Source organism: Cucurbita moschata, unplaced genomic scaffold (assembly GCF_002738365.1).
Source record: "Cucurbita moschata cultivar Rifu unplaced genomic scaffold, Cmos_1.0 Cmo_Scf00003, whole genome shotgun sequence".
NCBI lineage: Eukaryota > Viridiplantae > Streptophyta > Magnoliopsida > Cucurbitales > Cucurbitaceae > Cucurbita > Cucurbita moschata.
The window spans coordinates 5,754,385-5,822,681 of record NW_019268519.1 but is presented as its reverse complement, the minus strand read 5'-3'; the positions used below and the strand labels follow the sequence as shown (position 1 = coordinate 5,822,681).

The 68,297-nt window shown below is 34.2% G+C and overlaps 6 protein-coding genes across 9 annotated transcripts in view; 2 read left to right on the top strand and 4 right to left on the bottom strand.

Moving 5' to 3' along the window:
- Window positions 1-624: 624 nt before the first annotated feature.
- LOC111433901 (zinc-finger homeodomain protein 9-like) lies at window positions 625-1,748 on the bottom strand. The gene has a single exon (XM_023071168.1). It carries the CDS (start codon window positions 1,604-1,606, stop codon window positions 743-745), a length of 864 nt encoding a protein of 287 aa, XP_022926936.1. The 5' UTR covers window positions 1,607-1,748; the 3' UTR covers window positions 625-742.
- Window positions 1,749-5,158: 3,410 nt separating this feature from the next.
- On the top strand, window positions 5,159-6,269 carry LOC111440860 (gibberellin-regulated protein 4-like). 2 transcript variants are annotated; one of them, XM_023077680.1, is made up of 4 exons: window positions 5,162-5,344; window positions 5,436-5,471; window positions 5,742-5,775; window positions 5,877-6,269. In XM_023077680.1, the coding sequence occupies exons 1-4, from the start codon at window positions 5,270-5,272 to the stop codon at window positions 6,056-6,058; spliced, it is 327 nt and encodes a 108-aa protein (XP_022933448.1). In that variant the 5' UTR covers window positions 5,162-5,269; the 3' UTR covers window positions 6,059-6,269. The 2 variants fall into 2 exon arrangements, with proteins under 2 accessions (XP_022933447.1, XP_022933448.1); XM_023077679.1 differs by lacking the exon at window positions 5,742-5,775 and having other exon boundaries at window positions 5,159-5,344.
- Window positions 6,270-7,589: 1,320 nt separating this feature from the next.
- LOC111440916 (aquaporin NIP2-1-like) lies at window positions 7,590-10,062 on the bottom strand. The gene is made up of 5 exons (XM_023077746.1): window positions 9,848-10,062; window positions 9,477-9,701; window positions 8,114-8,308; window positions 7,926-7,987; window positions 7,590-7,801 (listed from the first exon to the last, which is right to left on the bottom strand). Exons 1-5 carry the CDS (start codon window positions 9,983-9,985, stop codon window positions 7,636-7,638), a joined length of 786 nt encoding a protein of 261 aa, XP_022933514.1. The 5' UTR covers window positions 9,986-10,062; the 3' UTR covers window positions 7,590-7,635.
- A 19,192-nt stretch (window positions 10,063-29,254) lies between these two features.
- LOC111441250 (aquaporin NIP2-1-like) lies at window positions 29,255-33,370 on the bottom strand. The gene is made up of 5 exons (XM_023078251.1): window positions 33,125-33,370; window positions 32,790-33,014; window positions 30,464-30,658; window positions 30,041-30,102; window positions 29,255-29,748 (listed from the first exon to the last, which is right to left on the bottom strand). Exons 1-5 carry the CDS (start codon window positions 33,269-33,271, stop codon window positions 29,511-29,513), a joined length of 867 nt encoding a protein of 288 aa, XP_022934019.1. The 5' UTR covers window positions 33,272-33,370; the 3' UTR covers window positions 29,255-29,510.
- A 25,474-nt stretch (window positions 33,371-58,844) lies between these two features.
- On the top strand, window positions 58,845-66,830 carry LOC111441142 (amino acid transporter AVT1I). 2 transcript variants are annotated; one of them, XM_023078081.1, is made up of 3 exons: window positions 58,845-59,117; window positions 65,021-65,628; window positions 66,231-66,830. In XM_023078081.1, exons 1-3 carry the CDS (start codon window positions 58,955-58,957, stop codon window positions 66,744-66,746), a joined length of 1,287 nt encoding a protein of 428 aa, XP_022933849.1. In that variant the 5' UTR covers window positions 58,845-58,954; the 3' UTR covers window positions 66,747-66,830. The 2 variants fall into 2 exon arrangements, with proteins under 2 accessions (XP_022933849.1, XP_022933847.1); XM_023078079.1 differs by lacking the exon at window positions 58,845-59,117 and adding an exon at window positions 64,522-64,900.
- A 381-nt stretch (window positions 66,831-67,211) lies between these two features.
- The window catches only part of LOC111441141 (pentatricopeptide repeat-containing protein At2g36730), a 1,855-nt gene continuing 769 nt past the window's right edge, over window positions 67,212-68,297 (bottom strand). The window contains exon 1 of one of the 2 annotated variants that reach the window (XM_023078077.1): window positions 67,212-68,297. This exon is cut by the window's right edge and continues 769 nt beyond it. In XM_023078077.1, coding sequence (XP_022933845.1) covers window positions 67,423-68,297 — 875 coding nt within the window. In that variant the 3' untranslated portion in view covers window positions 67,212-67,422. The other variant, XM_023078078.1, reaches the window with a different exon arrangement.

The following is a 68,297-nucleotide window of genomic DNA, read 5'->3' as shown; positions in this document are numbered from 1 at the left end:
AAAAAAAAAAAAAAAAAAGTAAGACAGAAATTAGGGCTGACATCATCATTAATTATTTTATAATGAAAAGATTAAACAAAGCTTAAAAGTGGGAAAGAAAATGATTAGACAAGAGTGATGAAAGTACAAATCCCATCATCATATTATTAAAAACTATATACAAATAAATATAATATAGTATCTAACATTACCTTAAAAGGGTAATTAATATAACAAATTCTAATTGCACATGCAAACATTATATTAAACTATATAATAAGTTGAATTATATGAATTCCATAACTAAAAGCTATGAAACAAGAACAAAGATTGATTTGCAATTTGAAAGAATATTAAAAGGCACTCATGGGATTCCCACCTTTTGTAATTTAATCATATCTTAATTATTCTCTTAATCATACAAATTATTCCATTAATTTTATGAACAGTTCCTAAATCTTTAGGGATAGTTCGGAATAATTATTAGAACCAGAACACTTTCTGCTGCTTTTTCTCAGACAGAAGATAACAACAAATCTCTCTCTCTCTCTCTCTCTAATTAGATTTATGAACGATTGAGATTAGAAGAACAAGAACAAGGGAAAGATGATTAGGAAAGTGATTAGTGTTTGTGATTAGTGTTTGGAGTGGGAAATTTGGATATTTGAATGTAATTAGAGAATGAACTTGAAATTAACAAAAACAGAGCAGAACAAAAAAAAGATAAGAAATTACTCTTCTATGGACTAATAATTTATTCAGATCAAGAGGAAGATGATGACCCATTTGCGCCGCCGCCGTTAATTTTTGTGTCGTCGTCTCCATCGCCGTGGCCGTTGATGTTTTGGGCGCCGTCTTTTTTACAGAGAGTGTTCTTGTTGTTATGCATCCAGACTTTGAGAACGCCTCTGTCGACTCCGACGTGGCTACAGAAGTCTTGAATCAAATCCTCGTCTCGTTTCTGAATCTTCCATCCCACTTTCTCTGCAAATTCATACATTTTATCCTTTTGATTTTGAGTAAATTTCGTTCTGAATCGTTTTCTCGAATTCGAACTCGGCGTCAGAATTGAGTGGTGGAATCCGCCGCCGGCGTTCTCTGTCATGCTGCCGGATAAGGCGAGAAGCATGTGGGGTGCTGAAGGGTAGTACGAGGAGGAGATCGGTGGAGGAGAGGCAGAGTTTGGGCTTCTGTGGGCAGGCGGCGGCGGCGGATGATGACGGTGGTGGGGTTGATACTCAATGACATGGGTTGTCGTCGGAGTGGCGATTGTATCTTCTGGCTCACGGCGGTGGAAATTCCGATGGCAGCCACAGGCGACGCATTTGAAAGAGGTTGGATCTGTGGTAGTAGCGGTAGGGGAGGGCATGAACTCGCCGCAGCCGTCCAGAGCATGGCCGCCCATACTGGCAGCGTGATTCTTGAGGCATTCTTTGTAGACCAGCGACGGAGGTGGGGGCGGCGTGTGGTGGTGGCGCTTGAGGACACCATTGGTGAAGGAGTGAGATTTGGTGGTTGGTTGGAATTTGATGGGTGTTTCCGCGTCAAATTCAGGGGATTTCACAGCTCCTCCTCCGCCGGTGGTAATGGCGGCAGCGGCGGTGGAAATTGCAGGAATCAAATCCATAGCTCAAACATTTAGAGTAATACAAGAATAAAAATATAATTTTTATGTTTGTTTTTCGACAAAAAAATTAGAATTTGGAGACACAGAAGAAGGAGAAGAAGAGGGTGAAGGAGATGATGAAGTGATGAATATTTTTTTTTCAGTAAAATAATTATTCATTTAAATTAAAATAATAAAAAAAAAAAAAAAAGAAGTTTGATAATATATTAAACTTTAACCATGGTTTTGTGATGTATGGTTAAGTTGGAGAAAGTGGGGTCCACATGGGTTTACATGTTTCTGAAAGTGTAATAAATAAAAGGGGGAGGGATTTTGATTTTCAATTTTAAATTTGAAAATTTAATTTAAAAAATAATAATAATTGACCGAGTTGGAGGAATTTAAGACTCGGGGGGATTAGGGGCCGAGTTGACTCAGTAGTAATTTAGTGTATTTTTACAGAAGGGCCCCCCCTCGTTTGTGTGCTATTAATCTCTACATTTAACCTCATTTAATTACCTCCCTGCGTCCTTTTGGATTTTACTGGACTCTTGTCCCCCTCCAATCACGTGCCACGTGTCCGTCCAGAAATAAAGTCAACGTTACAAGTGGATTAGTCAAACTCCATCGTAAATGATAATTAAAAAATATGAAATAAATTTAGTTGAAATAATTATAGAAATTGAAAAAAGATTTAAATTGGAGAGTTAAAGGGGAGAATGGAGGGCAGGTGGAAGTGGGTCCCACAGGATGAGGAGATAAGGTCCCGTAATAAGGACAGGGTACCCTTCACACACCTAAACCATTTTTCCAATTCTATGGACACCACACCCACACCCGACAACCTCATTCATTTTCATTTTGTTCCAACCATTTTGACTCATTCAACCCCAACTTCAAGAATTCAAATAAATATTATAAATTATTACACCCGTCACCAATATCATACCATCGTACAGAATCATAATTTATAATTTTTAATAATAAACGTAATCTTTCTAAAATTACAGTAGAAAAAAAAATAATTTATATATTTATTTATTTATTGAAAAAGGGAAAATGATTAGGTTTAATAATTTGATACCCATTGCCCAAACACTCTACCAACCAAATAATGCCTATTTAATTTATTCATACATCCATTCTCATTCTAAACCTACTTTTTCATTGACAAGGGTGTTCTAGTGCGTTGTAGATTCTTATCCAAGACTTGTATCATTTGATGATGCCATGTGAATCGCTAGAAACATGTGAAGTCTATGGCTAACCCAATAACGAAAGTTTTGTAAGGGAACTGGAGCAGGCTACCATGAGACAAACAAAAGATCATTCGATTCAGAACTATTATATGTCCAAGGTCCAATATTGAAATAATTATAAATTTTAAATAGGATACAAGCTAACAACTACTACCTACCAATAAAAAATATATAAACTAATTAAATATTGAGAATAAAATAAAATATACTATAAATCAAATTATAAAGGAAAGAATATTAAGATATAATATCTAAGACATATTCCATAAACAATATATACCCCAAATATTATATCTCAGCATCTTCACCGTCACCAAACTTTCAATTTTACATTAATTTAATATTTTTAGACTTAGCATTGTGTTTTATTTAAAATGAATGAGATTAGAACCTGAGATGTATGAGATTATAGAACGAGTACGGCGGCGTATTGATTTTTGGTGAAATTGATTATAGAGACAACCTATTAGTGTAATAATACAAAAGGGTTAAAGGAGAGACATAGGGATCCTTATGAGGGCAAGCCCTATAGAAAACTAGGTGAGGCTTTTCCTTTATGGCTACACATTGTACTCGAAATGAGTTGTGAAAATAGGGGGAAAAGAATCCAAAGATATGGCAGCTTTAGGAAAAAATTTCTCTTTATTGCTGCAATTGTTTGATCTATGTTGCAACTTTGGCCAATTTGAAATGAATCGAGAGGAGAAAACTCGTTGATTCGAGAGTGAAAACACATTGGTTTGGGTTGAAACGGAGCCTCGCACAAAGGGTTGGTCTAGTAACCAATCCATCCTCTTGGTTGACAAAGCTACGACATTGTTTTTGGTAGTAATTGATTGTGTGTATCAAGGTGTTCCATGGCTCATTAATCCTCTATTTCATGGTGTTGCATTACCTTATATACATAAAGGAATGGAGTTTTCGTCTCACTAGCGTTTATGTCCAATGGGGTACACCGTTTGTATTTTGTTGTTTTCTTTCTATATTTCATATTTCCTTTTCTTGTCGTTGAACTTATGATGAGTAGTTGTGTGTGGGGAACGTTGGGGAATTATTCGTGGTTCGTTGGATGTCTTAAAATGAGAAGTAGTGTTTGGTTTGTCTTTAGGAAAACTACGATGACTGTTCCGTCTCTCTTTGTTACTTGTGGTTCCTCTCTTGCAGGTGTGTGTTGTGAGGACCGATTAAGTGTGATTTCATTTGGTGTGCCCTTAGTGTCGGGAGGAAACGTGGGTTGTACCACACTCTTGACCAACAACACTCCTCCTTATCCCACTCGATAATATAAAATACGACTTTCAATCTTCATATTTGGCTGGAAGGAGTTAATTTTTGATTGAGCGTTCTTCACGTAAATTGCTCAAAACATGATTCTCCAAAGATTTGAGCGTTTGGATTACTAAAAATGGTCATGAATGAGGAAGATTCGTTGGATTCTTGGATTGAAATTCTTCAACTTTCGTGAAAAAACCGAATTGAGTTTTGAATAAAAAGGTGTATCATATAAAATGGTGACCCACCTTTAAATAAGCCCAAAAAGTTTATTAAATGATAATTTTGGCCCGAAAAAAAAAAGTTGAGCTAAATTGAGACAGAAGATCAGTAAAGCATCGCAAAAATTGAAAATTTTAATTTTTAAAATTGATTAACGACTAGTCGGAGTACTTATGTAACATAAGTTGCCATAGGTAAAGTTCGTGATCCTATGAGGGGATTAGGCAATAAGTGAGTATTCATTTTTCTGTCGTTGTTACATCATACACCCGTAAAGAAAAATGTTCTATTAGGGACATATGAGTTATGGGCTCACTATACTTCCGCTGCGTCACTCTGATAATTGACTATTATCAGAGATTGCATATTGAAAATTCATTCGAAGAATGTAGACACAAGTACTCAAAAACTTTGATTTGCAAAAAGAGATTTGCAGTCGAACTCTAATTAAAAATACAAACTTAACTCAACTAATTTAAAAGTATATTTGACTAGTTGAAGAGCAGGCCGAAGGATCCGTACATGTTTGTCGAGTGAATAGAGAAGTATTGCACATCAAATTTTTAGCCCGAAATGGAAAGTAGAGTTCAAGATCATGAAATGTTTTTATAAAATGATAGATCTCTCCGCGGTTACTTGACTTACTGAATTTTAAAAAAAGACTCAAGTCACGTGCTACTCTTGTATTTTTGAAATAAAGGTGCAAAAACAACGCGATTTATGGGGCCTGGGCATGTGCCACGTGTCGGTGCACAATCGAAAGCATATGAGCGACAACACCGGATTATTCCCTCCTCCTCCTTCTTCTTCTTCCTATCTGTCCCTCAAACCTTCCTATTTATTCCCAACACAGAAGACCCGAGAAGAGATCGCGAACTCCAATTCCCCATTACCTCTTAATCTTCTTCTTCTTCTTCTCTTTCACCTGGCGATGGCGATGGCGATGGCTAAGTTCGCTGCTATCTTGATCTTGTCTCTCATTGCCCTTTCCATGTTTGAGACCACTGTGAGACCCTCTGCACCTCTACCTTAATACTCTTCTTGACACAATGAGGAAACTGACTGTTTTTGTTCTCGTGCTTCGATCCGTTCTGCAGGTCATGGCCGGCAATGGACGTGGTGGTCGCAACAGGGTAAGTCTTTTCCTAGTCTAGTTTCCCTGTTTCTGGACATTGGGGTTCGGAATTCCATAATCTTGAATTCTTTTGTCGTTGCGGCATTTTCTCGAACACCTTGTATGCCTCTGCTCTTGTTTTGATCTGCTCTGTTCTTGGGCTTGAAAATGGGGTTTGGTATACTCTTAATCCACTCTTTAATCACTTATTTCCCATTGCGGCATTTCTTCGAACACCTTGTTGTTGTAGTACTCTTATTTTGATGTGCATTGTTGTTGGCTTGTTCAGAACCCATATGGACCAGGGAGCGTCAATATCTACCGTAAATACTCTCCTAATTCCAAATCCAAACAGTTTTTGAGTAATCTTTTATGGTTGACTCGCTTGAATTAGTGGATATGAAATGGGTTAAAAAATTGACAGAATGCCCAAGTCGGTGCGCCACTCGATGCGGGAGGACACAGTACCACAAACCATGCATGTTCTTTTGCCAAAAATGCTGCAGAAAGTGCTTGTGCGTGCCGCCGGGTTACTATGGAAACAAAGGCGTTTGCCCTTGCTACAACAACTGGAAGACAAAGGAAGGAGGGCCCAAATGCCCTTAGAAAACACAACCCATTTCCATTTCCATCTCTTTTGTGCTCTTGAAGAAAATTGGGATCTGTTGTGTTCATCTTCTTGAAAAAGAAGATGAAATATGTCACCCAATCGGGGGAGCTTCTTGGCTTCGGCTTATTCCTTTTATTATCAGCAATGAAACCTCTTGTTTCTGTTCAAATTTCAGTGTTTCCATGTGACGCTGTCATAATTAGTCAATACTCTGCCCTCAGCCTCTCGTGAATGGATGGGTGGATGGCACTGGCAAACGTTTTTTGACCCAATAATAATGGACGAACTACGATCAAATGGATTAAACAGTTAGAAAACGGTAGTACTAATTTGGTTTTAGGGATATGATTTGATTTAATTCAAATTGTTCACGTGGAGGTAAGCACCATTTGTTCAATCAAAATGTATAAAATTTGACTATTAATTATTTAATCTCCTTTTCTAACTATATTAATTGAGAAATTAATATTATTGTACCATAATATTGACTTTCAATGCTCTAATATCGAATATCCACTTGTTGCACTAGAAGTGGGAGCAAGATCTATTGCACTCAAACATCCATAAACATGAATTAAACAAAGAGATATAAAGATTTACTTCGTGAGGAGAGAAGAAATTCTCTTACATTTATGGATGGTAGCCCATTACTCTAATCAAAGTGTTTACAAGTGTTACACTCTCACATCACCAAGTATCTCTTACAAAGTTCATCCTCATTGACTCTATGCGAATACAAAATGACAATGACTTCACACCTCAAAATAATGTTGAACAAACTTTTATATAAGTATAGCAACATTAGTGCTCATAGATAAATCAAGATGATTCATATATAAAAATGGAAATATGAACCAAAATGGTTATGAATTAAATGAGTTAATAACAAAAAATAAAAATAAAAATAAATGAGAATATGAATCATCAAGGGTTATGAACTAAACCTAATACATCTTCATTGACAACTTATAACAAATATTTCACATGATCATTATATCAAATCGATAATCTCGAGTGAGTTATGAGCTCTTGCAGGAATTATTTTTTGATTTGCATGAATAAAAATGAATTTTAATACCTTATTCAATTTGAACAAATATGAAGCTGTGAATATAGTCTACACATAGAATTTACTTCTCCCAAAATAGAAGAAAACATATTAGTAGTTTCTTTAAATACTAATTTTGGGATTTAAACAATAAGAACGTATTCTTTATTAGATGATCAATAGTAGTTAAGTTATAAAGGGAAGATCATCTGTATATAAGTTAGGAACTCTATCTTTATTAGCACGAAATAGGCATGAAGTCTTTGCAATAAAACTAAAAGCAAATCATTGTTCCAAAAATTGTTCCAAAAATTGAATCTAATTAAGGAAGAAGAGAACTTGAAAATTCAATCTAACCCTAATTATAAAAAATAAAAGGAAAAAAAAAAAAAAAAAGAAAAAAACTTTGACATACAACAAACTTTTTATACAGCAAATTTTATTTGATTGAAAAATGGTTAATTTTGAACATTCTCCATCATCTAATTTATTGTCACAGTTCGAGGAATATCAACGTATAAAAAGTTAATGTCCATGTTTTTCACTCACTCGTACGAAATTATATGACCATGCTCCCAATAACGTCCCTATAACTGGCCCGACCAGATACACCCAAACTCCTTCATAATGTGAACTTGCAATGGCAGGTCCAATTGTCCTCGCAGGGTTCATCGATCCACCCGATATAGACCTAGACATGGTTAGCACACGTTACAAGAATTTGTCTTCAACGCTATGCACATGTTGAAAATGCTTTCAAATTAAGGTCTCTCATAAAATTTTGCCCAAACCATTTTGTATTTTTGTTTGCTTACCCTGCAAAGATGGATGTGATACAAACAGCTGAACCGACTGCTATACCTGCAACCTCTCCTCTCTGCCAAAATGAGTACTCATTCATTGATGAACCAAAATTTAGTATTCAATATCAATCTCAAACATAGTTCACATTATTCTATACAAATCAGTTATAAATAAATCATTTTAGCTTATTTGTTCTTACTGCTTTTGTGTCGGTGGCAACCGCAAAAGTGACGAACATCATACAGAATGAGACAACAATCTCCATGAGAAGTGCTTTTAGGTCGGAACCAGAAGGTGTAGTAGTGCCTATTTCTTTAATTGGGTCCAATAATATGCGCAGGGTAAAAGCTGCCGATGTAGCACCACTTAGTTGACCAGCTACATAGAGTGGAACCTGTAATATAAAAATCAAATATTTAATTCAATTCAAGAAAAATCATGTTTGAAACTAATTGAGTTTTTTTTCTTTCGGGTTTGAGTTGGTTCTAATGTTAGATGGTCTATGTAAGATGCGTAAATTTTAAAATGGCGAGATCTCATATGGATTGGAGAGGAGTACGAGTGCCAGTAAAGACACTGGGCCCGTAGGGGAGTGGATTGTGAGATAGATTGAAGAAAAGGATGTGGAAGTCTCTCCCTAATAGATGAGTTTTAAAAACCTGGAGGAGAAGCCCGAAAGGGAAAGGCCAAAGAGAATAATATCTGTTAGCGCTGGGCTTGGAGTGTTACAAATGGTATCAGAGCCAGACATCGGACGGTGTTCCATCTCACACATTGGTACATTCTCTCATATTGGTATATGAATCATCTTGATTCATATCTGAACATTAGTGTTGCTTTGATTTATGTATGAAAATTAGTATTTTTATGCCTATATATAGATTTGTCCAGGAGTGTTATTGAGATTGAGTGTCATTTTGTATTTACCTAGTGGTATACAGGAGGAATTTTCTTGAGTGAGACTTTGTAGGGTGAGAGTGCAAGATATACACTGTATATACACTTTGATTATTATGATTGATTGCCACCCCTAAATGTAGGGGAGTTTATCCTTCTTAACCACGTAAATCTTTGTGTATTTTTATTTAATTTGTGTTTGTGGATTTGTGAGTGCGATCTTGCTTCTGCTTCAGTTACAACAATTATGATAATAATAATGGACATGAGTTACTAATATAAATAGTCATGTACATAGGTGATCATGTGCTACTATGGTAATTGTCATGAATTACTAAGAAAGATCATTGCGTATGATTACATAATAAATAATATGTATCAGTCATATGAGTTACAACTATTGTAATACATATGAAAACATTATCGGTTGCATCATATTCTCGCTATTTATTTGTATATTGTAGGATTTCAGGCATAATTTATTTGTATATGGTAGGATTTCAGGCATATATATGATCATTTCAATCATGAATTACTTCTCCATTACAAATTATTATCACTCAAATCGTGGATGAACTATTACTACACATGCCCAAAAGAAATTGATGGATTAGAAATTAACAAAAACTTGAGAAAAAAGAGTATTAAGAGGAGGAAGAAGGAACCTGTTTCCAAGGAAATCGCCTAAGAGAAGCAAAAGTAAAAGTAACCGCGGGATTCATATGAGCGCCGGAGATATGTCCGACAGCGTAAATCATGACCATGACAATAAGGCCGCCCGCAATGGACGCGCCAAGCTTGGGCAGTTGCCGCTCATCATGGACACTCAATGCCGCCGTCCCGCATGTCACAAACACAAGCAAATACGTAGCAATCAGCTCTGCCACAACCTACTACACACAAGTGAAAATTTTAGAATATATATGATAAACTATAATTTCATACTAAATATTTTTAACACTAACCATTCTCGATAAGTTAAATTGAAATTTAACAAGAGTGGAACAAAGAAAAGAAAAGTCAGGTGAATTGCTACCTTTTGGTAGAACTCGGGCGGGTAAAGTTGGTGAAATCGGTGGCGGAAGAAGGATTGTTGAGGATGAGGGTATTCGATTCTGAAGGAGATGAAGGCTTCTTCATTGATGGACCTCCAATCGGGGTTCTCTACGGCCATGTTTTAGAAATTTTGAAATTTTGGTGGTGGGGGTAAGATCAAGATGATGAAGATGCTTTTTTTATTAAACAAACTAAAGTATCATACACACTCCATCTTATTTAATATCTTATAGGCACTATATCAATTAGTAGTATAGTGTGTTGTAGATGTGGAGCAATTGTGAAAAGAAATTATTAAATACTATTAGGTTTTAATTTTTTTTTTTTTTTTTTTGAATTGTTCGGTTTTTGAAAGCATAAGAATGGCCACCGAGGGTAAGAAAATGGAGTGAAGGTTAGGTAACATAAATTTAGAATTATTGTATGCTCAAGTGGGAGAAAGTTTGGTTATAACTATGATATCTTCAATAAACCTTAATTTAGTTCATCATTCGTTGTTTTATGTCTGTCTTACTTGTAACAAGTGGATGCCATGAATTTGAATAGATGAGTGGATGTCATGAATTTGAATAGATGGGTTAATGGATTGATGTGGGATTGAATGTAAGCCACACGAGTAGCCCAAATGTGAATATGAAGTTGACAGAGAATGGTTGACAATTGGGTCCTTAACAGCAAAACTTGAATTGAAGGTAGAGGTAGATTAAGGTGGGTATTAGAGGACCATTCCTTGAAGTATGAACAAAGTTTGTTTTATTGCATTAAACATGGTTGACCCATGAAAATTCTCAAAATGATTATGGGGATGGTAGAACAATTTAAGAGAAAGGGATCCAAAATGGAGCTGACTAAATTAATTAATTTATTTATTGGATTATGCTAAAGAGCTGAATAGTTGCAAAATAATCAAAATACTCTTATTACATACCACCTGCTTGTGATCCTGATCCAAGTGGCTTCTAAATTGCTTAAAATTTTATAAAGAGTCGAATTAAAAAGATTATGCAAATAGGTTTCAATATGATTGTATTTCTCGACACTAACACCAAAATTATTTATTGAGAATTTTTTAAAATAATCTAGCCACATGTTACTTTCTTTTATCACGTGGAGGTAAGACACTTTTATACAAATGATAATGTTGTAGCCCTTAGGTTAGATCAAGGCATTTTTATTCTTTTAAATTATTGTCATTTCAATTTTTACTATTATTGTTAACATCACTATTGTCTTTATTTTAAACCATGCACTTATTAAACCAGTTTGTTAATAACAAGGATATTTGCAATCAGTTGTAGTTGTGTTTAAATGTATGCAATAAGATCCGTACAATGATATAGGAGAGAGTATTAATGGGTTTAATATGCATGGAGTGAAAAAAGAGTTTGGCAAATAATGCATGATAGTAATGAAGGTGAATGATATTGAGCTTTTTCATTAAAATTGAACGAACTTTATTGTGTTGTTCAGAGATAGATATAGGAATAAGGAGGGTTCAAAATACAATTATGACAAGGTAGAATGATTAAACTGTTAGAATACCTTGTAAGGATAAAGAAGATAGATACCACACTAAATGAGAGAAAACTAGAAGTATGTGAAAGGATTTATTGTCATGTTATAATAGCCCAAGTCTATCATTGTTCTCTTTGAGTTTTCCCTTTCAGGCTCCCCCGAAAGTTTTTAAACCTGTCTACTAGGGAGAGGTTTTCACATCCTTATAAAAAAAATGTTTCGTTCTCTCCTCAACCGATTTGGGATCTCACAGTCCATCCCTTTCAGGGTCCAACGCCTTCGCTGGCACTCGTTTCTCTCTCAAATCGATGTGGGATTTCACACGTGTCTTTACTAGGACTTGTGTTGGACCAGTGAATTTGTTTTGATGGATGAGGGACCACATGATGTGCCCAACATATGGAGTTACTTCCCTAGAATTTTACTAGACGATCAAGATAGCTTTATTAGTGAACCTATCCCGATTGATCCATACCTAACATGACTTGGTGATGCCTCAAATAGGGAGTACTCTGAGATGAGGTTTTCATTGTGCCAATATCATTGTGGAAACGACTCCCTTGATCATAAATATGGCTACAAATTGAGTGAGCAATCACTTGAGTATCAAGTAGTTGACAGACACGGTGATTGGTCCTAGGGGCGTACATGGTCTGGGTTGAAAGATTTTTTTTTTACCCAACCCAACCCAAAAAATTTTCCAACCCAACTCAACTCAACCTTCTACTTTCGGATTGGGTTCCAGTTGGTCCAAAAAAAAATTTAAAAATTTAATTTGTATGACCTAAAATGATAAAACAATTACCACCTCTAAATTTAAATTAAAAAATATCAAACTCTCTATTGCATTTATATTATCCCTGTAGATAGGTAAAGAATATGCAATGAATCCATTCCAAAGTTACCACATCTAATTAAATTAACACTGTATAATCATTCAACAAAATGCCTAAAAATTCACCAATAAATATGTAAAAAATATTCAATGAATTAATTCCAAAGTTACTACCTTCAATAAAATGCCTAAAAATTTAAAACTATTGCTCTATTGAGTTCTTAATTCCTGCAAAAGAAAAATAGCGTCGTGAAAGTTAGTTACATACCGTTTTAAGATTATTTGGATAGAGTATATTGTAACTTTAAATATTTTACTTACATTGAAAAATAATTATTCTTGCATGACATTGGTGGAGCTTGAGGGTCTTAAATCATCTGGAAAAAAAATAAGATATAAATCATGATATAACATACATCTTAACACCTAGACAATAAATAGATTGGGAGTTACCTGTCTCAATCTTAGAACAAATCTCAAAATCTTGAAGTTGTTGAGGAAGATAGAAGGATACTGATTTTCTCGATACTGATTTTCTACCCATCAAATTTTGTGTACATGTAAAAGTTTTCACTGATTTAGGCGTCAAATAACTCCTAAAAGAATAAAAAATCCTCCCACTAGTATTAAATGTTGGTTCACAAGATACAATGGGAGTGGCCAAAATATCTTGGGAAATTTTTGGATAAATCTCTATATTTAAACTCATTTGCTTTCCACCATGCAAAACATCAAAATTATCATCAAGTCTTCACTAGGGTCAGATAAATATCGATCCACATCATTCTTTAACTCGAGTGAATTTTTCTCTTCTCTTCTTCGTTTGTATCTTGATAATACTAATATTGAACCATTCAAATTCACTTCATCAATTGTGTCCATCTCCATACTCATGGACTTAGAAGTGAGTCTTGATTCAGATTGATGACGATCTTGAGGATTATCATAAAACTTGTAGTAATCATGCAAACAAATTAATAATTCTTTATGTCATCCACTATCACTCTAGCCATAACATCTTCATAAATATTCGAAAAGCAAAATGATATGTAATCCAATTTGTAACGAGGATCGAGTACCACTGCTATGAATATCAATTTACTCATTCTTTCCACTGAGCCCCAATATTTGTCATACTTAACTTTCATATTTAAACTCATGTTACTTAAAAGAGTGATACGAATCAAAAGACATCAATCATATAATATACTTCAATGAAAATGTGAAGAAAAGGTTGTCAAAATTATTAAAAGATGTTTCAATTCATGCCACATTGAAGAAGAATGAAATTTGATTGTTATAAATTTTGGGTGGGTTACAATTTAGAGTAATTTAGAGTTATTATATTTTAAGGCTTTTTATTTACTTTAGGTTACATTTACATGATGGCTAATTATGGTCATAAATTATGAATGTTACAACTCTTGGAATACCTTTAATAGTTTTATTTTTTTAGGTTATATAAAGTCATGTATGTTGTATTTGTGAGTAGCATGTATGTTGTATTTGTGAGTAGACTGGGAAAATATAGTAAAAGAAGCATGTGTGCTTTTCTTTAGTCAATGGCTAAGTTTGTTTGCAATTCTATGTAATTTAGATTGCATGTAAAATCATTCAAGCTCGACATGATCAATTTTACTTGTGGAGTGATTCGAAACTCAAACAAGTGTTCTTGCGTTGAGATATTTGATCAACAAGAATCATTCAAGCTAGACATGATCGATCTTGCTTGTGGAGTGATTCAAATCTCAAACAAGTGTTCTTGCCTTGAGATATTCGATCAACAAGATAATCTGAATCTTACTCTCCTTGGGTTGATTTCCACATATCAAAGAGAGTTCACATTTGTACTACACTGGTTAAAAGTTCTGGAATACCCCAGTTCCTGAAAATAAGAATTAGAAGTCACCTATAAAGAACCACTTATCTTCATAGTAACATCATAGAAAAACTTTACAAACACTAACATTTTTCCAATCATCAATGGTTGGTGGCCCTATTCTTTTATTTCTATAATCTCCTCATTGAAGTAATCAACATAATCTAATTCTTCTTCCTATACTTTGAAAGCTTTTCAAATTTCAAGTCATGATCAAGCATCAAATAAGTGGAATTTCATCGAGTCGCCGCATCCAAACAAAGAAGTGCTTTACATTTAATTTTTTATTGTTCAACACGATTTTTAAATTTTGTCAATCTCTTGGGGGATGATCTAACATACCTCACGTCATTGCGAACACTAGAAATTGAGTCATGCATTTCTTTAAGTCCTTCCTTCGCAATCAAGTTAATTATGTGAGCACAACACTTCATGTGCAATATTTCTCCATCTAAGACGGTGAAATTCCAACTTCTAAGCTTTCTCATAATATATGAAACAGTTATATCATTGGAACTTGCATTATCAACTGTGATAGAGAAAACCTTCTCAATTCTCCATTCCAATAAACAACTCTCAATAATTTTGCTAATTGCTTCTCTCTTGTGGTTACAAAAGTTGAGAATTATTTTATGCAAATTCCATTCTGAATCAATAAAATGTGCGGTCATTACCATGTAATTAATGTTTTGCAATGAAATCCATGTGTCGGTGGTAGGACAAACCCTCTTGCAACTAAAAAATCTTACAACTTCTTTTTTTCTTTTTTCTTTTAGATAAAGTTGAACTCTCGACGGGTCAAACTTAGGACATGCAATACTACAAAACAATTTGAAACCCTCATTCTCTACAAATTTACATGACAATTGATCCATAATTATCATCTTGGCACATGCTGCTCTACCTCTTGTTTGACTAAATTATGAAGTAACAATATTACTACCACTTTCTATCTATTGAATGTTGAAAACCTAGAGTGGTTTGTCATTTGTCCTCCACCTTATATGTGTACTTTCTACACTGATTTTTTAAGTGCTCCATAACGCGCTAGTTCCACAAGAATTAGTATCACAAGCATACTCCTTAGAATAATAGTTGCCCTTGCACCTCTTATTATTGTTCTCTAATCTTGTAAAGTGATCCCACACGGTTGATTTACTAGGTTTCTTCTTCTTAAATTCAGATTGTGCAGCAAATGGTGGCTTTGATGCATTATAATTACTAGAGCTACTTGCACATCCAGTTACACTATTATTTTCCATCTATAAAAGTAAAATAGAACTATTATGATTCAAATATTCAATCCAATATGAACAATTATCATAGGATGCATCAAAATTATAATATACAATCAGTTTTTGCAAGAGGATATAATAAAAAGAGAAAAAGTTTACGAGTTCCAAGAGACTAAAGAGACAAAGACGGCGCGCGAGAGAGAAACAAGACAAAGAACGCGAGAGAATGCTATTGAGATCAAATTTCTTTGAGAGACTAAGTGTCGAGAGAGATTTGTATTTTGGCTTAAACTTTCTATTTTGGAGTGAGGCTGTGAAAGAGCAAATAAGGCAGTGACGTTGTGTGAGAGAAGAGGGGAGAAAGTAAGACAAAAGTTTGTATGGCTGAGAGAGAAGGAGAGAGAGAAGAGACGAGAGAGAATCAGATAATTATAACAAAGTAGAGAGGAGTAGAGAGCAGAGAGACACGCAAGATAGAGAGAGTTCGGCTACGAGGAGGAGGATGAGGAAGAGAAATTTCGGCCGAAATGAGACTTTTTGGTAATTGAAGCTAGAATTGTTATTTTAAATTTTTTTACATCAATTAATTATTGGGCTTTGCTAAAAAGTGACAGGCTTGGGCTTTGTAAGAGGGGACAGAACAAGACTGTAGCAATGGGTTATTGGGTTTTGACTTTGGACCCTTGGGCTTCAATTTTTTTTTTTTGGAACCCAAACCCAACCCAAATCAGATTGGATTAAAGAAAATGGACCAAATTCGAACCCGAAATTCAACACAACCCAACCCACCCTTATATTTCGAGTTAGGTTCTCGAGTTTTCGGGTTGGGTGTACACCCCTAATTAGTCCTTCCTAGACCTTGACATTAACATTATGGACTTAGGATTTAACCAGATCGCACATCATGAATCATAACACATGGTTGAACGACACATGGAGTTTTCAAAATTTACCTTAAGATCTTGGGCAGAACTCTAATGAATTGATGTGTTCATACGAGCCGAGTGATGATTATCGCAATTAGAAGAGGCCCTAATTCAGCCATCCATGAGACACCATTGGAACAAGTTAGGTGAATGTCAAAGAATTGCCAAAAAGATTAGAACTCTTGAGAGGCCCATAGAATCCAGATGGGTAGGTCATATGAGTCATATGGTGATTTATCACAATCAAAGGAGGCCCTTATTGGGCCAATCACAATGAACCTCGGACCACCAACTTTGTTTATCAGTAAGGACCTCGGTAATACCAGAACTAGAGAACTCGAATGATAAAAAACGTAGAAATCTTTCAAAAGCTTGAATAAGTTAGAGAACTTTGTGGTTTCCTTGAAGTAGCTTATGAAATATTATTATATTTGGTGTTTAGTTACACAATTAAACTTAGGTTATAGTCTACTTGATTCTTTTAGAACTCATAAGTAGACTATTTATTGTTTTTTTTTTCTTTTTTTTAAATTGGACAACAACTAGGAGATCGATGGTTGGAACATACTAGAACTGTACGGCTATAGTAGGTCACTAGATTTGAGTAAAGAGTCGATTTTCGTGTATTCTGGTTTTTTATGTACATCGGATTTTGTATAGTAGTCTCTTTTGTATGTTGGAACTATTAGGGAGTTCTTCATTTTATTAGAGCTCGTCCACTCTTCCATCTACCGATGCTATGGACCTTCTAACATTTTCATAAGTTTTAAGTAAGGTTCAAATACATTATTTGACCATTTAGTTTATAGAAATGTTAGTTTAGACATACTAAAAAAGTCATTTAAATTTGGTCATTCATGTCATTGCCCAACTTTCAATTTGGGCTCTCTTTGGTCTTGCAAGGACATAAGCCCAAACTCTCTAAGTTGTGCCCCAACTTTCCTTGATGTTTATTTACCACTGATTTTATTAGATCTTTTTTTTCTTTGAAAATTAAGTTCGAAACTATATATATATATTTTAAAAAAAAACTAATAAACCTTCTTTCTTCTTCTTCCACTTCATATTCCCCTTTCCCGTCCCTATCTTTCCCTTCCTTTTATTAGTGCCCGCTGCAATTGTTGTTAGTCGATCACTAGTCGTCGCATGCTATCAGACATGAACAACAATTTTCTTTCATTTTCATTCTTCTTCGAACCTATTCGAAATTAAATGGTCATTACAATTTTTCTATAAGTTTCTACAAAGAATCATGCTAGCGTCTCCTATCGGTTCTCGTTCTATTTTTAATTAACAAGGAAAGGTGAGGAAATGTGAGAAAGGGGGAAGAGAAGAATAAGAAACAAATAAAGAAAGAAAAAGGATGGAAGAAATAGATTAAAAGAATATAGTCACCCATAGTTGCTAGTGAGCAACAATCAATAGTCGACTCGTCATAGAGGTCAAGACGGTAAATAAGATGAAAGTGAAGAAGAGGAAACTGGAGCTATTAGGTGCCAAATCCGAATTCTGTATCCTGATCCAAATTATGAGTATGAATTATTACAAATGGTATCAGAGCAATACATCTCTTAGTAACCTGTAGTTCAAGAAAGAACCAAAGCGAAAGCTGGTGAATATGCAACACTCTAGTCTTGGACACGAATCGTTGAGACAAAATCTATACCTTGCAGCTGCCTCATTCAATATTCTTCCTTATTTTTATTGTCATTTTACAATGACCCATCGCTTATTTTTAATTGTCATTTTACAATGGCCCATGGCATGTAAGCATAATATGATATTAATAGTTGTTATTAGGTACAATATGTAGCTAGTTTTTGGTATAGTCGAAGGCATATCTACTTGTGACGCAAGTACCCATTATTTGGAGACTATAATCAACTTCGGCTGCACATGTCATTACTTGGGAGAAATAGTACAATTCCAGACCTTCCACTTCCAAATCAACTCATTTGCAATCATCTATTGGGAGAAATAGTATTGCCACACTTTCTTTACATGCTCCATTACTGTTGCTTTATTTTCCAAATTCCAATAGATACTTCACAAACTTTCGTTCTACTTCACTAAACAAGTCAAACTATTTTATTCTTATTATTTCAGTATATAAAGCATGAATGATGTTAATCTTTTTACTGTTGTAGATATATTCATATTCACAAACTTCCCACGATAAGAATTTGAATTGTGTTGATGATATTGTTTACTGTTCTAGTTATATTCATATTGATAAAGTTGGCACGATTAGTGAGAGAAAATTAAAGACAATAATCTTAGTAGTCCTTGACAAATCTCTCCACTCCACTCATCCTTTGTTTTTATGTTGATTAGATCTATGGATAGAAAATCTTTATCTCAATAATGTGACACCTGAATAAAATAAGTATACATGGATAAATCGTTGAGAACGATCTTATGGATACGATGGTTATAAAAAACTTAAAAGAAATGAAAGTTACCACATATACCAACAAAGTGCACCTCTCTTTTGACACCTCTAAGAGATATTGTTCTCTTTGGACTTTTCTTTTTTAGCTTCCCTCAAGGCTTTAAAACTGGGGAAGGTTTCCACACCCTCATAAATGGTAACTTGTTCTCCTCCCCAACCAACGTGCAACATCACAGTCTTATTGCTCAATTTCAAAATTGATTGTACTAGTTATAATTTTTATTTCTTTTTTCAATTATTATTTATTACTATTTAATATGGTTTTAATCCAATGAGATGTTTACGGAATTGGGGAAAAAATTTTAGCTTAGAAGAGTAGTTTTTAGAGTTGAGTTTAGTTTATTAGCAGCCACTCTATAATTTGTGTTAAAAAAAAAACGTTTATAAAAAGAATCTTAGCATATGTCTCATTCATCTCTCCCTCAAATGTCTCTCTCATGATCTCTCCTCATACTAATTGGGATCTCTCTCACCCAACTAGTATTGTTACAATCCCACTTTGTCGGCCTTTGGGACTTGCAACCCAATTATACAATACTTATTCCGGCGGTCGAATAAGTTAGACAACTAAATTTGAATTGTAATTAATAAAAATGATGTATGTCAAATCTTTAGTTCGAGAAAAACAATTCTAGAACACAATGACGTTGATAACATATAACATAGGTAAAAAGAATGGACAATTAATCACATCTCTGTAATATATTTGGTAGCAAATTTGATTTAGCTCAAATGAATATTATTTTATTGAGAGTTATACCCCCTTGAAATATAATAATAAAATAATAAATTACTAATTAACATGAATCCAAGTAAAAACAGTTAATGTTCTGCACAAACATGACCGTAACATTGCGTATACGACCACAGGTAACACGTCATGGACAAGCATCCTCTTACGTCGATCATCACGTGCAGTCCTGCGGATTTGAACGCAACCTTCTTCTCTCTTATCGTTCTCACGCTCTCGTCCAACCGCTGCTGATCGTTGTTTCCCAATCCAACTGTCAGTGTCGCGTCGGTCACTGATGCAGCTGTGTCTTGGCGCTACAAGTCAAGTCAGTTTGCCCTTGTCTGATGCATAGAACGCTGCATCCAACACAAGTTGTCTCATTCCAGTAATCTGCAGATCGCACTCACATCCCTTTTATCTCTCTCTCTCATGGGCAAGGCAGTGCCCAACCGTCACAACTCACAACACTTGGGCTCAGCCTTTGAATCGTGACCCACAACCTGCCCAACCTTGAATCCAATTTTGATACAAGTCCTTCATATCCAGTTTTGTGGGTTCAAATGACTCAATGAATGTGTTTTGGAATAGAAAGTAGTTGGGTAAAGTTCTAAGCACTTTTAGTTACCCATAAAATTTACATTTGCCTTTGCCTCAAATTTTTAGCATTCATTTTAAGGTTATGCTTTTCAAGATTAGATCATCCTCTTTTATCTTTCCCGAAAGATTTGAGCACATGAAAATAATGCTGTTGACTATAATGGTTCAAGTCCACTCCTAGCCAATATTATTTTTTTGGGGCTTTATTTTGAGTTTTCCCTCAACATTTTTAAAACTGGCTAAAGATAGAGAGAGGTTTCCACACCTCTATGAGGGTGTTTTCTTCTCCACCCTTATTGATATGAGATTTCACAATCTACCCACTTCGGGACCAGCTTTTCGTTGGCATTCATTCATTTCTCCAATCGATGTGACACCCCACCAAATCCATCACCTTCGAGATCCAATGTCCTTGTGCTAGAATGCCTGATGTCCACCCCCCTTCGAGGCTCAACCTTTTCACTAGCACATCGTCCAGTATCTGGCTTTGATACCATTTGTAACGGTCCAAGTCCCCCGCTAGCAAATATTGTCTTCTTTGGGCTTTTCCTTTTAAGCTTCCCTTCAAGATTTTTAAAACGCATCTACTAGGCAGAAGGTTCCACACCTTTATAAAGGGTGTTTCGTTCTCCTCCCCAACCGATGTGGAATCTCACATTGATGGTACCATAAGACTAGAGTCGTCATGTTTCAAGTTTGTTTCTATTCTTAGATATAATTTTAGTGTCTTTGGTGGATTTCTCAATTAAAGTTTCTTTGCCGTGTTTTTTCAAGGACTAGTTCTGTTTTAGATTTCTTGGGATCTCAAAATAAAAATATTTTAATCATATGCATCAAGTTGTTTATGAATATGTTTCGATACAAGTTTAAGGAATTTTTAAGTTTTTGAGTGACTTTGCATAACTCCAAATAACTCCAAATAAAAGTATCAGTATAACGACCTATGCTTAAGATTTGGATGCATATGAGTGAAGACAAAATATGTTTTCACGATTCGTGTTGGTCGGTAGGGATAATCTTCATTCTTAGGAATGAGAAATAGGCAACATGACCATGTTGCAGAGGATACAGGGAAATATCAAAACTATTAAGTGTCGAATCCGAATTCTGGACATGTTTCATTAAAAACTAGAAAGTTTGGTCATTACAAATTTCAGCCAATGATTTAAAAATAAAATTCAAATAATTCATCTCTCGATTTTTAAATTAATTGGAATTATTTTAAGTTTAAAAGTAAATATAAATTAGGATCTTGCTATATTATCCTATCACTTAATATTTACCTCACTAAATTAGCTTTAGTTAATCTATGTGACTTCAACATACATTCATGTAAATATATTAACACACATATCTAGAGCTACATAACCAATCACAAAAGAATTAACAATAAAAATATAAAAAAATAAAATAGTTATTATACAAAATAAATAGGGTAAAATAAACTATCAGTTCCAATATTGTTTAATGAACAATACATGAATTATCATTTTAAAAGTCGATTATTCAATTCTCACATATATAACTTCATATAATTCAATTGATAAGACATTACTATATGAATGATCGATGTTTATGATGGCACGTTGAGGTAGGTTCATGCACTCAAAAGGAGGGATTATTTTAAGTGGGAGACAAGGATCGTGAATAAAATGGAGCGAGCAATATTTTTCTTCAATCCTTTTGAGGACCTTTATCAATAATTGGAAGGAAGGAGGAAGCAAGGTGGTAGGGTTTAACTAGTTATTCAACAACTACAACACTAATCCAATAATCCAAGATGGAGGGCCCCTTCAACACTTCGACACCGATGACCCTTCATATTGGATTCCCTTCATATTGGATACGCTTTTTGTCCAAAGCTGACTTCTCATAGAATGACAGAAACACTAACAAAAATTTTATTTTTCTTCCGTCATTGACTTTCATTTAAACTTTTAAATATTTTTCTTTTTGAGTTATTGTAGCCATTTAAATCCATTGCTAACATTGTTGTTACTTATTGTTATTAACTTCACGATTTTTAAACACGTTCACTATGAAGAGGGTCTAGCCTTATAAACACGTTCATTATGAAGAGGGTCTACCCTTATTTTGATCAGTGTCTCACATTGTCCGATGACTGACTTTGATATCATTTGTAATAGTCTAAGTTCACCGCTAGTAGATATTGTCCGTTTTAGCTCGTTACGCATCGTCGGCAGTTTCACGCTTTTAAAAGGCGTTTATTAGAGAGAGATTTTTACACTCTTATAAAGAAAGTTTTGTTACCCTTTCCAACCGATGTAGATCTCACTGTTATCATTTGAATAAAATTAAATATATTACTAGAAATTTAGAGTCTGAACGACTAAAATGTGATTTTCGAAAAAAAGTCCCGAAAATAATATATATATTTAAAAGTCTCTCCTAAACAATAGAATAATCATGTAGTAAGATTTAAACCTAGACTCCTTTTTGTTTCCCCTAATGTTAAGTGTTTTTGTAGTTTTTGACCATTGTCATCTATCCAATTGTCAAATTTGGTAAAGAATATAAAATGTCTTCTAACTATTCAACTATTGAGTTAGATGGGATAGATTGGATGATACTCTTTTGTTTGAAAAACTTTATTTTCACTATTGGAGGACCCCTTCTCAATAGTGATGATGTTCAAGACGACCCTTAAAATTTAAACGTTTTTGTGTCGAGCTAACTTTTGATATATTTGAAAGTCTATACTCATTTATACGTAAAGTATTTTTCAGTTAATTTCGATGATACTTTTTTATTTTAAAAATTTTATTTTTACTCTTAAATTTGTAGACCGTTTATAGATCAATTAGTATGAACTGAATTGGTATCGATACGTATTCTTAAATTCAAGAAAAACCTTAATAAGTTTATAAGTTTGGTGTTAGAAAAATGGTTGTTTATGTATGTGGTTACCCACATCGGATGAGATGTTTGCATTTTATAATCTCTTTTAAAAAGGTAAGCATTAATTTCCATTGATTTGAGGAAGACCCTAATTCCTGCTCATCAATCATGAGGGAAAGAGAAAATAAAGAAAAATAAGCATCCCACTCATAATCTTTCATTCTTTTTCTTTGATGTAATTTGAGCCTGATAATCATTTTGTTTTTTTTTTGTTTTTTGTTTTTTTGTTTTGTTAATTATCCTTAAAAGAACATTTTTCTTAACTTATAAAATACATAATCAATATATAGAAATTTTGGAGATTTAATTTTTAAATTAAAATCTACATATTAATTTTTTTAAAATGTTATAGTACAAGAAATAGTTACTAAATGAAGTTTTATCTTTTTTTAAATAAAAAAAAAAAGGCAAAGAAGAAAAAGAACAAAAGCCTTATTTACGTACGTGCCTTGATTGTGGGTGGGATTATTGAATAACCCTAATACGTAATAAATATGTCAATTTTGTTATTTTTAATATTGGTACGTGAAAGTAATTTAAAAAAAAAAAAAAAAAAAAAAGAGAAATGTGACATTCGAGTAAAAGAGAGGTATAAAAATAAATCGAGACCATAATTGAATTTAAAAATAAATCGAGACCATATTTGAATGAGAGTAATGTTGAAGATAGGATGACTGATAAATAGTTAAAAGAATTGAACCATAGAAACTTTCGTTTTGTACCATACTCATAGAAACTTCATGGTTAAACATGTTTTATTTAGAGCAATTTTATGTTAGGTGTCCTCCAATAAATTTTCTTTTGATGCATGTGAGTGAGTACAAAGTATCATAGAAAGACTCGTGTTGGTCTATGAAGATAGCTTTCATTCGTAAGAAGTGAAGAGTAAGTAACGTGATCATGTCGTGGGGGAATGCTGAAGCCAACCGATGTCAAATCTAGATTCTTAATCCTGAGTTATTAAAAAAAAATCTCTCAAATGATTGTCTAAAAAAATTAGAAAAAAAGAAAATACAAAAATTACGAAACTACCCTTAAAAAATCAAATTGACTTTGGCTTCTCGCATATTGGCGAAAGGTATGATGTAAAAGTACGAAAAAGTCCAGAAGTTTGGTGCTCCTCCACTAACACTACATAGCCTCGCGAGAACAAGGGTGGCAATGAAGTACCTATGAGACAAAAATATCTTGGAATTTTTAAATGGAACCTTTATTTTTTAAATATATCTATATATATATATATATATATATATATATATATATATATATATATTCTATAACATACATGTTTAAATATTTTGTATATTCTCTAATAATATGATTTCTAAAATTAAAATATTATTATAATAGCCCAAACTCACCTCTAACTGGCTCATTTTAAAAACCTTGAGGTAAAATTCGAGAGGAAAGCCTAAAGAGAAAAATATGTTCTAGCGGTAGGTGGATTGTGAGATCTCACATCGGTTGGAGGGGGAAGAAGCATTTTTAATAAGGGTGTGAAAAACTCTCACTAGTAGGTGCATTTTAAAAACTTTGAGGGGAAGCTCAAAAAGAAAAACCCAAAGAGAACAATATTTAGCGGTAGGTGAATCGTGAGATCCCACATCGATTGGAGAGGGGAACGAAACATTCTATATAATGGTGTGGAAACCTGTCCTTAGTAGATGTGTTTTAAAAAACTTGAGGGGAAGCTCGAAAGGGAAAGCTCAAGGAGGACAATATCTGCTAACAGTGGGTGGATTGTGAGATCCCACATCGGTTGGAGAGGGGAACGAAGTATTCTTTATAATGGTGCGGAAACCACTCCCTAGCATACGCGTTTTAAAAACTTTGAGGAGAATGTCGAAAGGAAAAGCCTAAACAGGACAATATCGGCTAGCAATTGACTTGGGCTGTTACAATGATTGTAATTTTGGTGTCACGATTTTCGAGGTATAAAGTGTGAAATGAGTAAACTAATATTCATTGAGTTGGAACCCGCTATTTAGGAATGTAGTTACTCGAAATGAAAGAAAGAGGTGAGTGATATGAATTTAGAACCTTGATTCTAATGAGATCAAATATTCATATCATCTAGCTCTGATAACTACTCGGAGTGGTTTAGTTCGATCTTAAAATCTAATGAGATCAAATATTCATATCATCTAGCTCTAATAACTACTCGGAGTGGTTTAGTTCGATCTTAAAATTGACTTTTCTGACTAGGGGTAACCGTAGTAACTTATTCAAAAACACATCATCGAATTCCCTAACCATTGGTACCGAAATCTTGGTGCCTACGAGATTAGACTTTTACATTTAAATACTCAGAACACAAAATTTTAAAAAGAAAATCACTGTGTAATTTAACCAACACAAAGTTTGGGATAGCAAGACTCCCCAAAAGCATGGATAGTTTATAAATTTATTCTCTCTCATCTCAGTGTTCTTCTCTATATGTTCATTATCGAACTTTTGTGAAGATGGTGGGAGAGATTCTTCAATATTTATGGTTGGTGTTAGGCCATGACCTACTGTCCACTATTACAGGTGGTTGTTTGAACTTTTTGTTCAAGCGGGATACAGAGTACAGGTTACTTTTGGAGATTCCCATGATTCTTGCCTACCTAGTGGATATATTTGTCCCTGTTTTACAAACATGATACTCTTGACTGTTTTCATTTTAATTTTTTATCCTAGCTTGATATAGCCAACGTGAGCATGACTTAACAATACCCACATTTATTGTACTAAAAAAATTTGTATATGTATTTCTTTTTGTTGACGCTATCTTTGGTGGATTTAGCATTTGAGTAGATATCACCCTTTGAAGTCTTTGATATCTACTCAAATCAGCATAAATATATTAAATCTACCAAAGATATTATACAAAGAAATACCTATACAATTTTGTTAGTACAATAAAAATGAGTATCCTTAAATTATGCTCATGTTCATTGTAAAGAATTAAAACAGTCTATATATTTTATATAGTATAGATCATAGACGATTTTAATCTCATCAAAATCAAATAATTCTTGAGAGAAGAAGGAAATTCAAGTTTTTGAATGGTTTGGGATGTTTTGAATATGGCAAAAGAAGAAATCCAACAACTTGAGTGGAGATAGAAGTGTGGGTTGTGGATAGCCTGCATCTTCTTTGTGTTCGTATTTGCTTCCCCTATGGTTTGACATGTAACTTGGAACTCTATGCAAATATACGTTTAGTTGTTGGATTTCTTACACCCGTCACTTTGCTGTTACTAGAAGGGTTTGAGTCAATGGAACTAAGTGACGGGTGTAACAACATTAGTTTATAACTTATGTGTTGAATGATTGGACATACTACTAAACTTTTTACTCATAAAAGTGATATTCTCATTAATTAATACAAGTGTCATGACTCCATCTTTAACGACTAAATTTAAAAAGATAAATTCATAAACAATTACAAATCAAGCATGGTTTCGAAGTTTGTTATAAAATTGGAACCAAGTAATGGGATAAACGGGAACCAAGTAACGGGATACAAATTTTAAAGGACCACAACCCTTATACTTTGGATTGATGCCTCGAGATAACCCTCCTCTATGGCCGAACGCTCCTAAATTCTCTACCTCGACCAACAATTAGCAATCATATAAAAAAAAGAGAAGTAAAATTTGGTGAGTATAAAAATATTGTGTAACCAACCTACTTATAGCCTCTAATGGCATCATTGACCTAATAAGTTACTATGGGTTTCTCTCTAAGTTTTAAAAAGTTCGAGCCTAGGTTCTACAGCTATTTGAGCTTCTTAGGAAGCTTTGCAATTCTAAATGGCTTTCTTGTTGTCACAAACCCAATCAGGGTCTAAGAGTCGTTCACCTTTTCTCACGTCGAGGGTGTGCTGGACGACGTATTTGAGCTCTAGGGTGAACAAACTTTTTTATTTTTCAAACTTATATAACTTACATTACAATGGAAGTGAATGAACGGTATCCTAGATTTGGAGACACGACCTCGTCAATATTATAGGTCAATATGGCGTCATTTGTCTAAACCCCTTTGTGTGAGGTTAACTAGTAACATTTCCATAGGAACCATAAAGTTAAAAATTTTGACTTCATGCGTAAGCCAACTATTAAGTCTACTTGTGCGGTCCCTTGTCTCCTCTGAAGACAACTTTATAGCGCAAAGATTCTATTAAAAAAGCCCTTGCCGAATTCCACATTATAGTGGCACCTAGTCACCTCTATATGCTATCCTATTTGACCTAAATCAAGCTTGAAATTACTAGCTCTTATATGTCTATTGCTCACATGGGCACTGTTAGATCTGAACTACGTCGCTAATAACATTAGTGGCGTACTAGATGAATTAGGTGACGGAGACTGATGATACTATTCACACTACTAGTAGGTCTAATAAGCTTTTTTAGTCTTATATATGGGTGTTGCGGAGGTAACTAGGTTGATGTGATTTAAATCTATAACATCCAAAATGTTAAAGGAATAAGAAAGAGAAAAGGAAAAGAGAGAAAAAGAATTAGTCAATTCCGTCCCGAATCGAAGAAGAACGAAAGATATGAGTTTTATGTTTTTTAATTCAATTTTCCTTGAATGTTTCTCTCTAGTTTTTTAACAATTTAAAATCATAAACCTACTACCCTCTATGTGCTAAGCTTTTGAAGAAATCTCGACAAAAAAAAAACGTCTAATAGGTCTTTTCTCTAAAACCCTCTCCCTTCTTTCTTTCCTTTTCTCTCTTCTTTTCGTTTCTTTCTCTGTCTTATAAATTATTAATTTAGAAAAATGGATGAAATTACTAAAATATCCTCGACCTTTTTATTTGTTTTTGCAAATTTTAAGCATTTTTCTATTCTACTATACGATCTTTAACAAAATACTCTCAATTGTCTCTTTTTCGGATCAATTTTGTATGAAACACGACAAGAGAAGAGGAAACACCACTAACACTAACACCAAACTTCAGTTTAAAATAATTCTTTCTTTTTTGCTTTTTAGTTCTTCTCCATTTTTTATAACTTAATTAGTGAAATCACGTTTAAATTATTATCGGGTAATAATCACATTAGTTGAAAATTAAAAAGTTTTAGTTAAAAAGACATCAAAATAAGTATGAAGATTCATATTAAATAAAGGAATGAAAGAAGTGGAAGACAAGTTGATTCATTAAGAGGGGTAGGGATTATATTCAACCACTTTGTAGACCCTTTATCCAGAAATGGAAGTCTTCTCTCAATAGTGGAAGGTGAAGGAAAAAGAAGGTAGCTCATTTTGAACAAGTGATTGCTAATGGTTGGTCCAGACCTTTCTTCATCAGTGGTACTAAACATAGAAAATAACTATTCAATGTAGCACCCACCATATCAATGCATACATTCATAAAAACATCTGTCTATGTTCCTCTTAACCTCTCTCAATTTAAGTTTATTGTATTTCATACTATATAATTGCCAACCCACATCGTTCTAGCTCGTAGAATAGGTTTAGGTATATGTTTTTCATCGGGTATGCATATTTAACTCCCAATATGAAGTTATTTACTACATATTTTTTTGATACTCAACCTTTTTAATACTATTTCTTTTCTAAGTAATAGTAATGGCATACCAAATGCAAGATAAGATCGACTTGCATTATTTTATGTTTTCAAAAATTTATAAATTTGTTTTCGGTAGTTAAGTTGTAGTAGTGTCTTCTCTAAAAAAATGCTTCCAAGTATTAAAATTTTTAAGCAATCAGCCTCAAATGTTTAGGACGGTATGCATTTAGTAATGACCTTAGTCAATGTAAAGATAAAAAAGGTCGTGTCTTACCAATATAAATCACTCTAATAAATTCGAAGTAAAAATATTATAGAATATTCAACCTAATTTTTGAAAACTCAAATTTTAATATTATATCGTTATTTTTTACATTTTATTTTAGGTATAAAAAAAATAAATAAATGATAGTGTTGTGCCTCCATTTTTACATATAGAGATATATTTATATTATATATAAAGAGCGAGGTGGAATGAAGATTTGGTAGGTTCAAGGATGAGGTTGGATATTCCTCGTTTTCGGTTTCATTTAGCTAACCGAAAGAAGTCACTTTTCACTTCTCTCATTTACGTCCTCATTTGGGGGTGTGTCCCCATGAAGTCCCGACTTATGACTTAAATTAACATGTTTAGTCTGAATTCACTTAATTTGTATAATAATATCTTTTATAACGTGTAATCTCGTACTAAATATTATTTTTCTAACTATTACATTTTCCTACTTCTAAAACACTTAAAATTTATTAGAATTGAAATTTGGCTATGATATAGAAAAAGAACGATATATAATGTAGAAATTTTCATTTATAGAAGATGCTAAATTACAAAGGCTATTTCTTACATAATACTAGACTATAAGAAAGTAAGCTTTCATACGAAGAAAGTAAGCTTTCATATACGCTGCTAGATGGTAAGAAGTAAACTTAATTGTAACATAGTACATGAGATCACTATTCTCATTAAACACTCATACTACACATTCTTTCCAATACTTAAAGGTCGTATTGGAAGATGTTGAGTTAGTGCTCATCTTTCACCTTCACCAACGTCAGATCTTGACATTCTTCGAAGTTTGAGTGAAAATGAGTGAGGAGAAATTAAGTGCACAGGTTTATCACTGGCACGTATGAACTTATATGACCATGCCCCTAATAGGGTTCCTGTAACCGGCCCAACAAAGTACACCCAAAGTCCTTTATAATTATCACTTGCCATTGCAGGTCCTAATGTCCTCACAGGGTTCATCGACCCACCTGATACGGGTCTGAATTGTGGCTAACACAAATTCTTATTAGATTTATTTGTTTAATAATATGTCAATTATAAAAAACGTGTTGAGTAAAATTACTCCCGGGTACTTACAATATATATTTTTTAATAAAATAATGTGGTTTTGTATGGTTTGTGAAGTTTAAAAATTTGTGATTGGTAGTCAAAAATCATGATTTCAAAAGAATATGTAAATAATAATAGTAATAATAAATAAATAATTATATAATAAAAAAATTAAATTTTTATGGGTGAAAATGGAAACCAAAAATCGTGTGCTTCCTTACCCAGCCAAGATGGATGTGATACACACGGCAGAACCAACTGCCAAACCTGCCAGCTCTCCCACCTGTCAAAACAACAGCCATTTATTTAATGAAATCAAAACTTTAGGAATAAAATTTTATTAAGTGACATTCTTTTTAATTTCTTTCATTTATACTATAGTTTATACTAACTAAATATATAAATTTAATCAACGTACTAATGTTTAAACCATACTTATATTTAAATTTTACGTGAGATCCCACATTAATTAGAGAGAAGAACGAGTGTCAGCGAAGACACTGGCCCCAAAAGGAAGTGGATTATGAGATCTCACATCAATTAGAGAATAAAACGGATCATTGAGAAGTTTGAAAAAGACAACGACGACTAACAGTGAGCTTAGACCGTTCTAAAACGATTAGAGGAAAAGTACAGAATCTTACGGCTTTGGTATCGGTTGCAACAGCACAAGTGACAAACATCATTGAGAAGGTAACAACAATCTCCATGACGAGTGCTTGTAAATCTGATCCTGATGGCGTGGTAGTGCCCAAGTGTTTGATGGGATGTAATAATAGGCGCAGTGTAAAGGCTGCACAGGTTGCCCCACTCAATTGAGCTGCTGCATACAATGGAACCTACCGACCACAAATACTTTCAATGTTACTTTCAATCTTTTCCATTTTTCTTCGACCAATTCACACACAACCACATAATTTGACATCTCATTCTCTTACCCACCCACCCACATATGTTCTTGCGTTTTGCTTACGAATTTGTTTGGAAGCTTCCCATCTTATAAACTTCAATATGTATTTGATGATTGATCTTCTAGTTTCACCAATGGTGTAAATCTAAACTAGCTTTAGTCTAGACGTTTTAGAACTATAATTCTTAAGGGTATAGTCAATCTAGTAAGTTACATAGCCTCAAGCTAACTTTAGGAAGCTATATGTAACAACCTAAGCCTACCATTGGTAGATATTGTCCGTTTTGGCCTATTACGTAACGTTATCAGCTTCACAGTTTTAAAACGCGTCTACTAGGGAAAAATTTCCACACCCTTGTAAGGAATGATTCGTTCCTTTCTCCAACCAATGTGAGATCCCACATTAGTTGGAGAGGGAAACAAAACATTTCGTATAAGGATATGGAAACTTCTCCCTAGCAAACGCGTTTTAAAACTTTGAGAGCAAACTCAGAAGGAAAAGCTAAAAGAAGACGATATCAGCTAGCGGTGGGCTTGGGCTGTTACAAATTGTATCAAAGTTAGGTTATTAGGCAGTGTGAGACACTAGTCATAGTAGGGTTAGACGAAACATCTTAAAAGACGGAAAGTTCCTTACATTTATTAGATTAACAACCTACCTACTAAGTCTAATACCATAACTCCAACCAAAACTTGCTCAAACAAACAATTATTAAAGCGTTAAGACAAAAAGGTGTATGCTTAAGAAGAAAAATGAAAGCAAAAAAGATTAGAACATAATAGTTGTATTGATTGATTGGATTCTAAAAGTGAATAGATTATCCAATCTTGACTATAGAAACACACATGAAGATTTGTTGTCCTTTGGTAGACCTTCCACTCCAAATGGGCCAATAAGTTTTTGGTGGACATCCCCATCCCTATTTCTATCTCTATGCTCTAAAGTGTTGGAATTATGCTACCTAAATGTCACATCCCATTCCTTGGCCGGCGATGAAGCCAAGGATGTGGCCATAAAAGGTTCTCAAAAGGGCATTAGGGCATTGTCGATGTGGCTGAGGCTCAAGAATAATATTTGTGTTGGACCCTACATCATGTGGGCACTAAATATGGACTAGATTTCCCCTTCTTTCTCTCATCATCTCCTTTCTAATTCTTTTCCATTATGAGCATAGTGACACTCCTAGACATACCAAACCAAATCTAGAAGAAAGCTCGATTTAGAATTTCATCACACACGTCCAAATTTACTGTAGAAACAGTCTGAACCACCATTGAAATTTTGGGATTAATCTTTTTTCGCTATAATACTATTTCATCCAGAGAAAATAAGATTTGAACAATCTTATTAGAGCTAGAATTTAAGAAATTTAGTTAAAAATTATTTTTATTATTACCATACATCAATTTGATACTTAATAGAGTTAAATTAACTTAAAGTTGAAATACATCATTGATAAATTATTGTACTTGTTAAATAATTATAATTTAATTTTTTAATCAATTAGCTTACATAATTATTGGAATTTTTATTTAATTAGATTAAATTACTTTTGACTTCAAAGATTAAATAAAGTATATATATAAAATATACTGAAATAAAATTAAGTCTAAATACTTGATTCCTTTATTAACTATATATTCTTTTTCAAGCTTTAAATTTTAAAAAATATAATTTTAATTCCTCAATTTTCATAAGATTTTTTTAAAATAATTTACAAAAATATTAGTAGGAGAAATTAAATAATTTATAAAAACTTTAATAGCAAAAATTAGGAGAAAAAAATATGTAAATTAAGTCTAGATGAAAAGACAAGACATTAAAAAAAACATGTAATAAAGTAAAAATATATATACATACATATACATATATATATATATATATATATTTATATATATATAGGAACACAAGAAGTTAGTAATTTAGAATAAAAAAATTGAAATAGTTGGATAGATTCAACCGACAAGATAACATGTGAGAGCAAATAATTAGGTCATTGATTAAGGAAGAAAATATTATCTGACAATTTCAAAGAAGAAAAGAGTTAATAGATTGAGACCTGTTTCCATGGAAAGTGTCGTGTTGCAGCAAAAGCCGTGGTGACAGCCGGGTTCATATGGGCGCCGGAAATGTGTCCGACGGCATAAATCATCACCGTCACAATAAGGCCACCGGCGACCGAGGCACCAAGCTGCGACACTCTTTGCACATCGCTCCCGTTCAATGCCGCCGCCCCACACGTTACAAACACTAGCAAATACGTCGCAATCACCTCCGCCACAAGCTTAAAAAAAAAAAAAAGAAAAAAACACAAAACATGTCTGTTAACGAGCTGAACTACATTCAAATTGACTTTGTTTCGTCGAAACATAGTAATAATAGTAAGGATAGTACCTTCCGGGAAAAGCCAGGAGGGTAATGGTTTTTGAACAACGATCCAAACTGGGAGCGTTTGGAATCGGGGTTTTCAACGGAGACGAATTCTTCAACATCCACAACGGATTGTTGTTGAACAAGCTGAGGATCCTGAGAAGAACTCATTTTTGGAGGAGAAGGAGGAGGAAGAACCCTTGTCTTCTCGCTTTGTTTCAACGTAAACGCTGATAATATTATAAAATCTGCGCTTATGCATCATGTTGAACCAGGCTACCCTTTTTATAATGAAGGTGAACACACATGTAGTGCTCCAAGTGGTTGGAGATTGGCATCTTTTTCTAATATAACTCCATCATTTTAAATTCACAATAATTTCCCTTTAAATTATAAATTTAGTTTTTGAATATTATGCTCGTCTCTACGGTAATAGTTTTAGTCCACGACCGCTGGATATTGTCCTCTTTAAATTTTTTTTAGACTAAAGTTTTCATACTCTTATAAAACATGATTTATTTCCCTCTTCTAAGAGGGATGTAACATAGGATTTAGATTTATGAATTATTGTTCTATCATAGATAGCAAAAAAGAGAATGCCACTTTAATTTACAATGTATTTTTATCCAACTCATTTACTTTCTTTTAGGACGTGTGTCATCATTATTTAAAGTATATGTAATGACTAAATTAGAAAACAATATGGAGAAATTAAAAAAGGAAAATAAAGAAAAAGAAATTAGGGGAAAGTGGAGAAATTGGAAATTGGAAATGAAATAAAGAAAATGAAAAAAAGAATTAGTTAAAAAGAAAAACAAATAAAATAGAAAAATTAAAGAGGGGTATTTTGGTAATTTTATATTTTCTTTAAATTAAAATAGAAGAAAATAAAGAAAATGAAGGAAAAAAAAAAAAGGAATACAGCGTTATCTGGGATTCGAACGCACGTTCCCGATCAGTAGGCTAACATGTTGCACACGTGGCTCTGCGCGTGGGTGAGCTTCTGACAACGCATGGGACATGTTGTTTTTTCCTCTTTTTATTTTATTTTTTTCGATTCGACTTTAATTTTATTCTTAAATTTAATGTTGTTTTAAGGCCTTCTAAGGAATTTGGTTCTATCCAAATCAAAATAGGAGACAAATTACTCCAAGAAGGAATAACCAACGTCGAGCTATTTGGACTAGCTAATTTAATTCTTACTTATTATGTTTAGAAATTATTATCAAGCATATGTTTGATTAAGTATGAATTAAATATAGTAAGGTCTTTTGATTACGTCAGGTATATTATGATTCGTTAAGCACATTTGAGTTGCGTGTAACACTTGAGATAATTAGATAATAAATTCCATCATAATATGATGAAATATATTCTTAGTACAAATTCTAAGAACTAGGTTTCGATGTAGGATGAATGTATGATTGAAGCTTGTACTCATTGTGAATGATCATGTGTTTTTAGTGATAGTGATGAATTTATGAACATGTCGGGATTTCTTGATTAGTTAGGATACTATGTTTCATTTAAATTAGGTTGATTGCTTGTGTGGTATGTGCTCTACTATATGTAGACGAAGAGGGATTCTATCAACTAACTCTTATTTGTCAACTTGGCTCGTAAGGAGACTACTGCAAAGAACGCATAATGAAAATTGTCTGGTACGAGATGCAAAAGGTAGGCTCGAGGGACGTAATATAGACTTTGTTAGTGAACCTGCCTTGAAAAGTAGAGGTCTACCTGCGTAGATTATAGGTTGGAAGTATAATAGGCCCCTTTAGAGTTTAACCATTTAGTTGGATGGGAGAGATAACATAAGCAGGTGATCAACATGTTGAGTGTGAAGTTAAGATCATGAGTATGCCTAACTGTCAAGCTTGCTATTTTAGGTCGTTAGAGAGTCTAGTACACAAGTCATAGAGCGAGTCTTATGTACGGTCTTAGAGTGTCTATTACAATAGAATTTGAGAAACATAGTTAATCATAACACCCTAAGGCTCTTGCATGCTGAAAATCAAACGTTAAAGAGTTGAAGTGTGATGTCCCACATTGGTTGGGGAGGAGAACAAGCCACCATTAATAAGGGTGTGGAAACCTTCCCCTAGCAGACGCATTTTAAAGCCTTGAGGGGAAGACCGAAAGGGAAAGCCCAAAGAGGACAATATCTGCTAGCGGTGGATCTGGGCCGTTACAAATGGTCAGGACACTATGCCCCGAAGGGGGGTAGATTGTGATGTCCCACATTGGTTGAGGAGGAGAACAAACCACCATTTATAAGAGTGTGGAAACTCTGATGTCCCACATTGGTTGGGGAGGAGAACAAACCACCATTTATAAGAGTGTGGAAACTCTGATGTCCCACATTTGTTGGGGAGGAGAACAAACCACCATTTATTTATAAGAGTGTGGAAACTCTGATGTCCCACATTTGTTGGGGAGGAGAACAAACTCTGATGTCCCACATTTGTTGGGGAGGAGAACAAACTCTGATGTCCCACATTTGTTGGGGAGGAGAACAAACCACCATTTATAAGAGTGTGGAAACTCTGATGTCCCACATTTGTTGGGGAGGAGAACAAACCACCATTTATAAGAGTGTGGAAACTCTGATGTCCCACATTGGTTGGGGAGGAGAACAAACCATCGGTTTCCCCTAGCAGACGCGTACAATATCTCCCTGGAAGGGAAAACCCAAAGAAGACAATATCTACCCTTAGAAGACAAGTGTGGAAACTCTGATGTCCCACATTTGTTGGGGAGGAGAACAAACCACCATTTATAAGAGTGTGGATTTATAAGAGTGTGGAAACTCTGATGTCCCACATTTGTTGGGGAGGAGAACAAACCACCATTTATAAGAGTGTGGAAACTCTGATGTCCCACATTGGTTGGGGAGGAGAACAAACCACCATTTATAAGAGTGTGGACACTCTGATGTCCCACATTGGTTGGGGAGGAGAACAAACCACCATTTATAAGAGTGTGGAAACTCTGATGTCCCACATTGGTTGGGGAGGAGAACAAACCACCATTTATAAGAGTGTGGACACTCTGATGTCCCACATTGGTTGGGGAGGAGAACAAACCAACCACCATTTATAAGAGTGTGGAAACTCTGATGTCCCACATTGGTTGGGGAGGCCACCATTTATAAGAGTGTGGACACTCTGATGTCCCACATTGGTTGGGGAGGAGAACAAACCACCATTTATAAGAGTGTGGACACTCTGATGTCCCAAGAACAAACCACCATTTATAAGAGTGTGGACACTCTGATGTCCCACATTGGTTGGGGACATTTATAAGAGTGTGGACACTCTGATGTCCCACATTGGTTGGGGAGGAGAACAAACCACCATTTATAAGAGTGTGGAAACTCTGATGTCCCACATTGGTTGGGGAGGCCACCATTTATAAGAGTGTGGACACTCTGATGTCCCACATTGGTTGGGGAGGAGAACAAACCATCGGTTTCCCCTAGCAGACGCGTACAATATCTCCCTGGAAGGGAAAACCCAAAGAAGACAATATCTACCCTTAGAAGACAAGTGTGGAAACTCTGATGTCCCACATTGGTGAAAACCCAAAGAAGACAATATCTGCCCGGAAGGGAAAACCCAAAGAAGACAATATCAATATCTGCCTGGAAAGGGAAAACCCAAAGAAGACAATATCAATATCTGCCTGGAAGGGAAAACCCAAAGAAGACAATATCTACCCTTAGAAGACAAGTGTGGAAACTCTGATGTCCCACATTGGTGAAAACCCAAAGAACTCCCTGGAAGGGAAAACCCAAAGAAGACAATATCTACCCTTAGAAGACAAGTGTGGAAACTCTGATGTCCCACATTGGTGAAAACCCAAAGAAGACAATATCTGCCCGGAAGGGAAAACCCAAAGAAGACAATATCAATATCTGCCTGGAAAGGGAAAACCCAAAGAAGACAATATCAATATCTGCCTGGAAGGGAAAACCCAAAGAAGACAATATCTACCCTTAGAAGACAAGTGTGGAAACTCTGATGTCCCACATTGGTGAAAACCCAAAGAAGACAATATCTACCCTTAGAAGACAAGTGTGGAAACTCTGATGTCCCACATTGGTGAAAACCCAAAGAAGACAATATCTGCCCAGAAGGGAAAACCCAAAGAAGACAATATCTACCCTTAGAAGACAAGTGTGGAAACTCTGATGTCCCACATTGGTGAAAACCCAAAGAAGACAATATCTGCCCGGAAGGGAAAACCCAAAGAAGACAATATCTACCCTTAGAAGACAAGTGTGGAAACTCTGATGTCCCACATTGGTGAAAACCCAAAGAAGACAATATCTGCCCGGAAGGGAAAACCCAAAGAAGACAATATCTACCCTTAGAAGACAAGTGTGGAAACTCTGATGTCCCACATTGGTGAAAACCCAAAGAAGACAATATCTGCCCGGAAGGGAAAACCCAAAGAAGACAATATCTACCCTTAGAAGACAAGTGTGGAAACTCTGATGTCCCACATTGGTGAAAACCCAAAGAAGACAATATCTGCCCGGAAGGGAAAACCCAAAGAAGACAATATCTACCCTTAGAAGACAAGTGTGGAAACTCTGATGTCCCACATTGGTTGGGGAGGAGAACAAACCACCATTTATAAGAGTGTGGAAACTCTGATGTCCCACATTGGTTATCGGTTTCCCCTAGCAGACGCGTTTTAAAGCCTTGAGGGGAAGCCCGAAAGGGAAAACCCAACAATATCTGCTCGGAAGGGAAAACCCAAAGAAGACAATATCTGCCCGGAAGGGAAAACCCAAAGAAGACAATATCTGCCCGGAAGGGAAAACCCAAAGAAGACAATATCTGCCCGGAAGGGAAAACCCAAAGAAGACAATATCTGCCCGGAAGGGAAAACCCAAAGAAGACAATATCTGCCCGGAAGGGAAAACCCAAAGAAGACAATATCTGCCCGGAAGGGAAAACCCAAAGAACGGTTTCCCCTAGCAGACGCGTTTTAAAGCCTTGAGGGGAAGCCCGAAAGGGAAAACCCAACAATATCTGCCCGGAAGGGAAAACCCAAAGAAGACAATATCTGCCTGGAAGGGAAAACCCAAAGAAGACAATATCTGCCCGGAAGGGAAAACCCAAAGAAGACAATATCTACCCTTAGAAGACAAGTGTGGAAACTCTGATGTCCCACATTGGTTGGGGAGGAGAACAAACCACCATTTATAAGAGTGTGGAAACTCTGATGTCCCACATTGGTTATCGGTTTCCCCTAGCAGACGCGTTTTAAAGCCTTGAGGGGAAGCCCGAAAGGGAAAACCCAACAATATCTGCTCGGAAGGGAAAACCCAAAGAAGACAATATCTGCCCGGAAGGGAAAACCCAAAGAAGACAATATCTGCCCGGAAGGGAAAACCCAAAGAAGACAATATCTGCCCGGAAGGGAAAACCCAAAGAAGACAATATCTACCCTTAGAAGACAAGTGTGGAAACTCTGATGTCCCACATTGGTGAAAACCCAAAGAAGACAATATCTGCCCGGAAGGGAAAACCCAAAGAAGACAATATCTACCCTTAGAAGACAAGTGTGGAAACTCTAATGTCCCACATTGGTGAAAACCCAAAGAAGACAATATCTGCCCGGAAGGGAAAACCCAAAGAAGACAATATCTACCCTTAGAAGACAAGTGTGGAAACTCTGATGTCCCACATTGGTTGGGGAGGAGAACAAACCACCATTTATAAGAGTGTGGAAACTCTGATGTCCCACATTGGTTGGGGAGGAGAACAAACCACCATTTATAAGAGTGTGGAAACTCTGATGTCCCACATTGGTTGGGGATGAGAACAAACCACCATACCACCATTTATAAGAGTGTGGAAACTCTGATGTCCCACATTGGTTGGGGAGGAGAACAAACCATCGGTTTCCCCTAGCAGACGGCTTTTAAAGCCTTGAGGGGAAGCCCGAAAGGGAAATGCCCGGAAGGGAAAACCCAAAGAAGACAATATCTGCCCGGAAGGGATTTCGGGCAATGCCCGGAAGGGAAAACCCAAAGAAGACAATATCTGCCCTTAGAAGACAATATCTGCCCGGAAGGGAAAACCCAAAGAAGACAATATCTGCCCGGAAGGGAAAACCCAAAGAAGACAATATCTGCCCGGAAGGGAAAACCCAAAGAAGACAATATCTGCCCTTAGAAGACAATATCTGCCCGGAAGGGAAAACCCAAAGAAGACAATATCTGCTAGCGTTAGATAACTCGAGAGTAGGGAATGATAATCTAATTAAGCCAAATGGTATGTCCTACTTACCAGCCACGTGATTAAGCCAAATGGTATGTCCTACTTACCAGCCACGTGATGATACAGTGACTGATAATCTCTTGTGACTTTTAATCCTTACATTACCTTAGAACTTCACTCTAATCCAAGTTCATTGTAGCTCATTAATTATCCTTAGAATATTTTGTGACAAAGTCATAGCTCTATGGTTTATATTATATTGTATTAAATGATGTGCAAGGGACACTTTCATTAAATATAGAGTAGTTTTCATAACAACCTTATTATATTTGTTTTTAAAACAGCATCTTGTCAAGTTGTCACGAGAAGGAAATAAATAAAATAACTGTCCATGTATAGAATTTTTCATTCATCATCTTTTAAATAATATATTAAAAAATATATGATAACCAAAATATCTCCAAATTTAAATATAGTAATACATTTATCAAAATATCTACTTAAGTCAACGTGGTAAACCATTTTTGTGAATTTGCTTTTGATTATATTAATGATCTTCCTTTTGTTGGACTTTGATGATACTGCCAACAATACTTACTCGAACAAATCATTACGAAATTTTCACTCAAATAATCATCTATCTGTCTAGCTCTTATCCAGATCAACTCATTTTCTCCGGAACACACTGTCTGTCCACTAACATAATATACAAAAGATTTAGTTGTTGGTTGAGTCATTACGGCTGCAGCTTGAATTGGTGCTTGGGTCGTTGAGTCTTATCCCAACACTAGAGTTTGTAGAATATTGGTCACTTAAACTAATTGGGCGTTGATAGAGGTCAAAGTATCAACATCAAGTACTTTTCGAGTCTTCTTTCCTGAATTTTCACTCAAATAGTCATCTATTCGTCTAGCGCTTATCCATACCAACTCATTTTCTCCCGAGCACACTATATGTTCAATAAAACTCTACTACTGATCTCTACCATGGCTATGCCTCTAAGAACTATATTCTACCAACATAGGTCACTTGTGAGTATGACTGTGACACAATATCCAGAGACAACAAAATCTTAACATATCTTCACAATCACATAATATTATTCATTTTGAGCATAAGCTCTCATGGTTTATAAGACATAATCTTCCCCTTATCTAGTCGGAGTTAAACTTAGATAGCATTCCAATATATATCTAAACATTTTATCGATATTTCTTTCTAATTTTTATAAAATTGAGACTATTACATTAGCTATAAAATAATCTTTCATCATAGCCCATAATTGTCCTATAACAAAGCTCCATGTCGAATAATTAATGACTAATAAAGATGATATTGACCCGTGTAAAAATGTTTATTTATAAATGTGAGAATATAATAAGATAAATACCAAGCCTATAAAATTCATGGTTTCTTCCCATCTCATGTGTGACTAAAGATACAAGTTGTTATAAAGAAATGACAACATGAAAGGGTCGAGCCAAATCTCGGAGGAACCTCTCGATCCACGTAGTTTAATCTCTTGTCCTTACATCCTCTAAATATTAATTTAAATGATCATATGGTTAATAGTAATATTAAATATAATATAAAATTTATATGATATCACGTGGATTAAATCATGCGAATATAATTGACAATTTTTTAATATATGTGAGTGGAACCCGATGACGAGATTATTAAATTAAAATATAGTAACTAAATGATGTTTTGAAAGAAGATGAAATTATACAATTCAAAGAAGTATATTTATATCGGTTTATAAATTTTTTTTTTTTAATAACTGACCTAAATATCTACCTTTAATCATGACATCTATTTTGCTACTTTATATTTATCTACTTGATACTCGCCTCAACTAACCTACCATATTAATAAATGTGAACATCACTATATTAATATATATTTTGAACTATATTATTTAATTAATTAATGTTGAAATAGCAATAAATAATTTTTTTTATTAGGTTTAGAGATTAAATTAAATAGATATTTTGAATGTTTAACAAAAAAAAAAAAAAAAAAACTTGGATTTGGGTTTGATGTTGAAATTTAAAATTCTTATTATTAATATTATTTTATTTTTATTAATACAGTGATAATATTGATATGTTCTAAAAAAAAATTAAAGCTATTATAACAATCCAATTCCACTGCTAACATATATTGTCCGCTTTGGCTCGTATTGTCGTTAATCTCACTTTTTTTTTTTTTTTATAACAAAATGTTTTGTCCCCTCTCCAACCAATATGGGCTCTCACAATTCTCCCCTCTTTGGGACCGTGTCTTCGCTGGCACACTGTCTGGTCAAAGACTTTGATACTATTTCTAAGATATTGTTCGTTTTAGTCTATTACATGTTACCATTAGCCTCACACTATATTAAATTCATCTAGGAAGAGATTTTCACACCCTTACAAAAAAAAAAAAAAAAAAAAATGTTTTGTTAGTCTCTACCTTCAATATAAAATCTCAGACCCATAGTCTACTTATATTGACTTAGCGTGTACCATTTGTAATAATTATAAAATAAAACTATCAATATTTCTTTTTTAAATGGTCCTCCTACCTTTTAATGAAGTCTCTAATTGAGATTACGTATGGATGAGAGCGATTAAGTCGATAAGTTGACTAAGAAATACTTAAAAAGAGCTAAAAATCACTACCTATACTAACATGGTACACTTTTTTTTTCTTCGGTTTCTTAATCATAAGAACCCATGAAATGAGAATGCCGTGGCCATCCGATACCAAATTCGAATTTCAAATCTTGATATAAATTCTGGACATGAGTAGATACATTATGTATAATAATTTATAATTAGTAAATTAAAAGACTGTTTTTATTCTTAAAAAAAAAAAAAAGAGTTGATATTACATGACGATGAATGAGTACCACAAAAAGAGTGGAGTCTTTTACAAGTTGGCTATCAACAAGTTCAATTGATGCCTCAATAATAAAGGGAGGGTGCCTATATCATTTCGTGTCTTAGATATGATGGGAATCAAATACTCTTCATCCTCTCCACATCTTTCAATACGTACTCTCTCTTTCGTTAAGAGGCATGTATCAAATGAGGGTCTTGTCTCATCTAATTTTTTTTAAAGTGAAATATAATTCTAGAAAGTATGTTACATTCATCGATCATCTGATTATTATGTAGTTAGGTTTATTAAGAATCATTCTATGTCGGGTTACCTCCTATAATTTTTTTTAGGAAACATGCAAGTAAAAATAAAAACATATTGATTTGTGGAAATAATCTTCGCTCCTAGAAGCAAGAAATAACATGACCATGTTGTAGAAGAATGTTATGATTATTAAGTACTGAATCCGAATTTTAAATCCAGATTAAAATCTTAGGCATGCATCATTACAATTATTCATATAGATCGATCTATGACTACATTTCATAATCTACTCTCATGTTATCTACGATTGCGTATCAATAAAATTAAAAAAAATAAAAAAATCTATGCAACACCGTGCATCTTTTGACAATATAGTATACAAATACACTAGAGAAATCGTCCCTTCAAAAGATGATTTCACGCCCGATATCAACATTCAGCTGGTTTATATAAAAAAAAAAAAAAAAATTATATTTTTACATAACAACTTGTCTTTTTATACATAATCAATTGTTAGGAGCCACAATTAAAAAATATATATATATATATTAGAGTTGGTGAATTGACACGGATCAACCTAACTAAAATACATTTTCTCAATGTGTCATGGGATCAAAATCGCCAGTTATTTTTTAAAACGTTTGATCTTAAATTTCATATTTAACAATCTTTACATTGGTGGTAAATGAAGGGGTTTGATTATCCTTACAAACCTCATTGTTGACAAAAGAGTAGAAAATAATAAAAATAATAATAATAATAAGTTTGAGAATTTTAATATAAAAATGTTTGAATACATTTGATAAAAATAATGGTTTAATATTGAATCAAATTTATAATTTTAAAAAACCAACGTGACATTTTAAATATCCAAAGCATTAAATAAAATAAAACATCATAAAGTTTTGAATATATTATGAGATATACAAATGTTTTGCAATAGTAAGTTCAACCACTAAATATATTAATTTAATTTTGTGTTTTCTAAAATGCATTTCACTATCAAGGTGTTTGATGAGATTAATAAAATAATTAGGTCAATATGAAGAACAATACATAATTCTGTAACTTGCACAGCCGCCATTGTGTCTCAATGTTTTTTTTTTTTTCTATATGATTTTCATCCAATCATCTTCAGCTTGACCGGCTGTAAATTCTTTTTAATAGCTTATGCCAAACTTAGCATTAATCATTAAATGTTAAAAGAGTTTAATAAACTTTTAAGCTCTTTTAACTTGAGTCATCTTTCATATCTCCTAGTTTATTATAAACGTAACAATCCATGTGTAAAATTTGGATCACGATCTAGAATCTAGATTTGACATTTCATAGCTTCGATAATCTCCTGTAGACCTTAGGTATGAGATCATTACAAATGGTATCATAGTGGTACCTCTCTCAAGAAGGTGTGGTTCGGAGACGAACTAACACGAAAGCTGGTAGGCATGTGACACTCGAGTAAAGGAGTGGTATATGAATGAATCGAATATCACATTTGAATGAGAATGATCCTAAGGATAGAATAACTAAAAAAGATTTTAAAAAATTGAAAGTTACTACTTATATCAACAAGGTGCACCTTCTTTTTCAGTAATATAATCATAGAAACTCTAAAATTAAGTTTGTTTTACTTGGAGCGTATGAAGATTTTTCTTAAGAAACATATTGAAATGACTCAGTATTGATAAGTAGAGATAGCTTTCATTCTTAAAAATAATGGGTAAATAACATGATATTTGTCATGAGAGTGAAGATGCCATTCAAATAATAGATCTTAAATATGAGTCATTACAATATATTTTTTTAAATTTAAAAGTATATTAAATCTAAAATTTATTATTCACTTTAAGAGATAAAGAGTTGAGTAACGTACATTAAAAATCCGAAAGCTTAGTATATATTTTTAAATTTTAAAACATAATAGACGTGGATTATAGTGGATGGTTTACTTCTTTTTTATTTTATAGAAAAGTGTTTTATTTATTTTTAAATGCTTAAATAATAATGATACTTAAAGATAATTTAAAATTTTGAAGTGTCAAAGGTAGAATATAAAAAATATTAATTTTTAAATCCCTGAAAAAAATATATTATTTTTTAAAGAAACGAGACATATAGGCCACGTCCATTGACAAATGATAAAGATGATTGGAAGATGAAAATAATATTAGAAAAAAAATAATTGGTAGTAAATAGGAATATGGTAGCTAGTAAATATCACGTCCTTTTAGACAAAAATTCCTTTTGGTTGATTTTATTTAAGATTTGTTTTATTTAACTAAAAATCAAACTTTTATTAGGTGTGATTTATAATAATAGGAATATACGTGGGGATCTCACCGTCCAAACGTCGATATTTTCTGATATTTTTAACGAGATTTTTATAATTATAGTTATAATTATATATTTTTAGTCTTATATTAGACTAATTAATATTTAATTTGAGGATGTCGTAGGAGTTGAATTTTTTGTACCAATGAAAATACGAACACAGAACATAAATAGATTTTTTTTTTTTTTTAAAGACGGGGGTTTGACATTGGGGCTAATATGATGTTAACTCACCAACCTACCACTTTGTTTATTTTTTTTTGTAACTTTAGGGAAGATAATGCTAAATTAAGGGGGAAATAAGTATATTTATATATTTTGTTTAGAGAATAATGGGAAGAAAGTTGTCACTTAGTTAATTGCAAGGGTAATGGTCTTAGTATTTGACAATTTGATAAATATAAATGAGGTGACCTTATTATAAAATTGGTATAGAGATTGGTCTAATGTGTAGATACCATTTCCGTACACTTTGTCCTTTTGTTTTAGTTTACTTCAATAATTTGGTGCCACCGATATCAACATTATTAAAATCACAACTCGTTGTTAATTAATTGGACCTATTCTTATTATATATATATATATATATATATATACTAAATTATCATCTTGATTCATCTACTTTGGACTTGTTCTTAGGGGTGTAGATGAACGGGGTTGAGTTGAGTTGAGAAAATCTTTTAGACCAATCCAAAATTTCGAGTTAATTAGGGTGGTGACTCGAGCAATTTTGAATAGAGTTTATAACCTAATCCAACCCTCTATCTCCAAGTTTAGTTGAGTTCGAATTAATACAGGTTTGATACTCAATAACAAAATGGAAAATAAACCAAATGAAAGAAAAAAGAAAACGAATTAACAAACATGGGCTGCCTGCCACAATGGGCTCAGACCCAAAAAGAATAACTAAACTATTTGTAGATGGATCCCACGAAGACAACCATTTGTGAGAGTTCGCTTTGAGCTTGAGCCCAACGGCAACAATTACAAATTTTGATTTTTAGATTTAGTACTTGATAGCCATGACACGTCGATAAGGTTATCTGTTTCAAATCGACTGATAGAGAAAATTTAAACTTCGACATTAGTAATAAACAAGTTAAATAAGGATTGAGAAAGAAACGTGTAATTTGACTAAGGCGAAGATGATACCTAGCACACCGAGAAGCAGGCCAAAAGGCTTGGGGAGCATGTGTATTGCCTAAAAAATCAAATAAAGATCGAGAGAGAAATGTCAAAATGGAGGATGATAGTAGTGCACCAAGAAGTAGGCAAAGCAACTTAGGTAAAGTACCTAAGCTAAGATTGCAAGCAATTTTGGTGGTAGTAGCATCATAAGCAAGTTTAGTGGGAGATAGATGAAGCTCCCAACTCGGATGTGAAAGTTGGGTGGATTGAAAGCGTAAGATGTCACGTGCATGCATGTGAAACTTGGTCGAGGTTGTGACATGCGTTTGTGGGTCGACGCTCAGGCAACTTCAGCTCTACTAGGCTGTCTACATTAGTGGGTTGCTAGGGTAGAGTTTGTGGAAGTGGGTTGAGTTCTTTGTTGTGCTGGGTTTCTGACCATGGGTTTGTCTGTGGGCTTGCGTTGGTGGGTTGGATCCAGTTTGTTGGTTGGCATTAGATTCGTGGTTATCTCCTTCACATGTTAACAAGGGACTTATTATTGCTGGGAGATTAAACTCGAAATTTTCTACTTAATTTAAGGTCGCTACTGTATTATACCATAAACATTGAATGCGGAAAACTTCATTTAAATTCCATAAAACATAACCTTTAACTTAAAACACAGCTATGGACTTACGTTTTTCGAAAACATCTTTAAAACGACACAACGAAAGACTCGAAATAAAATAAATAAGCGTTTAAGTTTAAAACATCCTATTCTATCCTAAGTCTAAGAATAGATTCCACTATCCTATGCATGTGCCATGATCTCGAGTTGCGATGCCGTCGTCAGCCGTACAAGAATGTCTTGCCTTAACCTGAAAAATGTAGTAGCACATGGCTTGAGTATTTAAAGAAATACTCAGTAAGTGACCCTACTATTGGGGTTAAATGCAACAATCACATGCAATAAAATGATGGGACCTATTTTTCGTTTTGTTTCATTTCGTTTCGTTTCGTTTCGTTTCGTTTTCCCTACAGTGTAATCCTAAGAGGTAATCGTGGACGTGTACCATATACTCTACACGCAGCCCATACGTGCGAGTATGGGCTCACCAGCTAGTTCGCACACCGCTAGGCCACTGTCCCTAGCTGGTGGGCATGCTCTAGGGGCCCACCGGGACCCGTTAAAACTAAAACCATCACTGCAGCGCTATGTAGGGCATAACGATCGTTGTCCTGCCATTTGGATGTACGCGTCCGTACCCTCGTGATGGGATAGGGGTATCCCCCCAAATGCATGATCACACAATATGCATGAGGTCCCACTAGTCTTACAGTCATCATTTAATGAACATAACCCCGTGTCACGTTTTCATGCTTACATGTCATTCTCATTCTCATTTCATTACATATCATACATATTCCTAGCGGGGTTATGTATCATGCAATTTGCCATATTTCATGTCATACAATTCATTCAGTTACATTATAATACTCATACAACAAGCCATAATCGTACAAGGGCACACATCGTCACATGCATTCATATCACATCAACTAAGCAGCATAAATAACATACATTCACGTTCACATGATTTCGTACTTAAGCACAATAATCTAGCATACAATGTATCATATCATAGCCAAGTCATAACGTAAACACTTCATAGTCATATCGTTCTCTAACTTACCATAGCCTTAACGTTTTTATACCTATCACAGACATATCATTACGTGACGTACCTTAGTCATATCGTCACAAGAACGTATCCTAACGCTATCGTTCTATCAATCTATCACAAACCTATCCCTTTCTACCCATAACCTAATCGTATTCTTTCATCAATCTCTCCTATCCATAGCACTCCGGTATGTAACCTAACTCTAACGTTTCATGAACGTATCTTACTCCTATCGTTACATTTCGTTTTTTGCATCCTTCTCGTACCCTATCTCAAACATATCATTGAGCACATCGTACAATAATTATTATCATACAAACCACATATTATAACATAACATAACATATAGGAAGCATATCAATCCACAGACAATTCACACATATCAATATATATGACACGTACAGAACCATAGGACATGTGTCAACATCAAATATAACCATGCCGATAGTAAGGTCACTTACCTGGCTAGCTTAAGTCGTTGTCACGAATATATCCTTAATGAAAGTTCGATTCCGTCGTTATCTTTGATGAAAGTCCATTGAACTCCAAGTCAACCTATGTGAGCCCATGACATCAGTTTCAAGTTTGAACTTTATAAAATTATTTCTCTAATTTATGTTGACCCATGTGTTATACTTCATGCGAATGTTAGAGTCTTGAACGTTAGAGTCTTTGCTTGAGATAGGTGTTGAAATATTTATATATGTTTGTTATAGTATTATTTTCATACAAACCATTTAATACTCATTAAAATTTCCCAGATATTCTATTTTCTCTGATGGTGTTTAATACCCTTTTAACATTTTCTAGATAATTTTCAATTATATTCACGGTCTTCCCTCTCTGTCTCTTACTGTGTTTTCTTTCTTTTAATCATCTCTCTGTTTGAGAATTGACTTTTAGTATCATTAAATAAAATTACTGACCTCTTCAAATGCATTATCTCTTTTTAGAGAAATATCTCTCTACTAACACAAAACTTAATCTGAACCTTTTTTGTGCTTTTTTTTTCTTCCAGGAGAGAAGTCTGATTAGTTAAATCTGTTTAATCATTTCCTTTTATTGTTGTTTGTTACTTTTTCAATTAGGTTGGCAATTACTTCTGGCCAATTTAATCGATTCTATTTTGTTTCTGCCATTATCTTTTTAATTAAATTGCTAAATAAAACTAAATAAATGGATAAAAGGAAAGAAGATCTGAAATATAACTTACAGAAAAATCTCAAATCTCTCTCCCCTCTCCCATGTAAATCTTGATCATCTCTGTCAACCCATCTCCTATAAATTTGATGTGAGGTATGTCTGTTTTTTCAAATCTGAGATTTTTCATTTATGTTTCATTTGGCAGGAGTGTGAGGTGCGTTGAGGAGAGATTAGTGGGGGAGTGACTTATCGGAGGGAAAAGAGGGAATAATGGTTTTTTTTTTATTTACTTATTTATTTATTTTTGGGCTATTACATTAACCATGTTAGCTCAAAACTAGGTGACTATGTTAGTGCTTGAAGCTCGATGTGGTCGCATACTCTCTCATCGCTATGTTTCGATCATCAGCTATCAGGATTGGATTATTAAATGCTCCAAGATCAAACTATTGATGTTGTTTTTGTGCATGACCGCCATCCTATCTAATATCTAGTATCGTGAGCTAGATCTATCATATTTTCATAGGAATCTCGGTTGAATATGACTCACGATTGAAATATACTAAAATAAATAAATGAAGTAGAAATAACATCCTATCTAATATCTAATATTGTGAGCTAGATCTATCATATTTTCATAGGAATCTCGATTGAATATGACTCACAATTGAAATATACTAAAACAAATAAATGAAGTAGAAATAACAACTTGAGTGGTTAAACAATAAAAGAATAAACACTCTCCAAATGACATGCTTTATTAAAGGTTAAGGCCTAAATAGAATTCACCTCGAGGAAAATTAGTATGCATGGTTGAGAATTGTCACAAAATTTTGATTCATGAATATTTTTGGTATGTTCTCCCCTTTGATTCAGAAATCTATTGGATCCATTTGGTTTATCTCCCATAATGGTACATTCTCTTATGCATGAATCATCTTTATTCATGTATGAACATTAGTGTTGCTTTTATTCATGTATGAAAATTAGTATTGTTATGTTTTTATAAATATTTTTCTAGCATTGCTTTGAGATGTAAAGTTATTGTTATTTTGTATTCACTTAGAGACAATGAAGAGGAACTTTGTAAGTGAGATTTTGTAGTATGAGAGTGTGAAAGTGACACTTATAAACACTTTGATTAGGATAATTAGCTACCACCAGTGGATGTAGATTAATTTATTCTCTTTGAACATAAATCTTTGTCTCTTTGTTTAATTTCTATTTATGGGTGTGTGGTATGATCGATCTTATTTCTGTGACCAATGACAACGAATAGTATCAAAAGTTACACCCATTTTCATATTTATCAATTACTTAGCTCTCTCCATAATTCCTCTTCCTCACTCTATGCACATTTTTTTTCTTAATTTGTTGGAAGTCAAACACATGTCATGTCATGCCCCTACGATAGGCAACCACGGCAGACACACATAGCGACAGGATCTGGATTATTGAATCGGCCAAAACCCTCAACAAATAATCACATTTTCTCATGAACAATGGCAACCCACCAATTTGATTGGACATTGGGTGGTCAAAGATTTGTTTTTTTTTTTTTTTTTGATGCAAAGAAAGATCGACTCCTTAGACAAAAGGGCATCCAAATATATAATGTCTAAGGGCATCCAAATATATAATACATTATCTTTGTGGTCGTGTGAAGTTAAAGGATGGGGTAGGAGCGAAAATTGGGCAAGAAGTGAGGAACATAATCTCATCGATGATCCCATTTATCTAAGGGAAAAAGTGTTTGTGGTATTGAAAATATATTTATATTAAGCATAGCAGGAAATTGGACAAGGGGGGAATGGAGATAGGGAATTTAATCTCGTCCTCGACCTCATTCATATCAGGAAAAAAAATGTTCTCCGCTACCTGTCTGTCCCTTCTCCGTCTAATCAAGGAATTCCCTCTCAATTTGGGGTCCTACAGAGCCACAAGTAAATGGACATCTTTAACCGGGAGGGGATTAGTTCCTCTAAACACTTATTATTTGGTGCGACAATTATAGTAAACTTTTGTTGGCTACAAGTAGTTGTTTTCATGCTCGTCCAAAACATTTAGAATTAGATGTTCATTTTGTTGGAGATAACATGCTTGCTAGGAGTGTAGTTGAGTTGAATTGTGTTGAAGAAATCTTTCGATGGATTGGTGACCCAAGCAATCCGAATAGAGTTCACAACCCAACCCTCTATTTTCAGGTTGTAGATTGTCAGGTTGTTTTTATATATATATATATATATATATATATATATATATATATAATTATTTTAAAAATCTACTTATCCACAGTATATATGTAACTCAAATATAAGATATTCACAATTCATATTGCATTATTAACATCAGCTACAAATGTAAAATATTTTTAGTTTTCATAATAATCTTAAAAGTATAATAAGGTAGAGTTACTCTATTTTTAGGTTGGTTAGGTTGACCTGACAAAAAATTGTCAACCCACGAATAGACCCGAATTGTTCAATTTCTAAAAATTAAAAAAAAAAAAATCTAACCTAATTCAATTCTTATGATTTAAATTGAATAGTCGAGATTAGTCAACACTCAAGTTGTTGTTAAGGAAAGCTGCTTCACCTATTTATCAACTTGTTGATGGACTAACCATATTCGCTCTCCAAAGCTCATTTCTCTGATCTTGGGTCCAAACTTATTGGGATTCCATCACCCACATTTGAGGGGATGTTAATGTAAGCTAAAGACATCAACTCCAAGCACTTTTAAATGATTCTTTTGAGTCTAGTACTCTTTGCTAGTTTGTTGCTGTTTTCTCTTTTTACTCAGATATGTGGCATTAACTACAACTATTTGTATAAAATACCTTCCCCTTAGTAATACATTTTATAATTTGTTCTGAGCCAAATGCACCATAAACCTGTCATGTCAAGTCATGTCATGCCATACGCAGCAGTAGCCAAGCACGCCAGATACCCCACATGGTCGCTGGAAATCTTTCAATATTCAACGCAAATCATCCCATTATCGGTCAAAACCCTCAACGTGAATCACATTTGTTCATCAACAATTGCAAACCTTCCACTAACATTAAACATTTGATGATCAAGATTTAGTCGATTTTTGTACAATGATTGATTTCCGCGAGAAAAATGACAACCAAATATATATTATTAAAAACTACATGTTATTAGACAGATTAGAAGGCATCCTATAGAGTAGGATGGAGGACAATTTATAGCTGAGGCTATACTGATCCAAAAGGTCTCTATGCGGACGTATTCTTACTCTAGGCAAAAAAAATTTTCCTTAAAATATACATACTCACTACAATTATTAGACTTGACCCTATTATGTCAATGATATCTTTTAACACTCTTTCTCAATACTAGTTTTCATTTGCCATACCATGTTGGTTATCCATCTTCTGTAATATTTGTTTTGGTATACTTAGTGTAACGATCCGAAATTTTTTGCTTAATTTAAGATTGCTACGATATACGTAGCATAAAAATTGAATGCGGAAGACTTCATTTAAATTTCATAAAACATAACCTTAATCTTAAAACACAGCCATGGACTTACGTGTTTCGTAAACATCTTTAAAACGACACAACAAACAACTAAATCAAATAAATAAGAGTTTAAGTTAAAAACATTCTATTCTAGCCTAAGTCTAATAAAATAAATACCACTATTCTATGCATGTGTCATGGTCTCGAGTTGCAATGCCGTTGTCAGCCGTATAGGAATGTCTTGCCTTAACCTGAATAATGTAGTAGCACATGACTTGAGTATTTAAAGAAATACTCAGTAAGTGACCCCACTATTAGGGTTAAATGCAACAATCACATGCAAACGAGATGATGGGACCTATCTTTCAATCTGTCTTCCTACGGTGCTGTTATAACGAGTAATTTGGACGTGTACCATATACTCTACACACAGCTCATACATGCGAGTATGGGCTCACCAGTCAAAACACCCGTTAGAACTAGTCACCGTCATGGCAACGCTATGCAAACATAACGATCGTTGTCCTGCCATTGGATGTATGCGTTCGTACCCTCGTGATGGAATCGGGGTATCCCCCAAATGCATGAGCACACATAATGCATGAGGTCCCAACTATTTCTACTTTTATCATTAATGAATATAACCCCGCTATCATCTTTCATGCTTAAGATGTCATTTCTCATTTTCAGTCTATGTATCATACATAATCCTAACGGGGTTACATTTCATTTCATTTGTCGTGAAATCATGTCATTCATAACATGCTGTATGTATACAATTTAGAAAACATAACATAACGCTCCATGCTTTTAACATGTCATTTCATAACGTGCAATTCATACAACAATTACCTCAATGATCATACAAAACAATCTAAACATGACAGATCACATCACAATATATCGTATCATAAACATTGAGTATCGAAAACATTTTGTTGTCATATCGTTCCCTAACTTATCATAGTCTTAACGTTCTTATACCTATCACAGTCATATCGTTACGTGAACGTACCTTAGTCATATCATCATAGGAACGTATTCTAACGCTATCGTTCTATCAATCTATCACAAACCTATCTCTTTCTACCCATCTCCTAACCATATTCTTTCATCAATCTCTCCTATCCATAGGACTCCGATATGTAACCTAACCTTAATGTTTCATGAACGTTTCTTACTTCTATCGTTACATTTCGTTTTGTGCATCCTTCTCGTATCCTATCTCAAACATATCCTTGAACACATCGTACCACAATTATTATCATACAATTCACATATTATAACATAACATAAACATAATATAAGTATACCGATTCACAGATAATTTACACATATCAGTATATATGACACGACATCAAATATAACCATTCAGCAAACATTTACAAACCCCATTATTCGGGTCAAGAAATACATACACAAACAATCCATAAAATACCCAGTGAGTGACCCGATTGTTGGGGTGAAGAAATACATACACAAACAATCATGGAGAGACCTATCCTTTAATAAAAATCATTACATGTTGTTGAACTCTGCTTTCCGGTTTAGGCTAAAATTGAATGTGTAGTACTTCTCTACACACAACCCACGTTCTCACACATGGACCCACCAGGCAGGCGTATACATATCCTCTTGGCTTGCCCTTCAGCTAGGACACACTCGCATTGCCGAAGCCAAAAGGGAAAGGTGCCTACATAGTATTCTGATGTACACAATATCGTATCACAACATCATGGCGAACATAAATGTCGTAAGGTACATGTCCGTACTAATCATAACAAGGAAGTATCCTAATGCATATGACACACAAAAATGCATAAGGTCCCAATAACTTCAAATCATATAATATGTTGATCATACATTCATCTTTCATAAACATTTTCATGAAAACAACATTTCACAGTCTCGAAAACAATCATGCTAACATGGTGTGCATGGCATATCATAGCATAACACAAGTCATAATACATCATCATGTAGTCATGAAATAACATAGCATAACATAAGTCATAACATTGCATAACATAATTCACGTTATAACATCAAATATGGTACATCGAGGGGCCCTAGAGCACGTGTCATTCATATATCATTCAATTCATCCAACCATGCCAATAGTAGAGCACTTACTTCGATGGCTTAGGCCGAAATCAATACCCTCCCTTGGTGCTAGCTTAACAATTCTCCATTAAATTGAAATTTAATGCTACACGAGTAGTCCCACAAATAACAACCATACAAAAAAATAAAATAAAGAAAAAAAAAGTAAACCACCTCTCCTTATGTAAAAACAAACAACATTAAAGATTTTATTTTTTCTAATCTTGATTTTGTTACCTTAATTAGATTTCAGTTAGAAATCATTCTTTTATATTGATTTTATTCCTGATATTGTTACCTTATATAGATTTCAGTTAGAAATCAGATAACAACAATTTGCCATTTTACCACCATTAATGTGTTCTCCAATTTTAGGAAAGAAAAGAAAATGAGGAGGATGGATTGAAAATGGCCAAACAAAAAGAAAAGAAAAATCAGAATCACTAAACCAAATAAAAAAAAAAAAAAAGTTGCATATAAACAGAATAAAAAAAAGAGTGGCATGATACATATGACCATCTTTAGGGAAAAAAAATCACTCTATTGAAAACGTAAACAGAATTAAAAAAATCAAAAAGACAAAAAGGACTAAACATAATTAAAAAAAACAAAAAATACAGAGGGGAAGAGAAGTAACAATATGAGAATATAATACAATGAGCATGAAATAATATTAACTTATTTTTTTAATTTAAGTTTATTACCGAACACAGTGTAGAAACAATGCAAACATGTCATTTAATTTTTTTATTAACTCAATTAAATTTATATTCAAAATAGTCAAACATGAAAGCAACTAAATTTGGAGCTAGATAAAACTTTGGCCAAAGGTAACCAAGTAAGTGACCTTACTGTAGGATAGACTAGAAATTGTATGAATTACAATTTATGATGTATGAAATGAATTGTATGATATCGTATACTTGTATATGATGATGTGTGTAATATATATAGTTCAATGATTGACGTACTTGATATGCTTGGTGTACTCTATGACAATATGATGAGTATGATAATTGCATGATGTTTGTCGTAATAAGTTGATGTTTTCCATATTAAACATGATACCAACATAGGACAAAATCCCTAAGAGCAAGAACATGATGTTAATATAAATATCTAACTAGCATGTATACTTAATGTAACAAAGAGATGAGACTAGAAGGTTGCATTAGAAGAGATGATAAGATGGGAATTAGAGGGACCTCATACATATTGTATGTTCATAAGCATAGGGATACTTCCCCAGAGACGATGAGTGCAGACGCGCATAGTATAATGATGAGGGTGTTAATGAGGAGCATGACACCAAGGGGTTCTGCTGACCTCCGAATGTTGCTACAAATAGCTTGATCAAAGAGGGTTCAGGGGGGGGGGGTGTGCGAGCCCCATGGGGATTCACACTTGCACGTGTGGATCGTATCTAGGGAAGTACTCACATTCATATTAGTCCGAGACCGGAAGTCACCACTAGAAAATAGAGATAGGTCCCAAGAGCATAATTGCATGTGTTTGCATTTGCATGGCCCCCTATAGTGGGGCCACTTACTAAGTATTTTTCGAAGTACTTAGGCCGTTTGTCACAATCATTTTTAAGGTAAAGGCAAGACGCACATGTATGGAGGACGGCGACATCGTGAGTAGAGACTGTGATACGTGCATAAGGAATTCGTAGTTTTAGGTTAGAATAGGTTCTTTTGCATTTCATTGTTTTAAATTATTTTATATTTATTGTTATTTTTTTTAAATGTCAGTATTTCGTATTTAAACATGTAAGACCATGGTTGTGTTTTCAAGAGAGGAAGTTGTTTTAAGCGTTTTCGAAGTTTATGTTATAAATGATGTTCATGAAACGTTAGTAGCAACTTTGAGTATGTAGAAATTTAGGGTAGTTACAATCATAACTTAGAATTCAATTATGAAAATTGGCTCCCCTAATTTTGTAGAGTGGCTTATTTTTTATGCGGTCAATCCAAATCTATGATATTGATGATTCACTTCAAAGGTAATGTATGCTAGTTAAATCTATAGAATAAAAAGTTGGTTCACCCAAAACACATATATGTCAAAATAGATTTGTAACACCGGAAAGGATGAACAACTCCCAAACTCCAATTAAGTTTGATAAAATTAAGAGAATGGTGTCCATACCCCAAATAGATCTATGATGAATTAGAGAACCAATTGAAACTTCAAGATCTCCCAAAAGCTCATAGGGTTAACTTAGGTCTCAATTTTCTAGAACCAAATAAAAACTTATGGAACTTATTGTGTCAAGAATCTAATTAGAGACTACATGTATGTTATTTTCTGAGTATGTTTATACTTATAAAATATTACTTACCTTTCAGATCTACACATTGTTGGTTAAGGTGGAAAAGCTTTAAGAGCTGCATGGTCACAAAAAAAGGTTATTCGAGAGCGTGAATCCTATGGTTATTGTCATTAACTTTTGTAGCAAAGTCCCTAGACCTAATTAACAACACTTTGATTTGTAGAGGTCTTTTTGAATGAAGTGTGGTTTGTTTTTAAATTTGCACATAAGTTACTAGGCAGGCGTCATCCCTAGGGTCATTTGCACACATGGCTGTTTTCATGGGTTGATCACTTGAGCTTCGGGTTTGAAGGCCCTAACCCAACCCAACCCAAATTCAATGGTCTTGAATCTTTCTTCTTCACCCATAAATTCGAAAAATTTAACCTCATTTATCCGACGATGTCTTCGATAACGTTCCAATAATGATTCAGGCTGAAAAACATCTCCAAAGCATTTAAAAATAAAATCGAGCTTAAACAGAAATAATTGAGGGAAGAAAGGAAAGAACAAACCTCTTACCAACAATCTCACTCTGAACGCCCATTCCTTTGAACGGGGACAAAAAGATCTAAATTGATCGAAAAAAAATAGTTAAGAAAAAATTGTGAGTGGATTGCTGTCAGATCCAATCACATGTGCAGTAGCTCTAGATCGATATCCATGTGTACGATAAGACGGCTGAATTGAAGATGCAGTTCGATTAAGTGGTTACGTAAATTCTAATCCACGGAAACAAATAGTTATTTTTTATATGCTAGGGAATGTGTCATGAGATTATTTACAACTCACTCAATTTCTATTATATAAATAGTTATGATCATAGCTACCATTTATTTCAACTCCTATCATTTATGTCATTTAATTAATTTTGATGTCATTTAATTAATTACTTTATCATTCTATCATTAATGAAATCAGTTTTTACCCTTCAATTACTACACTAATTTGCATTATTAATGTTATAAATGATGTTTGACATGTCGTCTAATTTCTATACCATAGTCATGTCACTTTGCATTAATGAAGAAACAATTTGTAGTTTAAATCTTAGGTTTATATAAATCTCTAAATTTTGAAATATCTATTTTAATTTGCAATTTTTGTAAATAATATTTTTTTCTGCTCCTAAACTTTCTTAATCTTTTATCTTAATAATTAATTTGTTTTTAAAAATATAACCACTCGATTATTGGTTATATTATTGTCGTGCCTAAAGTTACTTATCCAATTCTTATTTTCAACCAATTCTTATCCAAAACCATACTCACAATAACACATTAAAAATAAAGGTAAGAATCAAAATGGTTATTTTCTTAAATTTCAAGACTAAAAACGTGATCCAAAACATAATCCACTTAAAATTTGAGTTGACAATAATAAAAACAACTTTTTAATCCTTTATTTATTTATTTTTCACCCCATTTTTGATAAGGCTGATGACCTAAATAACTGGAATAGAGTTTATAACCCAACTCAACACAACCATCTATTTTCAGGTTCTGTTTGGTGTTTAGGGTTGTCTTTTAATTATTTAAAAAATTATACTTATCCACGTTATATTAATAACTAAAATTTCATAAATTTTAAAAATCAAATATTTACCAATTACAAGGGACCTTTATTATAAAGGTCAAATATTTTTAGTATTCACAATAATCTTAGAAGTAGGGTAGTGTTGGTTGAGTTATTGTTGAGAATTATTGAGATGAGTAATCACACACTAGCTAATTAAGATGAAAATCATGAGTTTATATCTTTATTGGTACGAAGCCTTTTGAGTAACTTCACATTGGCTAATTAAGCAGAAGATCATAAATTTATAAGCAGGCATAGAATCTTATCTCCATTGGTACGAGACTTTTATTGTAAATTGCCATGAAAATTCAATTCATGAATCCATGAACATTTTTGGTACATTCCTCTCTCCTATGCACATACCTATTGAAATTCATTTGATTATTGCTATGTCTATATAAAAGTTTATCTAACATTGTTAGGAGACGTGGAGTTAAGAAATTTCACCAACGGTCCAAATTTCTTATTTTTCAAAAATTCAATCCAATCTAAATACAAAAAAGAATGTAACCCAAGTTGGGTTAGTTAATTATGGTGGGTCAAGTTGTAACCCCTAGTAAAATTAATGATTTTGTTTTTAGTTAGTTTTTGTTTGTACATAAATACAGCACCATTTTAAGCACATAATTGGAGCCTAAATCGAAGAGCCATTCACCCATTAGCCTATTCGTTACCTTTCTTCTCTCTCTCTCTCTCTCTCTCTCTCTCTCTCTCTCTTCCTTTCTCTTTATCCCATGGGTGAGTCGGTCGACACCACATTACCGGGCCACCTCCATGAGCCACTTCTAGACGGAGACAAGCAAAACGACGTTGAGCTGCAACCCACCGCCGCCGCCTACGGCGCTGGCGCCACCAACTTCATCAAAACCTGCTTCAATGGACTCAACGCTCTTTCAGGTTCTAATTTCTCTACTTATCTTTTGTGGTTTAATTCCGCCGTTACCGTAGCCATAGCCACGCCCACCGCTGCCTCTTGTGTGTACCTTTTTCTTCAAGCCTTTCAAATTGCTTCCATTTCTTATCCTCTCTCTCTCTCTCTCTCTCTCTCTCTCTCTCTTTTTTGGCTCAAAAAGGGAATATTTTATTTGGTATTCTCCCTAATTTCACCAAATCCTTTAAATTTTATATACTTTTTTAACAATTCTTTTGAATTTTAGTTAAAAAAAGACTAAAGAAATGGAGAAACTTAGATCCAAGTTGAGAATTTCATATTAATATATATGATTCTCAATCTAGTAATGTTATTTTATTTTATGAATGTGATTTTCATGTAGTTGAAATATTTTAAAGATACTTCTTAAACAAATTACACTCCCTTAAAAGATCTATCAAAATAATAGAATAATAGAAAAGAATTGTGAAAAGTGTTCCTAAGTTAGGGTTAACTCAAAAGTTCAGGTTAATTGGATTGATAACGTGAATAACTTAGGACAGAGTTCACAACCTAATCTAACCAAATCCAACCATCCATTTTTGGGTTTGCTTGAGTTGTCATGTTGTATTTTTTTTAATTATTTAAAAAAATCCTATTTATTTTAGTAATAATCTTAAATCTAAGATAGAGTTATTTTTGGATTGGTCGAGTTGACCCGACTAAAAAATAGTCATACCAATCCAAATTTTTTATTTTTAAAAAATTCAATCCAATCCAAACTTAAAAAAATGATTTGGGTTGGATAATTCATTCTTATTTTATATTTATTGAAATTATGAATATTATCTTGTAAAAGCTTATTTTATTAAAATAGAATATACTATTAAATTTTCATAAAGTAGAATATTTATATTATTGCAATAGTTCATTTCAACTAATTAAAAAAAATTTATGACAAATTTACTAATAATTTCAAACTTGACAACATAATTTCATCTAAATAAATTTAAAAGTCTCTTATTTATAAGTGTTTAAATTTTAACTTTTAAATTGTTTTTTTTTTTTAAATGATTGATTTATTTGAAGTGTCAAACTCAGCCACCTATTAGTTTCCAATGGGGTGGCAGAGTTATTTTTACTGAATTTTCGAGTTATTATATTTTACTATTATTTAATATTAACCTTTATTCGGGGGAAAAAGATAAAATTGAAAAATACTAAAAAAAATTATAATTTTAACATTAATATAAGAAAAAACGAGAAACCCATGGAAGGAAAATGAATATAAAAGCTAGAATAGAAGTGATTATATATTTGTCTATTTCTTATTATTAAGAAAATATTAAAAGAAAAAAACAGCATGGAAACCGATGAGGCAGGAGAATCAATCATGGGATAATAGGACAATAATTTATTTTTGTTTTTTTTTTATAGGAAATTCCAAAACCTTATATTTTCCTTTTTTTTAATTAAAAAAAGAAAAATAAAAAAAGAAAGAAAAATTGAGATTGATAAAGTAGATGGCTTTAAGAGGAAGTAATCACGTGCCAGACAAGGCTCCATTAAAGTGCAAAAGATGGAGCTTTCCAACAACACCTTTTTTTGCCAAACGTTTGATTTGCGTCCTACTTTGTTTTTATGTGTTTTGGTTATGTGGATTTGTCTGAATTGATTTGTTTTATTGTTACGTATTCAATTCATACATTATTACTCTTTTTTTGAAACTACTTTTTAACTCCTTTATGTTTGTTTAGATAGAAATGGAGGCTAGGTATTGACTAAGCTCCCATAACCATTGAGGATAATAGAGGCAAAAGAGACGCCCACTCTAAATTTTCATTATCTTTAAGCTTCCTTCTTAACCCATTCATCCTAAAGATGATGACCATGGCCAAGAACTTTTCGAATAGGGTTGGTGGCCATGCTATTAAAAGCATTGAGATGGTAGCATGAGATGGATCTTCCATGGAGCTTCGAGGAGCCTAAATGTAATACCTTGTCACTATCAGATAAGACTTGCTCGGCTTCCCTCTAGGTTTTTAAAATGGGTTTACGAGGGAAAGGTTTCCACACCCTTATAAAAAATTATTCATTCCCTTCTTTATTTGATGTGGGATCTCGGCACTTGTTCCTCTCTCCAATCGATGTGGGATCTCAAAATCCACCCCCTTTGGGGCCCAACGTCCTTACTAGCACACCTCTCGGGCGTCCACTCTTCTTTAGGGCTCAACGTCCTCGCTGGCACACCGCTCAGTGTCTGGTTCTAATATCATTTGTAATAACTCAAGTTCACCCCTAGAAGTTATTGTCCTCTTTGGACTTTCACTTCCGGCTTCCCCTCAAGGTTCTTAAAATACGTCTCTAGTGAGAGGTTTCCAAACCCTTATAAAGAATGTTTTGTTTCCCTATTCAACCGATGTGAGATCTCACAATCTACTCCTTTTGGGGTCCAGTGTTCTCGTTGACACTAGTTCCTCTCTCTAATCGATATAGGATCTCACACTAAACTCCAAAATATTCGCCAATGATGGTTGGCTATCATGGAGTCTATGACACTCGAGTAAATGAGAAGTACATGAATAAATCGAGACCATATTTGAATGAGTGATTATGAGGATAAAATGACTATGAAAAGCTTAAAAGAATCGAAAGTTACTACCAATACCAATAAGATGCACTTTACTTTTCAGTAATTCAATCACAGGAACTCTAAAGTAAAATGAGTTATGCTTGGAATAATCCTCAGTTGAGTGACCTCCTACAAATTTTCTTAAGTATATAAATAAGAATAAAACATGTTAAAATAACTTAGGTTGATCTATGGGGATATTTTTACATTTTTAAAAGATAGAAGTAATTAATATGACATTGTCGTAAGAACATTGGGATATTAGGTACTAAATTCAAATTTCATATCCGGGTCAAAATTCTAACACATGGGGCGTTCTCATCCAAATGTCAGTGCCAAACACTCCATCTCCTTCTCTAAGAACGTCTATGCCTAGAACTTCACTTTTTCATAGATTATGCTGCTTCTATCATAGATTATGTTGAGATAAATGTGAAAGCCAAATGTAGCGTTGTTATTGACTATGAAGTTCTTTCCCTTGCCTAGAAAAAAAATTGATTGGGGCCGAGAGTTACATATGCTTACAAACATTTTGTTCATTTTCCGTGGGACCAAAACCTACTAGTCTCCTACAAATGTTATAATCACGAGACCTCGTGGGTATGCATCAATTTCATACACACTAACCCTATAATTAAATACTTTAATATTAATGAAACCCTTGAAAAGTCATAGAAAGAAAAATGAATATGACATTTTTCATACCTTTATAAATCATACACATATGAAATCCCACGAGTAGAAAATACCAATTGTAACATGTGATCATCGTAGTAATCATTTCTTACATAAAACAATTCTCCACAAACTCTTAGTTGCCTGCAAGATCTCAAAGGATCCAATATATTTGAGGCTAACCTCCCATTATGTGTCTCGTAAGTCAAGTACCCTACCAAACCATTAATTTGAAATGAGTTTGAGTGCAAAATTTAAAGGTCAGAATACTACTACATTTTACTTAGTTTGAGACTGTTCGGTATTTTGTCATCCTGAATGTGCTCTAACATCTCTTCTTCGATTGTGGTGTTCAAGGAAAACATTATTTTGCTTATTTTAATTCTCCATTTGCGCAATGTACCATTAAGATTCTCCTCTGGCGGTGCAGTTTCACTCCCACCGACAACCTCCCAAAGGTCCTATCCTTGTAAGTAGGACATCATATATGTTGTCCACGTGTTGTAGTTGTTGCTGTTCTGTTTCTTAATTCCTCAAACGATTTGAAAATCTCCCATCATGTTGACAATACCTCAGTGATACCAAAAAAGTCTTTTCGACACAAAACTTGCAGAGTCCGAGACTACTCACGACTAACAAAAACTCACACACTAAAATCTCAAGAAATCGTTTCTGATATGGAAGATCAGACAGAGTTGCAACCACAAAGTATACTACGAATTTCAAGAGATCAAACAACCTACGCCAACCTCGCTCTAATATCAGATAGTTGAACACAACTCTTTGTAGGAAACACTCGTATTCTTTATTAAGATCAATCAAAAAGAGATTACAAGACACTAGGTAGAATACTACTTGAGACTCTTAGTAGGGTGGAGTATTTAGAGTAGAGATTGACAATTTATTCCTACAATACTAAATTCTTTTCCTAAAATACTTACGTTATCTTCATTTCTAAAATACCTAAATCATTTTCCTAAACTATCTAGATATTTTTATTCTTAAAATATCTAGATATTTATTCCTAAACTTTATAGACAATTGACTCGTATAGTTATTGAGTTTGACTTAATTGGACCAGGGATAAATATTTTAGGATAAGAATCGGTCGGCTAGAAATTGTGTTTGATTTGTGAGAAAAGATTGGAGGGGTCTTGTGATGTATTTTTTGCCCTCCTCTTCATAGTTCATTTTTCCTCCCTCAAACCTAAACCCTAAACCCAAAAATCCAAACAACTTCAAAATGTTTGGTTAGCCCCAAAATAGCTTATTTGAGCCCATATTCTTCCAATTAAACTTAAACCCAGATTTCCAATAGGCCTGATCAACCATAATTAATTCTAAATTGACATTTTCAAAGAAAATATATACTTTAACCCTTAAATTAATAAAGATCTCTAGTGTCAATTTTTGTTAAAAAATTCAATGAATTTGAACTTCAATTGAGTTTATGGTCGATTTTCCTTATTTAGTTCGATTTAAGTTTGTTTGACCATCGATATAATCGTTTTCAATTTGTTTAGGTTGGTTTGATGTTGGCCCTTCTTAAAAAGTTTATTTCCAGGATCATTATCAAATTTTCTTTCGTAACAACTATTTGGAAATCCTCAATTCTAAATATTTAGAAGCTTTTGAAAGGCGTAAACTAAATAAAATACTTGAAAAATGAAATTCTTAAAAGGAAATTTAGGAACTAAGAACTCAAATATTAAATATTAATGTTATCTATGAATATATAGGTACAAAAATGAACGGAACAGACAATATGTGAATGAACAGAATAAAGTGATGTTATCTATGAATATATAGGTACAAAAATGAACGGAACAGACAATACGTGAATGAACAGAATAAAGTTAGAGACAAATTTTAATTTTTAATTTTTAAAATTTCAAAAAGAGAGAATAAAGTTAGAGACAAATCTTAAAATGAGTTTCAATAATTAAAATGTGATTGAGAAAGAACACAATTAGATAAGAATAGTTTTGGGTATTCTCTCTCCACACATGGTACAAAAATGCTGAAAACTGCCCTACCATCAACAATTTCACTTCAAATCAGTGTCGGTTTCATGTTTTTTGAACATGTTTTTTTTTAACATGTTTTTTTATTGCTAAACGACCAAAACTTCATTCCATTATTTCAACTTTTTCACGTGTTAAATGCATCTCTTAATCAAAAATCCCAAGCAACTCGAATTACTCATCTTACTTTTCAAGACTTATTTTCATTATTTAAGAAGCCCAAACACAAGCATGTTCTTCACAATCTCTCTCCCAAAATCTCTCTTGAGTTGACCTCGTTCATAGTTTTTCAACACAAAAATGAAGGTGAAGATGTTCTTAGATTCATTTTTGAGGGTACCCCTCTTGCTTGGAGAGAAGCTAGAAAGTGAAGTATTAAGTTTGGAGGAAGTGGAATCAAATAGTTTCCACAATTCTTGCACTTCATCAAAAATTTCTTTCCTCCAAGCCACTTTCAATCTCATGAATACTCTATCAGGTTCAAACACTCAAATCTTATCCAAAACCTAAATTTGTGTGGATAATATGAACTCAACAAACAACACATTTTTTAGTTGACTGACTTCTTAACAATTTGGTTGATTGTTGCATTTTTCAGGAGTTGGGATTCTATCCGTTCCCTACGCGCTTGCGTCAGGCGGATGGCTAAGTCTAATCCTCCTCTTCGTGATCGCTTTGGCGACGTTTTACACCGGACTGCTGATCCAGCGATGTATGGATGCCAAGTCTGATATAACAACATATCCAGAGGTTGGAGAGCTTGCATTTGGAAGGAATGGGAAGATAATAGTATCAGTTTTCATGTATGTTGAGCTCTACTTGGTTGCCACAGGGTTTCTAATTCTTGAAGGTGATAACTTGAACAACATGTTCCCTAATGTGGAGTTTGAACTTCTTGGCTTTATGATTTCGGGGCAAGCTTTCTTTGTCATCGTCGTTGCTCTCGTTATCTTGCCATCGGTTTGGCTCGATAACTTGAGTCTTTTGTCTTACATATCGGCTAGCGGAGTGCTTGGATCCGCTGTTATCATTGGCTCGGTTTTTTGGTGTGGTGCCTTTGATGGAATTGGATTCCAACAGAAAGGAACTCTCATCAACTGGAAAGGGATTTCAAACTCTATCAGTTTATATGCCTTTTGTTATTGTGCTCATCCGGTTTTCCCAACGTTGTACACTTCCATGAAGAACAAACGCCAATTCTCCAATGTAAGTGCAAACAAATTTCCTTTTTCAATCATGTGCTTCCTCAAGTTTTGTTAAAGATGAAGGACCAAGTTCAAAAAGCCATAAATTTACCCTTTTCTCGTCTACCGCGTCTACTGCTAGTAGATATTGTCATTTTTGGATTTTTCCTTTCGGGCTTTTACTCAAGATTTTAAAAACGTGTCTACTAGGGAGAGATTTTCACACCCTTACAAATAATGTTTCGTTGTCCTCCCCAACCGATGTTTGATCTCACAATTCACCCTCTACAGGGGCCAGCATCCTCGCTGGCATTCGTTCTTTTCTCGATGTGGGACCCCTCAATCTATCCCCTTCGGAGCCCAACGTCCTTGCTGATACACACCCTTGTGTCCACCCCTTTTAGGGCTTAGCCTCTTCACTGGCACATCGCCCAGACACTAATACCAATTGTAACGGCTCAAGCCCACTACTAGCAGATATTGTCCTTTTTGACTTATTCCTTTTCGAGTTCCCCTCAAAGTTTTTAAAACGTGTTTGCTAGGAATAGATTTTTATACCCTCGTAAAGAATGCTTCGTTGCATCGAATTTTTCATAACCCATTTGGCTGTTTCTACTTGTGCAGGTTCTAACTTTCTGCTTCATCATCTGCACTTTTGGCTATGCCTCCATGGCTGTAATGGGATACGCCATGTTTGGGTCAGACATCAAATCACAAATAACCTTAAATCTTCCGACAGGAAAAATCAGCTCTTTGGTCGCAATCTACACAACATTAGTAAACCCCATATGCAAATATGCATTAATGACTGTTCCAATTGTGAATGCCATCAAGAATCGGTTTCCAATGAACTACAACACAAAGCCCTTGTCGATGCTAATCAGTACCACCTTGTTGGTCAGCAATGTCATTGTCGCTCTTGCAATTCCATTTTTCGGCTCTCTGATGTCGCTCGTCGGAGCGTTTCTGAGCATTACTGCTTCGATTATACTGCCGTGCGTGTGTTACTTGAAGATATCAGGGAATTACAAGAGGCTCAGATTGGAGACGGTGATAATAAGTGGAATCATATTGATAGGCATTGTAACTGCCATTGTTGGCACATATGTAGCTATTGTAGAAATTGTAGGACAGATATAATTGATTGTTCTTCTTGATGCAACTGAAAATGATTGAATGTTTGATTGTGCAGCAGCATTTAACGAAGAAAAAAGTCTCAAATAAGAATTTTTTTGAGTTAATGCTATAATCTTACCCATTTTCAGAGCTAAGATTGAATCCTTCGTAACGATCTGACCTTTTAAAACTCGACTGGATTATTACTATATGCATGCTATGAATAAGTTCTAACTTCACAAAATGTAAACATCGTGTTTATTAGAAATGCAAGGACTTTTTAACGAACGTATTAAAAACATTGAAATAAATGTATAAGTTAAGCCTTTGACTATGCCATGAATTGTGTAGCGACTCGAGTCAATTGACTAATGCTTTTGAAAAAATGTTAAGCACTATAAATTTCTGTAGATCCATGTAGAGTCGGAAAAATGAATATATTATTTCTCATACCTATATAAATTATACACATATATGAAATCCTATGAGTAGAAAACATCAAATTATAATACATGATGCATCATACTAATCATTAGTAACACCCGAGCATGACAAGTACAAATGCTTCACTACTTTTCTTTTTGTATCTTTTAACTTATGAGATTTTATTGAGAGCCTCAGAAGCCGAAACTTAAATAGTTGTAGAAAAGGAACCGAGGAGAAAAAAATAGGAAAAAAAGAAAATTTGTAAATGAAGTAATTAGAAGTTAAGCATTTGCATATGCAGGTTCAATCCATCAAGCAAATCATAGATGCCAGCAGAATCAGCCCGACCATCAAAACCTGAGAAGAATTTGTGCAAAGAGCCACCAACTTCCACGCAACTCTCCCCTGCCATCTTCTTTATCCCTCCATCTTTCATGGCCCTCCGGCAATCTGCTGCCTGTTTCCACATCCCAACTTCCGCAAACATGTTTGCTACCATCACCACATTCCCGCCCCTCTTCGGCTCGAGCTCAAGCAGCCTCTTCCTCGCCTCCTCCACAACCTGAGCACCACCATCTACATCGCGACCACTGCACGCACTCAGCAATGTCCTCCACACTATTGGATCAGGCTCCACAGGCATCCTCATGATGAACTCATAAGCCTCCTTGACTCTACCTGCACGACATAAAACATCCACCATCGACCCGTAATGTATCATCATCGGCTTAATCCCGTACACTCTCTCCATAATGTTGAAGTAATGGTATCCTTTATCCACCAATCCAGCATGGCTGCAAGCACATAGGACACCAATGAAAGTGACATAGTTAGGCGTCACAGAGGAGCTCATCATATTTGTGAAAAGCTCAATGGCTTCACTGGCAAATCCATGTTGGGCTAACCCCAAAATCATTGCACTCCACGTCCATACACTTCTCTGTTTCAAACAATTGAATACAAGTCTAGCACATCCAACATCGCCAGATTTTGCATACATATCAACGAGGGCAGTGCCCAATTGAACATTCAAAACCATCCCCCTTTCCACCACTTGAGAATGAACCCATCTTCCTAAGCTTAAGTTACCAAGCTCTGCACAAGCTGATAATATAACCACCATTGTAGTCTCATCCGGCTCAAAACCAT

What these genes read in the sequence shown, in the direction of transcription:
- LOC111433901 (XM_023071168.1), bottom strand. Translation starts at nt 1,606, where the DNA reads ATGGATTTGATTCCTGCAATTTCCACCGCCGCTGCCGCCATTACCACC.
- LOC111440860 (XM_023077679.1), top strand. Translation starts at nt 5,270, where the DNA reads ATGGCGATGGCGATGGCTAAGTTCGCTGCTATCTTGATCTTGTCTCTC. An exon ending in TTTCCATGTTTGAGACCACT is followed by an intron (nt 5,345 to 5,435) that starts GTGAGACCCTCT and finishes TCCGTTCTGCAG; the next exon opens with GTCATGGCCGGCAATGGACG. An exon ending in GACGTGGTGGTCGCAACAGG is followed by an intron (nt 5,472 to 5,876) that starts GTAAGTCTTTTC and finishes AAAAATTGACAG; the next exon opens with AATGCCCAAGTCGGTGCGCC.
- LOC111440916 (XM_023077746.1), bottom strand. Translation starts at nt 9,985, where the DNA reads ATGGCCGTAGAGAACCCCGATTGGAGGTCCATCAATGAAGAAGCCTTC. An exon ending in CGCCCGAGTTCTACCAAAAG is followed by an intron (nt 9,702 to 9,847) that starts GTAGCAATTCAC and finishes TGTGTGTAGTAG; the next exon opens with GTTGTGGCAGAGCTGATTGC. An exon ending in GGCGATTTCCTTGGAAACAG is followed by an intron (nt 8,309 to 9,476) that starts GTTCCTTCTTCC and finishes TTTATATTACAG; the next exon opens with GTTCCACTCTATGTAGCTGG.
- LOC111441250 (XM_023078251.1), bottom strand. Translation starts at nt 33,271, where the DNA reads ATGAGTTCTTCTCAGGATCCTCAGCTTGTTCAACAACAATCCGTTGTG. An exon ending in CTCCTGGCTTTTCCCGGAAG is followed by an intron (nt 33,015 to 33,124) that starts GTACTATCCTTA and finishes TTTTTTTTTAAG; the next exon opens with CTTGTGGCGGAGGTGATTGC. An exon ending in ATCACATCCATCTTGGCTGG is followed by an intron (nt 29,749 to 30,040) that starts GTAAGGAAGCAC and finishes GCCACAATTCAG; the next exon opens with ACCCGTATCAGGTGGGTCGA.
- LOC111441142 (XM_023078079.1), top strand. Translation starts at nt 64,723, where the DNA reads ATGAAGGTGAAGATGTTCTTAGATTCATTTTTGAGGGTACCCCTCTTG. An exon ending in TCTCATGAATACTCTATCAG is followed by an intron (nt 64,901 to 65,020) that starts GTTCAAACACTC and finishes TGCATTTTTCAG; the next exon opens with GAGTTGGGATTCTATCCGTT. An exon ending in ACAAACGCCAATTCTCCAAT is followed by an intron (nt 65,629 to 66,230) that starts GTAAGTGCAAAC and finishes CTACTTGTGCAG; the next exon opens with GTTCTAACTTTCTGCTTCAT.